The 69,514-nt window shown below is 38.3% G+C and overlaps 7 protein-coding genes and 2 long non-coding RNA genes across 20 annotated transcripts; 5 read left to right on the top strand and 4 right to left on the bottom strand.

Moving 5' to 3' along the window:
• Positions 1-1,149: 1,149 nt before the first annotated feature.
• On the top strand, positions 1,150-3,668 carry LOC136779638 (uncharacterized). The gene is made up of 9 exons (XM_066737332.1): positions 1,150-1,497; positions 1,867-1,983; positions 2,074-2,191; positions 2,273-2,534; positions 2,638-2,775; positions 2,855-2,945; positions 3,175-3,311; positions 3,402-3,534; positions 3,601-3,668. The coding sequence occupies exons 1-9, from the start codon at positions 1,291-1,293 to the stop codon at positions 3,655-3,657; spliced, it is 1,260 nt and encodes a 419-aa protein (XP_066593429.1). The 5' UTR covers positions 1,150-1,290; the 3' UTR covers positions 3,658-3,668.
• Positions 3,669-11,973: 8,305 nt separating this feature from the next.
• On the top strand, positions 11,974-25,699 carry LOC136779373 (uncharacterized). 2 transcript variants are annotated; one of them, XM_066736906.1, is made up of 8 exons: positions 11,974-12,283; positions 18,903-19,207; positions 21,304-21,404; positions 21,712-21,866; positions 22,093-22,777; positions 22,937-23,407; positions 23,587-24,754; positions 25,647-25,699. In XM_066736906.1, exons 2-7 carry the CDS (start codon positions 19,117-19,119, stop codon positions 24,010-24,012), a joined length of 1,929 nt encoding a protein of 642 aa, XP_066593003.1. In that variant the 5' UTR covers positions 11,974-12,283; positions 18,903-19,116; the 3' UTR covers positions 24,013-24,754; positions 25,647-25,699. The 2 variants fall into 2 exon arrangements, with proteins under 2 accessions (XP_066593003.1, XP_066593002.1); XM_066736905.1 differs by having other exon boundaries at positions 23,587-25,533; positions 25,647-25,686.
• On the top strand, positions 25,683-27,429 carry LOC136779377 (receptor expression-enhancing protein 5-like). Its single transcript, XM_066736916.1, has 4 exons — positions 25,683-25,948; positions 26,290-26,522; positions 26,610-26,745; positions 26,821-27,429. The coding sequence occupies exons 1-4, from the start codon at positions 25,822-25,824 to the stop codon at positions 26,865-26,867; spliced, it is 543 nt and encodes a 180-aa protein (XP_066593013.1). The 5' UTR covers positions 25,683-25,821; the 3' UTR covers positions 26,868-27,429.
• On the bottom strand, positions 27,090-30,613 carry gudu (Armadillo repeat-containing protein gudu). Its single transcript, XM_066736904.1, has 10 exons — positions 30,512-30,613; positions 30,140-30,444; positions 29,767-30,067; positions 29,493-29,696; positions 29,337-29,423; positions 28,999-29,247; positions 28,503-28,934; positions 27,776-28,402; positions 27,596-27,711; positions 27,090-27,487 (listed from the first exon to the last, which is right to left on the bottom strand). Exons 2-10 carry the CDS (start codon positions 30,190-30,192, stop codon positions 27,454-27,456), a joined length of 2,103 nt encoding a protein of 700 aa, XP_066593001.1. The 5' UTR covers positions 30,193-30,444; positions 30,512-30,613; the 3' UTR covers positions 27,090-27,453.
• LOC136779378 (uncharacterized) lies at positions 30,607-31,151 on the top strand. The gene is made up of 2 exons (XR_010823580.1): positions 30,607-30,907; positions 30,982-31,151. It is a non-coding gene; the product is annotated as an uncharacterized lncRNA (long non-coding RNA).
• Positions 31,152-31,415: 264 nt separating this feature from the next.
• On the bottom strand, positions 31,416-34,328 carry Sgsh (N-sulfoglucosamine sulfohydrolase). Its single transcript, XM_066736907.1, has 10 exons — positions 33,995-34,328; positions 33,725-33,854; positions 33,511-33,647; positions 33,286-33,436; positions 32,972-33,210; positions 32,729-32,848; positions 32,446-32,646; positions 32,178-32,347; positions 31,963-32,109; positions 31,416-31,881 (listed from the first exon to the last, which is right to left on the bottom strand). Exons 1-10 carry the CDS (start codon positions 34,092-34,094, stop codon positions 31,747-31,749), a joined length of 1,530 nt encoding a protein of 509 aa, XP_066593004.1. The 5' UTR covers positions 34,095-34,328; the 3' UTR covers positions 31,416-31,746.
• A 31-nt stretch (positions 34,329-34,359) lies between these two features.
• On the bottom strand, positions 34,360-37,605 carry LOC136779375 (metaxin-2-like). Of its 8 annotated transcripts, XR_010823579.1 has the most exons (5): positions 37,456-37,601; positions 35,983-36,562; positions 35,691-35,878; positions 35,008-35,145; positions 34,360-34,497 (listed from the first exon to the last, which is right to left on the bottom strand). XR_010823579.1 is itself a non-coding variant. In XM_066736913.1 (4 exons), exons 1-4 carry the CDS (start codon positions 37,556-37,558, stop codon positions 34,482-34,484), a joined length of 837 nt encoding a protein of 278 aa, XP_066593010.1. In that variant the 5' UTR covers positions 37,559-37,605; the 3' UTR covers positions 34,360-34,481. The 8 variants fall into 8 exon arrangements, 7 of the variants coding, with proteins under 7 accessions (XP_066593010.1, XP_066593006.1, XP_066593009.1 ...); XM_066736913.1 differs by lacking the exon at positions 35,691-35,878 and having other exon boundaries at positions 37,456-37,605; XM_066736909.1 differs by lacking the exon at positions 35,008-35,145 and having other exon boundaries at positions 34,376-34,497.
• A 226-nt stretch (positions 37,606-37,831) lies between these two features.
• LOC136779392 (CTD small phosphatase-like protein 2) lies at positions 37,832-43,962 on the bottom strand. Of its 2 annotated transcripts, XM_066736959.1 has the most exons (8): positions 43,575-43,962; positions 41,806-42,039; positions 41,585-41,725; positions 40,545-40,788; positions 39,910-40,469; positions 39,447-39,803; positions 39,031-39,126; positions 37,832-38,298 (listed from the first exon to the last, which is right to left on the bottom strand). In XM_066736959.1, the coding sequence occupies exons 2-8, from the start codon at positions 42,016-42,018 to the stop codon at positions 38,233-38,235; spliced, it is 1,677 nt and encodes a 558-aa protein (XP_066593056.1). In that variant the 5' UTR covers positions 42,019-42,039; positions 43,575-43,962; the 3' UTR covers positions 37,832-38,232. The 2 variants fall into 2 exon arrangements, with proteins under 2 accessions (XP_066593056.1, XP_066593057.1); XM_066736960.1 differs by lacking the exon at positions 43,575-43,962 and having other exon boundaries at positions 41,886-42,004.
• A 548-nt stretch (positions 43,963-44,510) lies between these two features.
• Positions 44,511-46,472, top strand: LOC136779393 (uncharacterized). 3 transcript variants are annotated; one of them, XR_010823583.1, is made up of 4 exons: positions 44,511-44,879; positions 44,977-45,063; positions 45,128-45,641; positions 45,743-46,472. It is a non-coding gene; the product is annotated as an uncharacterized lncRNA (long non-coding RNA). The 3 variants fall into 3 exon arrangements; XR_010823582.1 differs by having other exon boundaries at positions 44,511-44,908; XR_010823581.1 differs by having other exon boundaries at positions 44,511-45,063.
• Positions 46,473-69,514: the final 23,042 nt, after the last annotated feature.

Genomic DNA, 69,514 nt, shown 5'->3' with positions numbered 1-69,514 from the left:
GTAATATTTTACACGATGCAAGAGCGAATAAATTATCGACATTAGCTAGAAGGGATCGATGCAGCCATGAAAGACTTTCTACGTAATCGAATCCTGATAAGCACGGTTTACAGGACTATGTAATCGGTATTAAGTGCACGCAGGGTGGAGGACCGACCACACATGTAATCTCTTATTTTGGTAATGAAAGATTAAGGGTGAGAACCTGACGATAGATAAACTGCAGTGCATGGGGGTGGAGGGTGGGGTCAGAAATCATTAGCCAGAAAATCGACCAGTCCTTTGGGATAGGAGGGACTGGGGTCCCTACTCTCTACTAGACATCCACAGTTCTAAATTGGATCCTCAGGATCCTTGTCCTTTCATTTTATATCATCTTTTGTCTCTCGCCCTTGCTAAACCTTACAAAGACCCTCTCCAAACATTAATCCGGATACGATTTTTCAGCTCCGGCACAAACAGTCTCTTCCTCCTCAAATTTCATCAATTCACCTGCTTTAATCCATTAACGACCTTCCACCATTTTAACTCATCAAGATGCCCGACGCTACAGTTAACGAGAGTCCGAAATAGAAATTATATATATAGATAGTTGCGTATACGTGAAAATAGAAAAAATTCTATCACCACGAAATCAAGCCTGACATTCATCCCTCGTGATTTGTTGGGTCCATTAAGAAGGTGCGAAATTGTTTTGATTGATAGGAAATGGCGAGGGCTGCTCGTTGGGGATGTTTTGCGCGGCTGCCGCGCGAACCCCGCACGAAACTTTCGACCAACAAACTAATAAACGACCTTTAAACTCATTTACCACGTTTCCCTGACCGAACCGGAAGTCGTGATTTCGTCAAGAAAATTGCGCTGATTTGCGTGGCTAATTCTCAACTTTATTTCCCGTTCTTTTTCCATTTATCATGGCTGATAAACAGGAAGTAGCGGAGAGCCAAAGCAAAGAAAGGGTAAAGGGTGCAAAAGTAGGTATAAAAAAGTGTCCGAAAGAACTCGCCGATTGCAACTTAATAACAGTGCGGGTGTCGCGATCGGACGATAATTGTTACGCGTGTCCATCTTGAGGAATAAATAATTCCAAGTTGCGGCAGAAGGAGAGCAGTGTTTGATCCACGATCGTGCGAAGTGTCACGTGTCGTGACTTCATTTTTAATTCGCAATCATTGTTCGCCATATTGATTCCTCCGGCTCTTCGGCATTGGGCTGAAGGCCCTCCAAGATTGTCCAACGCAGGGTAATGCGATATAATCGAACGAAGAACGTACAATAGTGATATGGTATATGTGTAACGTACACATGGGAGCAGCAAAGAAGATGAAGCAAGATATATCGAATTTGGCAACGGAGCATTTGATCTTCGGACGATACTACAGGATCGCTAAATTCTTTATGATCGTATCCGGTCAGTGGCCACCGCAGGAAAAAAGAATCAAGGTCCCTTTGATAACCGTTCAAGATGTGATCATTGTCGTCAGTATCATTACTGTCGTGAGTATACATATATATTGTTGTCCTTGAAAACGCCCTTGAACGTAGGTGGAAAAATACTCGTATCTCCGTGTTTATAAAAATATTCAATTTTCGCAAAAGACCATCTCAAAATCTTTTAATATTTACATCGAGAAAATCCTCCTGCAACTTTTTCATATCCCTTAAAGTTACGGGGATACGCGTCTTTTCCATCTACGCTCTCGGGCGTTTACTCAAGATATCTTTTACAGTTACAAAGTTCTACAGAATTTTATGCTCGTCATCTTGATCGTTTTATCCGTTGAATCTTGTATATATATATATAGTATATTAACTGGAGTAATAAATTTCAGCAAAATGAAACGATAAATTTGGCTCGATTTTCAGTTGATGAACGTCGTTGTGAATTCTTCGACAGAGTCCCTCTTCGAGTCTGTGGCTGGCTCCACCCTGGGTGTCTATGGTCTGGTGGAGCAAATTATGATTCTTAGTCGTCAGAAATCGGTAATATCCGGATAATTCTTCTCGCATAGTTCTTAATTAATTTTCCAAAAATTTATCATTCGTCGATTAACTTTATACTTTTAATTCCAGGTGAGGAACATATTGATATCGATCAACAACGACTGGAACAACTTGAGACTTCGGGAGGAACACGAAATTATGCACAAGTTCGGTAAACGATCGTATTTCCTGACGGCTACAGTCGTATGTGAGGATCTTTCCTGAAGATAACCCTGATATTTGCGAAGATTCACTTTTTAAACCATTTCTTGTATTTTTTTTTTTTCAGTGTTGATCATTGGCTCTTCGAACACTTTCATCAGCTTACCTCTGATAATAATAATAATGAACTACGTTGCACCGTTGAACGAATCTCGACCAATCCCATCGATCATCGAGGCTGAGTACTTTGTTGATCCTGTTAAATATCAATTGCCTATTTTTATACATATATATGGCTTCACCTATTGCGTCGTGTCAGCCTTGCTCACCTACGACTGTTTGATCATCACGTTCATTCATCACAGTTCTGCGTTGTTCGATGTTGCAGGGTCAGTCTTTGCAGGCTGAAAGTTTCAAGCTGAAAGTTTTAAGCTGAAAGCAGCAAGACGATCCAATGGCAAATAAAATTTCACACGATTAAAAACGCTTCAGGTTTTACTTTGGGAAATTGCTGTACAAGGATCGAGGGTATCTGAACGAATATTTTCCTGAAACTATTGGCTACAGTACAGCGAAGCGTCAAGAGTACATTTTCAGAAGATGCGTTAAGAAACATTTGAGGGCGATCGAGTATGAGGACTTTGTTAAAATAATTCTCACTCGAGAACGTTCCATTATTTATTTTCATGGAATTATTCTTCGTCCTCAGGTTTGCTGATGAGCTTAAGAATGCATTATCACTGCCTTGTTTGATAATGCTGCTTTGCAATTTTATCGAAGGTACTGCAATCTCTGTTTATGTGAGTATTCTCTTTGTGCACTTTAGTAAAACAACAAAGCGAGAGTGTATGAACAAATATTATATAATTTTTTAATTTGTCAATTCAATGATTTTTTTTTTATCTGTATATTAAGAATAATTGCTAACAGCTCGCAAAAATTATGTTAAATTTTTTTCAATGTATATATTATTCTGCACATTGCATACATCATAACAATATTTTGTTCGTTTATCGTTCATGTTTATAGTTGATGGAAGTACTGGGCACAAATTTGAAGACTTTGAGGTATACGATTTTTCTCATCACCCACGTGGTTCATCATTTTATATTCTGTGCTCCAGGCCAAGTATTAACGGATTACAGTGAACTATTTTATTATAAAATGTCAGTATCGATTGTAATTTTATCAAAGTAATGTGTATATATATATATATATAGAGCTGTACAGCAGATCTGTCGTCTCTTTGTCCATAGATTGTACGGGGAGTGGTATTCTCTGCCCGTAAAATGCCAAAAAATGATAGTTATCATATTGAGAAAGTCAAAGACTCCTTGCTACTTGAGTTGTGGAAAATTTTTTATTCTTGGCTATGACATTTACGCAAAGGTAAGACACTGTGGGGAACAAAATGGCCACTCGTAATTTTATGAAAAATTCCTTCAACTTTTTCAGGGAATGCAGACAATGTTTTCGTATTGCGCCATGATGCTTTCGCTGCACAAGCATTGAATCGCACAAAGCACACGATATTTTAAATTGGATTAGACTATGCATAGTCTGTGACGTGTACAAATAAATTAATAAAAATTGATCGCTAACCGAGCTGCGATTTTGAGACTGCTTCGATGATGACACTCCTGATGGAACCACATATAGTTCCAACTTATTTAAGGATAAGACAGATTAAAACCAAATCTGCACACATGGCACGTTTCAATTTTTCTTTTCACACAACTTTCGATAAAGATCCTCCAATTCTAGCAGGGTTAAAACGGTCTGTGCGATTTTCCAGCCTGGGCTGAATGCTCGGTTGACGCTCGGGAGAAAAATTACAAGGAGCCTCGGGACGCTATTATTCGACGGTTCGATTTCGGCCTGGAAAGAGATTTCACTACTGCGAAATCAGATTAGGAGAATTTATAGGGTCACTCCACCCCCGCAGGCAGCAAACCTCGGTCCATTTGCCGGTAGAAGTATAGACCGACCGAGAGAGAGAGAGGCTGAATTAGCCTCGGAGTGCCCGGACCTTTCGCACATTCCCACTGAACCAACACAATTAACTCATTTCGTAAAATTCCATTCGCGTACGATCAACGGTTTGCCTCTTTTTGCATCGATTCGCTATTCCTCTACTCGATATCTAAATCATCGCAGTGATTGCAAATCTTCTTCCCCAAAAACGCCTTAATTTATTTTATTAATTTGCCATTCTTGTTCATGATACTCGAGCCATCGCAGCGAATGGAAATCCGTTTTCGAAAGACACTGTATCGTTACGTAGCATGATACACAGTGTCCTAAAAAAAGTACACACTGTTACATACCACTAGATGATAAAATGAATGTTAGTCACGCGTGTGTGCGAGAAATCCTCGGTATACGTTCAGTGTTAAAAAGTACAGAAACTGATACAGAGGGTGGGGGGGGGGGGGGGGGGGTTGTCTGTGGAAAGCAAGCTTCTCGCGCAGCATAATAATAATAATAATTATTGCTGTACTCGGATACAAGTTTCGCAGTAGTTGAGGAAGAAGTTTCTTGCGAGGGGAAAACTCGAGCGAGGCGAGCGTTAAAGAAACATTAACGGGCTGTATAACAAAACTGCGGTGAGAAAAATGCGCTATTGTGGGGGTGGATGGCGACCGAGAATATAAAACCGTTGGAAAACAGCTTTCCACGGGAGAAATAATTGGAAAATTATCCGTTCGAGAAGCTTTCCCGATTGAGAGTAATCCCGTGTCGTTACTGGGGGATTGCTGCTAGGATGAATTGCCAGCACTTACCAACCAGAGGAAATTCCACTGGAGAAAAGTATATGTATATATGTAGTATATATACGAAACCGCAAAGCTTTGTGCACTTTGCGCACCAGCAAGGATGGAGCTTTGACGATGAGAACTTTCCTCGAAATGGACCGCGATTTAAATTTTTAATTATCTTAATCTCGTTAGTCTTTCGAGCCTCCTTTAATTTACGAGTCTACGCACGCTGCACTTGGACAAATTTTACGGACGCTGAAGAGTTTTTCGGTATAACAGCGAATAAAATTCGATGATGAAATTATATTCGCGACTGATTACATTTTTGTTTATAGCGTGAAAAATGTTTGCGATATTTTTTCGAGTATAATCTTTGTCGAATTACCTGGAGGATTTTTATCGATGACCTTGAGCTATTCACAAGGAAGGTGCACTGTATCCAGGTGTGCGCGAAGCCGAAGAGCTCTGTGAATTTTACATCGGTGCCACGAGAGAGGAGCTTCGACGATGAGAACTATCCCCGAAACGGACTACGATTGAAAATTTTCATTATCTTAATCTCGTTAGTCTCGTCCAGAGCTCCGTTAATTTACGTCGTTTACGAGGCCTCGTCTCATCCCTCGGAGCCGACGAGAATCTTCGCCGAATTACTCGGAGGATTTTTATCGATGGCCTTGAAATATTCATGACACGGATCGGAAGAAAGGAGGGGGGGGGGGAGGGGGTGAAGCGAAGAAGGGGCCAAATTTCATGGTGCATTTAACACTTGATCGATTCACCTGGTTGGAATATCGTCGCAGGGACTCTCTTCCGAGGGCACCAATGACGAAGGCCATCAGGAACGAGATCGTTAAGGCGTCACGCTTTCTACTCGCGAAAATTAAGTTCCTCTTTGCCGAGACAGGGTTTTCCTAGACCTCCAGACGCAATTAAACGGATTTCCACGAGGAAAATTCTTCGAGGCTTGCCCTTCATCCACGGAATTTCAATAATCTTTTAATTTCTAAAATTTTTAATATTTTCTTTTATCATATATATATATATATATATATAGGGCCGAAGGATCTTGGATAAAACGTTACACTTGTGGAAGCTGCATTAGCCAAGCCATTAAATTTTCAGCGCCCTGTATAAGGAGTCACGTATGAAGTTCATGAAAAATCGAAGAAGGGCTAGATGGATGCTTATTGGACTCGGCTTATTTCGGATACTCTGACCTGCTTCTTACGTACAAGTGGGGAACGAAAGGACACATCTGCGACTATTCAGCTCCACCTCCTCCTCCTCCTCTTCGGAGCGAGAAAAGCGGTTTTTTCCCCAACCATCGGGAATACGAAATTTCCATCGTTTCCTGAACGACCGTCTTAAGGATTGCTATATATATATATAGGAATATGAATCTGTTTTATCAGGGAGCACAAGTATTTCGCGGTGTTCGCCAGATTTCGTCCAATTTCCGGAAACGAAGAATCGACGGATTCGGTGATGCAAATGGAAAAAATGCAAGGTCGAGGTGGGGTGGATTCTGTATACGGGCGGATAAGACTGCAATTAGAAGCATTTAAAAAGAATCCTCGTTCGAACGATTAATGTGTTGAATTGCAACTTGTATTCGATGGTAAAGCTACGCGGAACTTTTTGCGGATATAAATCGTCGGCCAAAGCCATCGAGAAAAAGCACGGGAGATAAAGAAACGCGGGAGGCCAGTGATACTCCCCCCCCCCCTTCTCCCACCCCCTCCCTCCAACACTTTTTCTTCCCGTTCGCAGCCTTCCCGTCGGATTTCGAGCATCGAGCCCCGAAGACTTGCGAAATGTCGCCCCGACGTATAACGCAGCTGCTACCCCCTCGCCGAGTGATCGATTCTCAAAGAGAAATGCCACCAAAAAAGATCACCCCCCTCCCAAGCACCTACCTGGTCCGAAAAGATTTCATCGACTCTTGCAAACCAGTTTCCTCCAACTTTCTTCGATATTATAATATCCTTGCTGCCGAACGATAAAAAAAACATACCAAAATCCATTTCCAACTCTGACGTTCGCGAAAATTCAAATTATTTTCTGTACAAAACAGTTTTCTATATAGTGCAAAGTAGTTTTAGTTCGGGGAATGGAAAGTCGATCGTCCTAGGGGATTTGTTAATATTTTGTACTAATAATTAAACTCTTATTATATATATATATCTTTATATATATACGAGGTATATCAGTGGGTAGACCAATAGCTTTCTGAATTTTGTTCTCCAATTTCTTATACAGGCGGATGGAAAAAAAGGGTGAAAGTTTTGAGAAAGAAAAAATGGGTAATTCTAGTGAAAGCAAACGTCCCATCTGCTAATGCAACGGGTAGTTTATCCACGCAAAGCATATTTACCCGTCCTATAACGGATCCGAGTAATAACAGCCGAGGGTAAAAAAGAGGAAAGAATCGAGCATGCCGTTTCACGCTTTGGCGACAAACTTTATAACAACTGTCCAAATAGACCTCCGCGTTGACTAATCTCATCCCTGCCGAGCCAGAGTGACGCCATTTCAATTTCCCGAGTGGTCCTTGTACGTGTCCCCGCTGCATAAAAAATTACGCTCCCTTTAAAGAATCCACGGAAAACCTTGAAAACTCGTTGATTGTGTCACAACCTTCATATATATATATATATATATATATATATATATATATATATGTACAAAGAAATGGATAAATTGTAAGGGAGGAGGGGGGATAAGTCCCGAGGATTCTGCTTTCCAATAAAGTCCAAGCTCAGAACACATGGGTCGAATGGCAGTTTCGAGCTCACCCTGACCTTAAGGGTTGGTGATAACGTAAATAACGAGATTATCCGCAAGATGGCGACACGGTCTAGTATTTTGGAAAGGGGTTGGAGGAGGAAGGAGGGGGGGGGGGGAGGTGCTCGGTACGCCAGCAACTCGGTCACGTTGTCCCGACTCCTGCGTGGCTCTGTGGCTGGCTCCCTATAGCCATGCTGCTGCTGGGATTGCCTGGGATAAGGCCTATATATGTCCAAGTGCAATAAATTATATTCGAGGCACGCACCACTCGGCCGAGGGGTGGCTGCGGCAAATGGTACTTTCATTGCACTTGCCTTTAACCCCGGCAAGCTTTTGCATCCCGCCCAACCAGATTTCCTCCTGCTGAATTTATCGCTTTTCTTGCCTCCTCCGTTTTCTTTCACTTCGAGAACAACCAAACGCCCTCTTACCACCCCCTAGACTCCACCGATCTTAGCCATACATACACCCCCACCAGCACCCCCTTTCTTTCTTTCTTTCCTTCCTCCTCTCTTTCCCTTACGTTACCAACACGTGCGCAGCGTGATTTATGGCAAACTACACGATCTCCCCCCAAATTCGATTTACCCCACCTTAATTCCACACTGTATCTTCGAAACTTTTCGTTTCTTTCGTCTTTCTCTAATTATTTCGATCTTCTCTATTTTTTATAATCATTTTCACTCCTATGCTCGTTGACATCTTCTTGGCTCATCCAGAGAAATCTCGATTTATTCCTCGCTCGTGTATATAGTGTACCACGTAACTTAAATTTTCTCTTCGCGATGTTTCTTCGAGTATTACAAATTTGTGATGGAAAGTCTGTTCGATCCCAACGCTGTGATAAAAATTATACCTTCCTTTTAAGACTTTCCCCATCTTCGTGTCCTCTTCGACATCCTTTCTTCTCCATCTCTTCGACGATTCATATTCCTATACGAATAGCTCGAGTTTATCGGGGGACGAAATCCTGCTGAATCGCAGCGCTGTAATAAAGATGATTCTCGCGCGCTCTGTGATCTGCTTTTATCAGCGAGATTAGGGCAGATAAGATCGGTCAAGCAATAATAAAGGGAAGCTGACGTATCAGGATGGACAGGATTTCGTAAATTAATGGCTTGTACTCGTGTCGTAAAGAGGATTCGAGAGGTCGGGGGTGGGAATCGTCGCGTAAATACAACTCGAGATTTTCCTTGAAAGATGAGAAAGGTGTTGTATACTCCTCTCTCTCTCTCTATATATATATACATATAATAAAATATTTCTTTAGAAATTTATTCAGTATCCGCGCATACAGAGACGAAGCAAGGGTGGTTAAGGATTTCCATGTATATGTATATATACATAGTGGGGAATGGTTAATCGCTTGAGAAATAATAATAATAACAATGATAATAATAACTTATAGGAAGCTTCCCAAGCCCCCCAGGGGTAACATTAAAATTAATATGCAGTTTGTGCACGAGGAACCAGCTCGTGTTCCATTGTTGAAAAAATGCTACTGCAGGCAAAGGAAAATGGCACTCCGTCATTCGATTGGCCAGCAGCTTTAACCTGATTCGCGAGTAAATCACGGGAGATCGTGCTCGATTAACTTTGGATGGGGTGCAAAAGGACCGAAAGGCCTTCGTGTCATTTCGATAAATCATAACGTCGATAGATTCTCGGGGACCCATTTACAAACAAAGCTTGCAGCCAGCAATTATTGGCAACTTTTTATGGCGTTTGCTTAGATGGCCAAACTGCGGGTCTTCCCATTGATCGAGCACCGATATGACGAGTGGATATATATATGTGTATACATATGGCACAAATGTTGCACCATCTTAACCCCTCGTTCCATTTTTAAATGACTTACGAATTAAATTAATCGTATAACTCTCTCCTTTTATTTCAATTGTTTATAGTCTCGATAAGAGGAGACAAAATTAAAGAGAGAGAGAGGAGAGAGAGAGTATATAGTTTTTTTAGATGAAACATGTGAATTTTAAAAATTCTATACAGAAAATCAGTATTGATTAATTCGATTTTTTAATGAATCAAAAATTAAAAGCATCCTCAAACTCTCCCTCTCTATTATTAAGAATTAGAATATATATATATATATATATTCTAATTCTTAATAATTAGACTTTGTATAGAAGAGAGAGAACGTTTTCACAGATTAAACTGGAATTTTCAAAATTCTATCCAGAGAGTCAGTTTTAATTGACGTGATTTAATTACTTTTGCAGGAACGAACCTCTCGTGTCACGCGATACAAGATTCACCATTCGCATTTTCTTCTGAATAATTTCACCGGCTGAAAGCCCGTATAAGCTTCTCGTGTTCGGGTCACCCGTACTTGTAAATTGCCCATGCAAATGGAATAATAATGTCTTTTCGTTTTCTATATACGTGGGGATATTTTTGGTACGCGAGGTATTTTTTTTCAACGCGTCCGTATATCGCAGGTTAATGCTACACACACACACACACATATACAAAGCTTTTAAGTGCGGGGAGAATCCCACTGGCTGGCGTCGCGCTTCGTGTAAATTCGGAGAGTGTAGAGAGCAGCGCAGCTTAGACATCGCGGAAAGCTCTTCGAGCTATAGTTAGAAACGATCGAGAGAGCCTCGCTATTGTTTTCACAGATTATCGTCGCGGTATTAATACACCCAGCTTTTTCTCTCTCTTTCTATTTTCTCGATCACTGTGTATATATATATATATATATATATATATAGAGCCCTTTGAAATAAATCTGAACAACACAAATATATATATATATATATATATGTATATATATAGGTGTTTTATTGCTGTAGAAAGTAAATTAAAAGGAAGCAATTGGCTGTGATTGAAGTGGAGGAATAAAATTGCAAAATGGCGGGAGGGGGGGGGGGGGGAGATAAATTATAGGAGGTGCAGCAGGCTGGTAGTGTCTGGCATTGGGGTGGAAGAAATAGTGGCTTGTAGCGCGTTGCTGCGTGGTGCGGGAGCACGCAGTATCCAAACAGTTAGAAGAGAGAGAGAGAGAGAGAGAGAGAGAGAGTCCTTTGGGACACGCTGGGAGGCCGGCTGCGCATGGAAAAGTAACAATCACCGGCCCCTTTGTCGCTAATTCGACGATGAACTAGCCAGCTAACGCATCTGCAGTCCTTATTATTGGCGCTATCCCGCACTCCACGCAGAGAGGACCCGCAACTCGCGCACACGGTGATTTTATACAGATCCTGAAGAGATGACTCCTGCCAATATTCCTTTTCATCCGGTTCGCCTCAACGAAAACCCTGTCACACTTGTACAATAGCCTTTGTGCCTCTTCTTGTGCCTTTCGTATAAACTCTTCAGCATTTTTCCATCCCTATACGTTTCTTCTCTTCAACCTACAATGACTCCAGAAGCAAGAGGATGCTCGGTCCTTGATCGTGTTCCAAGAATTCCACTTCATGTTTTTTTTTCCTTTTTTTACTGTGATTTATCACAGATTTTTACCTGCTAGTTTATTTTTCTACAGTTTGCATTCTAGTGAAATTAATTGTTTTTTACAGAAAAAATGTCTTGGTATACAAAGACGCGTGTGTTCTTTTCCCATCGAGTCGGTCCTCCGAAGCCCTGTGGTTCCTGATCCTTGGAATTGTTACGCTTGGTGGAGGAAGCGTTGGGAAATACAGTTACAGCGCTCCGGCGAAACTTAAATGAAACTTGTTGGATGAAACTGCTCCTGCGGGAAGCCGGCGTGAAGTCCAGGATTCTGCTTAATACACTCCATGGATATGTCGTCACCGCAAACCACGACAAGAGCAATCTCCACTGCGAAACGTTATATACCTGTCTAATATAGGAATGAATTAATCGAGGGAAACTGTGCCAAGAAAAATTTTATGTACCTTGTTCCTATTTTATATATATACAAAGTCCTGCAGTAAGTTTTACTCTTTCAAATTTATTGTGCAAAGTCTTTGGCTGACTCAATTATATTATTCTTTCTATTTCAGCTCGATAAATTACACCTGTCCAGTGTGCGACTAAATTAATGGAGGAAAACTGTGTTAAAACTCTTGGACCATCCGAACCTCTCGGTCTTTGGCTGTCTCAGAAAAAAAACAAATGTTATTTTGTAAAATGAAAATATCTCGATGGATTAGAGGGGGAGGAATGTATGGGGAAAGAGAGGGAGAGAGGGAGAGAGGAAAAGAGGGAAGAGTGGGGCTGCTCGGGCGTTGCGTAGCTGCTGGAAAATCTGGCCTTCAGTCTAGCGCGCCGCGCCATATGCGATGGTCCATTTGTCATCAGCCTCTCACAAAGCCCAATAATCTCGCGTGACACGTGTGATTTCTCGATAAAAAGTGCCACGTGCCACCCCTGGAACTTACCCCCACCACTCTCACTATCAACGAATTTTACCGGATCCTTCCTTCGACTCAGTCGTAAGGAAATATTTCGACCAAGAAGAAGGACCAATCTGTGTGGTTCGCGTTGATGGCAAAGTGAACCAAACTTTGATATTGAATCGAGTGTCACGTGCACACGCTGAACGCACAACCTTGGTATCGATATCAGTGGTCCATGCTGTGTGATATGAGTACCAGGATCCAGCTGAAACGGTGAATTTTTTGTGTATATTCATCCAATTTGTAACATTGTCGAGTGATTTGTTTTTTAAGGTATCGTTTGACATAATTGAGACCTTGAACAGAGAGCCGGAGGAAGATTTTTGAACATGAAATCAATTCTTGGTCCATTTACTTGAATTTCGATAATTTCTAAGCTAATATTTCATTGACGTTGTTCCGAATGAGTTTTTTTTTTCAGTGATACGAGTCTCTTTTTGCTTTTTTTAGCTCGACGAGTACGATGGTATTTGTAAAATTCATCGTGAATCAGAGTGAATTTTTTATGCTACCAACGAGAGTCAATGGCAATGCATCTCGTTAGTCTGTTGGGTTACCACGTGCTTAAAGATCAGATTGAGTCGGGGACTTCGGTCAATCTCGATGATTACCGCCACTTGACCGAAATTAATCGATCAAATTGGGAAATAAAATCATAAATCGCGCCAGACCGATGGCAGGGAAAGTATTGTCATTGAAGAAATTCCAGTCTCTTTTTCGTAAGCCTCGTTTTCTCTTGTTTAAAACCAATTGTAAACTACGTATGTTCGAGATAAATTTCTCGATCGAAATATCTTTTTAAAGACCGAGAGAGAACAAAATTATAATCATTTAAAAAAGTCCTTTTTTCTATTTCATAAGTATTTTTTTATAGCCATACAATTATAACAAACATACTCTATAAATTTCTTAAAGAGAAAAATCTGGCCCGTATTGCAAATGGAATTTAAATAATGACAGGAAAACTGTAGTAGTCATATATAGAAAAATCTTATCCCCTTTTGATAAGCTCTGCTTCCCCTAATATACAAAGCCTATTATTCTAAACACTCAAGAAATTTCTTACAAAAAAAAATTCTTTACTCTATTGTAGGTAGGATTGAAAGACTGACAGGGAAGACTACTGTGGCCATTAAAAAAATTAATCTCTTTATCACAACTTTTGTTTTCTATTATGTAAAGCCAATTATATTCGATAAATTTCTTAAATCAAAAAACTTTCCCCCTATTGCACGTTGGATTTAAAGAGAGTGACAGGAAAAACTGTGGCCATTAAAAAAAATCCCATCTCCTTTTCACAAGCTTTGCTCCATCTAACGTACAAAGCCAATTGTGTGTTCCACATGCAAAATGTAACAAATTTCTTAGAGCAAAATTTCTTTATCCTCTCACAGATATAAAATTTAAATCCTCGTTCTCCACATAAAATTTAGTTGAAAAACAAGGTTTAATCTTCTGAAAATCGATCGATCCAGTGACCTTTTCATTGAATAACTGGTTCGATGATTCGATAAATATTGAATTTCTCAATTAATCATTTGACTTTTAATAACGAAAGTCTTTGTTTCCCTTTGGCGGATAGCAGCAACAAAGTACATATATATATATATATATAAATTAATACGATACAGGCCATTGACTCTTGTTATCACGTTTAAAAGGCTGCTAGCACTCTGTATTGATAATCGAACAATCATTAACCCCCTTTGAATATCTGGAACACAGGGCGAATTATCGCGATAATTGATTGTCCCGTCGGCGATATATCTTGAATTCTCCATGGAATTATTGGGATAATTCGAGGAGAAACGCTTTATTTCTTCTCGATCCACGCGTGATTCAGCAATTTCAACAATTTCCCTCGATAATTCCTCGCGAAACATTTTTATCGTTTTTCGGGACAAACAAATTTTGCTTTATTACTTTCAGGAAATTCAGACTAGCACACGCACGCGCATATTGGATTGAATTTTTCAGCGAGGGATCAATCGTTGTACACACACACTGCTGTATTTTTTTTGCAAACTGGTTAATGCAAAATCGCTGTAAGCCACGTAGCTCTCGATGCACAAGGAACAGATTGCGATGCAACGCTACGTCGAATAACGAGGATACGGCCAAAAGAGGCATCGATGACAAGCTTCGGGGGTCATTTATCGGAGAGAAGAAATCATTTACGTAGCATCGGTGCTATATATATATATATATACAATATTCGTCCTTTCCTAACACCCCTACCAGTGGCTGTTTCGTTAGAATTTAATCCACGCAAGCCACACGTAGCTCTCGATGCAGAAGAAACAGATTCCGATGTAACGCTACGTCGAATAGTGCGCAAGAATACAACCAAAGTCATCAGTGACGAGCTTCGAGTCATTTATCGAAGAGAAGAAATCATTTAGGTACCATCAATGCTATATATATAAACAAAATTCGTCCTTTCCTGACACCCTTCCCTCCTACCAGTGGCTGTTTCGCTAGAATTTAATCCATCCATTATGCAACTGCACAAAGGCTTTTGCAGGATTAAGCGAAAAGCCAAACTTTCCACTCGTGAAACTGCGTTGGAAAATGGAGGAAAACAGGGGAGAGGGCGAAAGAGCGAAAAAAGTAAAAATTTGACTCTGGTGATTCAATTGTTATGTAAAGAAGCAATGGTGCAATATAATAATGAAGAGTGCATCTGGCTAATGAGTGATTGGCGAGCGTGATTAATCGTCGAGCGTGGAGAACATTGGATTGAAGCGATGAGATAACGAGGGTCCAGGATAATTCGGGATGTCTGTTGCTGCGGAGATAGAGAGTGTCGACTAGGTGGGTGTGCTCATGCTGAGGCCGATGCTGCTGGATGCTGCTGATGGTGTCGATGTCACCGGTGAATCATGGCTGTTGAGACGCGCCGAGATGTAAACGTGTCTTCGCCACGAGCCCTCGCGCCACTTAACAATTGCTTAAAATAACCGGAACTCGAGCACGCGAGGAGAGACGTTCCCGATTTAACTCGATAAACGACCGAAGATGCTCTCTCGTGTACCCTCATCGAACGAGATTAATTGTGTTGAGATGGACTTTTGAACAGGCGATATATCACTTGATATATATATATATATATATATATATATATATATATATATATAATATTTTATCAAGGTTTTGAGAATTTTTTCAATTTTATGCGATCGTAGAAATTTTGTCAGTTTCTATTATAGATCTATACCTCCCCCCCCCCTTTTACTCTGTACGCGCGCGATAACTCGAGTACCAGAAGAGAGACGTTCCTGATTTAATTCGATTGAAGGGTGTAGATGCTCTCTCGTGTAATTTTGATCGAACAAGATTAATTATGTGAAAATGGAGTTTTGTAAAGTGAGAATATATTACTTGCTGATATATATATATATAATTTTATTATCGTTTGTTATTGTTGAAATTGGATAATTTTCAAAGGTTTATATCCCCCCCCCCCTTTTTTCACTCTGTACGCGCGCGATCTTTCGCGTTCTCGCTACGATTTCTCTTTTTCCACGAGGACGGAAACAAAAGGGAGGGATGAAAGTGGAGATCTCTCGAGTCTTTGTGAGTTTTGCAAAGGATCCGAGAATCCGAAAAAGTGCGGGGAATAATTGCAGTGTGCCGGGAAAGGGGTTGTGCAACGCTGGGGGCAACGAAACGAAAACAGTGCCAAGGGGATTACAAGAAGAATAAAGAAGGGCTTGGTATAGTCGACCGAAAAAGAATGGAAGAAACTATTACTTTATACTTTGCTCCTTCCACCTAATTGCGCTTCTCCAACTTGCGTTTAACTTCGGTTCAACCTGCGCGCTGCTAGCTAATTATTTTACCTCATTACAATTTTTCTCTCTCTATATAAATACATTATATATATATATAATGACCTGTTAAGAATAAAACCATCAAGTGGAATTTATGATATTTCGAAATAATTTAACGTTTAAAGAGTAAAACCCAAATTATTCAAAGATTAACCAAAATGACAGACGCAATATAAAAATTTCACGAGTATATAAAACTGAACCAAAGATGATACAAGCTGCAGATATGAAAACTACAAAAAATTGCATATAAAATATATATATAAATATATATATAGATATATAAAATTAGGAATTTGCCACGTGCAATTTTATCAACGAACAATAATGCATAAATTTGCTACATTACTGGGGATTCATCGAATAGCTACTATGCAGAGGAGCAGGATATGTACGAGAATCACGTGACACGCTTTAATGGTAGCTTAAATATGATACGAGAGAAAGCAGTTCAATTCTCTCCTCTCCTCTCCCATCCACGCGCGTCCTATCGCACTGCAAATTTATATTTTATAATTCCGCTCTTGTCCAAATTTTCTTTACAGTCGCGTATTCCCATTGTGCACGCGCTTTAACAGCAACGATACTCGCTGCACAGTTTGCCTTTTCATTCCGCGTCGTGAAATTTCATTCGTTAAATTGGCTTTCGTCCTGGAGCTTTAGCTGGACCTACACTTGTTTTTTTTTTCTCCTTTCTCTCTCGAGATTTAATTTCTTTCATTGACTTTTCGTGTTTGCAGACGCGTTGGTAGCATATTCCACGCTTAAACCTATTGTCTACTATATATATAACACTCGCGTTTGATCAACGAAGCCTGGCCCGAGCAGCGAGGAAAGTTACAGCGAGTCCTCGCTAACGCGGTTAATGCTATACAATCGCCTTAAGGCTGTATTGCTCTAATTAATTCGACGCTAAATTATCCCCACTCGATCGCGATCATTCGATTGGCTTCGGGCTTATTTCGCTATATAAACCACCTCCTGGCAAAAGGATACGAACGCAGTCGATTGCATAATCGATGCGGAGAAACAAGCAGCAGGATTTAATAATGTAAATCGCACGGCGAGAGTCGTTCGTTTGGAAGGCGTTTCGCAAAGGGATATAATTGGCGAGCGAGTAATTATTCTCAGCTTTTGATAATATACAGTTGCGAGGGGGCGGAGAGGGTTGGGAATTTAAAGAAAATCCCTTATTCCTGCAGGATATCAGTCTGCTTGTTAGTAGATACATAATTACAGCTCTCTCAGCCTCGCGGAATTGAATTTTCCGGCAGATCCCTGCGCTTTAATGGCGGAGAATTGAAAATCTTATCGGATAGACGAGTCGCCTCTATATACTATAGTGTAGTAGATATATATATATATATAGAGTGCATGGAAAAACTAGAAATCACTAGATCCCCTCACTTTGGTCGGAAGTGAAAATTTATCGAAAATCGATAGGGATTTTTCCAGGGTAAGAGTGAAAACTCGTGAAAAAACCTGTAGTGTATATATATATATATATGTACACTAGAGCGAAGCAGTGCGAAAGAGCGTGATGGGACATTTGGCAGATAAAAAATGAGAGTAATCGAGCACGGGACGCGAGCAAAGTTATTTAAAAATGCGGAAAAATATATTGTTATATTTTCGCCACGCGCGTGGACCGAGAAATATGGCGCGACGGCCTTTGTTACGCGAAAGGTTTGGTTTTTTGAAAGCCATATTGAGGAGGGGGGTGGGGGCTGTAGGGTGGGTGGAGCAAACAACATTTTCGCAGGGAGAAAAATATGGGTAAAACAAGAAACACGAGATGTGGCTGTGCAATGAGAAAACAAATTGTCCAGGGGGAACTGCTAATTGGAAAGAATCGAAGGGACCTCCTCTATAAATAGTGTAAATCACAGGGGTGGGGGGGAGGTCACGTGGAAAAAAAACGAGGAAAATAAAATAATGAAAAAAGAATAACGAAAATGAAAAGGAAGAGAGAGAGAGAGAGAGAGAGAGATAATTTTAGCAGCAATTACTCGTCCAGCTGGAGGCGAATAGACGGAAACGAGAGGCAGCCGGTTGAAGGGATGATAGTTCGGGATATCTTTGTAAATGGCATCGATGCTTACTACCCCCCCCCCCCCCCCCCCACTCCTCTCCTCTTTTCATCGTCCCTCCCCCATTCAGTCGCTTAATTTTGCCAATTTCCTCCGACAATTCCATCGAAGTTTTGATAAGCAGCTTATTATATATATTTCATACAAGTTCCTATGGTCTCTGTAAAACGTCTATATATATATATATATAATTAGCAGTGAAGAAATGTCGCGAAACTAAAAGCGCTCTTCTGATCCCGAACGGAAATCCCCGAGAATCCTCGAGCTCATCGACATTCCTATCCGGTTGTGGTGGATGAGGCGAGCCGGCGAATTCTCCGGGCTCTCGCGTAATCGGGTCACGGGCGTCTTTAAAACTTTTGCGTCCTCTTATTCCCTACGGTGCTCCCGAGGGATAACAACTCCGGGATAATCGGCTCGCTCTTTATTCCGGGACCACAGTCAGCGGGATAAACGAACGTCTCTCGAATCGGAACACGTTAATCCGAAAACTCTTGTTGATATTGTACTTTCTTTCTCCTTTCTAACGCTTCGTGGTTGAGGGAATTATAAATTTTAGACATTCTAGGGTCATTCTTCGTAGAAAATTGTGGTGTCGACGAGCTGTTTTCTTGGATCAAGGAAATTTTGTTAAATGGATCAAATTTTTTTTATGACTTTTGAGATATTTATCGGAAATTACATTATATACATATATGTGAATTTTGTAACCATTCGAATAAACTATTTAATGAAAACGATATCTCGTCGTTGCTCGGAGGTTTAGCGACGCGCAGGCTGCAGAGGGAGGAAACGTGCGTTGTTTGACATTTTAGTCTATGAAAGTCTATCTGGCTGGAAATTACTGGTGTGCCGGATTAATTACAGGGAAGTGCTGCTCCTATTTACACCGAGTTGTTTGTCGCGCAGGTGTTATCTGGCCAGCTAGTGATAAGCACGTACACAGCTCCGGGGCTTCGTTGGCGAGGAAGCCGAGGAGGAACTTGAAGAGGCGTAGCAAGTGCACTTGCACTCAAAAAGAGGGGGGAGCGAGAGGAGACTCAATGATCATGGAGCCGAAGAGACGTCGAGTCTGACCAAAAACCTGGCGATATTTTTCTCCCGTCTTCCCTCCACCACGAAGATGAGATGGAATCCTGGCCTTTTCTTCACGACTTGGCTGATCCTCCTAATCTTCGTCGAAAATCACGCACAGGCGTTGCAGGAAGCTAGAGGTGAGTCCTCCCCCCCCCCTCTCTCTCTCTCTCTCTCTCTCTCTCTCTTCATTGCCACTTTCACCCTTGTCAACCACATTTAACACTCTACATATATATATAGGATCAATTTTGATAACAACTACGGGCTCCATCGATCCTGTAAAAATCATTAAGGAGGGAGGCTAATTAGAATTTGTATTTTCTCGTGGGAAACGTAAGCACAAACGCGCAATCTCGACAAACAAATTCCACCAATGCATTACGTATAGCTTGACATAAAAATCATTACAGATCGAAGGTCGAATAATCGGAAGAAAGGTGTGCGGTAAGAAATATGAATATTCACGAGACTTTTTCGAGCCTTTTCTCTCTCGGGAAATGTTGTCGAGTACTCGCGACACTCGAAAGAAGAGACTCGACACTGCGATGAATATGTAGGGGCACGCGTTTGGCGCGCCGAAGACCCGGAAGTCGCGATGATTTTTATACGCGCGCCAACCAAGACACTCGCCAGGCGTCGGAGTGTATGGAACGAAGATAATAAAAAACCCCTTCGCACCCTTGGATGCACGAGGGCAGAGAGAACAGTATTAAGGGGGGGGGGGGGTGGCATTATGCAAAAAAATGGACAATTAAATGCAGCTGCTGACTAATTTGCAATTAACTCGCGTTAGATCCAACAGTAATTATTATTATCGGCCACTGTGGGCCGCATTTGTGCGTTTCCCTATCGATATAAATACATCCTGCCTACCGAGTTAATTAATTATGTAAATTGCAATCTCGCCTTCTCCCCGTTAATTATTCCTACGGACAAATTACCCGATAAACTCCCCCCCCCCCCCCTTCGCTTTAGACTACATAAAACTCTTTCCTCGATACACTCGTTCCTCGATAATGTACGGAATATTATATGTATACACAATATCGTGTGCTTTTTCAATAATTTCTTTTGCCTGTTTTAACGAACGCTTGAATATATATATATATATATATATATATATATGTATACATGGTTAAAGTTTACCGATAAAATTTGCATGGTAATTTATTGGCTTTGATATGCAGAGAAGATATCGATGGATGGAAAGGACGAGGAAAAGACGAAATAACAGTGAAAGCTGTAGTTAGAGGGTGGGAGATCGCTAGGGGTTGAAGGGGGGGGGGGAGGGGTGGCAGATTGAAATAGCATCAGCAAACGACGCTTCGCTTCAATGAAATCGGCTGCATCAATGCTAATTAATTGCTGGTAACCCCACCCTCCTAACCATATATACCACACCACACCGCGGAGTAATTTCATTAATTCCTACAGCAAGGACTGTTGAATAAATAAAGCTTCTGATTATTTTCTTTTTTGTCTAGTAAATGCCTTTAAACGTTACCCTTCGGATCTTTCGTGTATATATATATATATATATATATGTAAAAGTCTCTCGACGATTCCCCCACACACAATTATCGATACACCAATTTGCTCGATTTATCATTAAAACTCTCTCGTCACGTTCCAGCACTCTCTTGCTATGGTCCTTTTCCATCAGACTCGACGCAACATTGTGTGGAACTCGCATAATGGAAATTTTTCTCTATTATAAAATTTTACATCTCTAATGCACTTTATCGCAAATGTCTTTTCGTATGAGAGTGCTCTCTCGACGATTACTCCTATTGACGAGATTTTTTAAGTGGTGCTTGCCGTGGTTAATGAATTTTTTCTGCAAAATATTGATTATTCAAATCGAGAGGAAAGAGCGTTATCGATATACCAATTTGTTCTCTTTATTAAAACTCCATCACGTTCCAGCACTTTCTTGCCACGGTCTTTTTCTATCAGACTCGACGCAACATTGTCTTAAAGTTGTATAATGGAATTTTTCTCTGTTATACAAATTTTATATCCCCAATGCTTTTCAACGTAAATGTCTTTGCGTGTATATAAGAGTATTGCTTGCTACGTGGTTAATGATTTTTTTTTTTTTTTTTTTGTAAAATATTGATTTAATCAAACGTGATGCGCGCGCGCGTGTATGGTAATTTAAATAATTGAGAGAAAAAAGTGTCTCGTTGTTTATTGAAATATTGATTAAAATTTATTTTGGTATTTCGCACAGGTTGCAATCGCACTATTCGCAATTCGATCGGCTGGATTCGATGGACTGGACGAATGGGCAAATGCGTCATTCGTATCAGAACGCCTCTCAGGGATCCACAGGTGAGTCGAATTTGTTTAATCAATTAAAAGAATATTCTTTTTATTGGATTCCGGATTTTTATACAAACTGTATAGAACATTTCTTATAATTTATTCACTTGAGACGAACCGTATCATTTTTAGTGTAATCAATTTTTTTAATTCACCTTTATCAGTTTTTAAAAATTTTATAAATAGTTTGTACCAATCGATCCGATTTAATAAAATACTGCAAAATTAAATATCACTTACCGTATATTTATTATTATTATTATTAATGCAACGAGAGGGGAGCAATAATTTTTATCGAAGAATTGCAATTTCACAGGTGATCGAGTTGAAAGTACGAAGGATGCAGGTAGGATATTTAAGGGACTCGAAATGCCAAGGCGCGTACATACAGTTTTCCGATGGTGTGGATGAAAGCAGCAGCGTGGACCAGACTGGTCGTTACTGCGGACACGTAACGGCCAATGTAACAAGGTACTCAAACAAACCAGCAGCAAATTTTCGAAAACGAAGCGAATTGTTAAAACCAATACAGAAGAGGATCGTATATTGCCATTGGAATAAAATATCCTTGATTATTCCAAATGTTGCAGTTTCGAGAAATCTATGAACAAAATATATATGAGAAAAGTGTAAAAAAAAAAGTAATTCTACAAAATTAGAAATTTGCTAAGATTCGTCTATCTATATTTCTTGGCAGATTATTCCTGAAGAAAGGCCCTGATCTGGACATTATCATGGATTCGGATTCGAGTTTCGCAATGGACAATCCAGTATTGTTCTCGGCGCAATTCTCCTTGTTACCGGCCAGTCTGGCTGCGGAACGTTACAAAGGATCGTCCCAGTTTAAGTCCCATACAGAGTGTCCTCTGGAGTGTTCAGTGAGGAACGAGAAAAGGAGCTGCAGACTCACCTCCCCTGGCTACCCAGGATTCTATCCGAGAGGGATCCGCTGCAGGATCGCGTTTGAATCCACTTTGGGAAGATTCAAAATCGGCAGTCAGCTGGACGACGCTTACAATCTGATGAATTACACGTCGCAGCTTGGCTGCCAAACGGAGAACTGCGAGCAACACGTGGAGAACTCGTTGGGCGAATCGGGGAGGAGGAAATTGAAAAGAAAAAGATGGCTCGAACCTACGTGGAAAACCGAGAGGGACGAGGACGACGAGCTGCTGATAGCTCAGCAGAATAAGAGAAGGAATTCTGGGCCCCTGAAGGGAGACGAGACGATAGACGAGGATTACGACGATTCTTCCGTGAAGATCAGACACTCGAAGAAACAGAAATTCTTGTCGAGGAAACAATCCCGTGTTAATAACGCTGATAGAAACCTCGACGACATCGAGGATCCTCAATTTTATTATCGTCTGCAATCCTACAACGTAAGGAATTAGTTGCTTCGATAATTAGAGATGTACAGGGCGTCGCGTAATTTTTTGCACTCTTGGGTGGGCGGTGACTATCGTGAATTATTTACGGGACGCCCTGTATAGTGGAATAATCGAGCGAATTTTTCCAAATGGATCTTTCATTTCCTCCAGGGTAGACATCGTAACGTGTGCGTCGGGGACTATCTGGCAGTGCTGGAGAACGTAAACGGTACTCTCTACGAGATTTGGAAGTTCTGCGGTTCGGGTCACGTGCCGAGGATTTTATCCCGAGGGAGGAACGTGATAGTCGAGTTCAAAGCGGAGAACGATGGGACGATAATGCACGATGGCTTCCAGTTAACTCTGCAGGAGACCGAATCGAGGACATCCAGGATGCACAGGAGCTGCGAGTTCGTTTACAAAAGCACCGATCGGAAGCAACGGGAGAGCATCGAGTCCCCTCGCAGCTGGTTTCCTCCCCAAACCACCTGCAATTACAGATTCATCGGCAGGACCAACGAAAAAATCTCCGTTAGACTCACCATCGTACGACACACCATCGAAAACGAGATCGGACACAGGAGAAACTTCAGCATTAATTATTGTCCCGGAAACGAGATCGTTGTTTATAATGGAGCTCAGGTAATTTCGAATAGTTGCCTCGTTCCATCCAGAATCAGTATCTGCTGCCGAGGAAGTATCATGCTTAAATAATCATATTCCGGATGTTTATTTCGTTGAACAACGTCTTCTTGTTTATATATATATATATGTGTATACCTATATGTATCATAACAAGAGATAATTATTTTTTTTTTCAGGCGAACACCAAAATGGTGATTTGGTCGTTTTGCGACGAGTCCCACAAGGATATTAACGATCTGCAAGTTCCTCTGACATCCAATGGGAACGCCTTGCTGATTCGTTATTACAGCGCCAAGGGATCCTTCGATGGCCAGGAGTTCACTTACTCCATATCTTACAAGTTCGTCAAACGAGCCCACAAGTTCAAGATAATATCCTTAAAGCCGGTCAATTTTACCGCGTTGAATTTAAACGGGACGGAAAATTGCGATTGTGATTTTGCCGACCGAATTGGCAATTTCAAGAGTTGGTTTATGGTACTCGTGTTTCTCGGTGTCATTTCATTTCTAGCCGCAGTCCTAACGATAATCGGTCTGCTCGCCAAGTGCTTGAAAATCAAAGCTATGGAAAGAAAACTCAACCTGCAGTCCACGAAACAGTGATAAAGGTTTTTATTTCTCTCACATTTCTCCTACAATGCTTTATCGGTAGAGCAATACCTCTTCAGGGGAGTACCTGGAAAACGCAGGATATCGCGTGTGTGCTAACGTCGCCAGTTTCGACGACGCGTGATACGTAAATACAGCCTTTAAATTGACTAGTTGACAATTACCATCGGTATCAAAATAAAGGTGCGAGGGTCATGGTACCAGGATTAATTAATACCTGCCGCTTCCTTACTTTCGTCAATTTGTCGTATAAGATTGAAGGTGAAGAGACTATTGGCTAAAATACCACGATTGTCTTTTTTTCTTTTTTTTTTTTAAGCAGAATTGATGTAGCAATGCACCCTACAGTATCCTGACACTTTCGTTGATTATTTTCCTGAAATGTTTACATTTCGCACAGGTGTGTTGTGTTCATATAGGATCTCTCTATTTCTAATCTTACGATTTAAAGTTTATGAAATTCGGGGTCGTCGAACTTTAAAGTCAAATTCATGCCGCACTTCGCTCCACGCATGCGCGTGTCCTCCGCACATGCGCCATGTATCCGCACTTTAACGTCAACAGAAAGTTTGGTACGTTTATACATATGTGTGAAACGTAGTTTTGAGTGAAGATTGGAAGAAAACTCTTGCAACGTCCTTGATTTGGATCACTGGATGCAGAATTCATGATGCATTGGTCATTACATCTGTGACCTTATCGAAACTCTTTAGTTTAACGATACATAACCTCATTTGTAAATAACCATTGTTCCTCGACTGAAAAGATATAATGACGAAGACCTCCAAAAATATAAATATTTGCTGCATGGTTTCACATGCCGTAATTGTATCAATTTATCAATTAATTTATAGTAATAATATCATTAAACTATATCATAGTATTGTATAAATATAAAATATTGGAAAATGCTTCGAATCCCTGTCAAGTCCATGACGGATAAGTTCGAAGATAAGCTGTGATGGAATCGACAAATTTATACTTACGTTCAATCAATTTTATTCAATTACAACAGCTATTACATATTAAGTTTTTCGCTATTTTTTATTAATTGGTCAAATGTTCCCTTTTACATTTTTTTTTATGTTCCTCACGAGTGCCCCTTTCGAAAGATAATATGAAAACTAGTCAATTCTAAACTTTGTTACGGAGTTCAGTTTTTAAAAGTTAAATTGAATTTTGTTTCATCGACCTGCTCAATATCAATTAATTAATATATTCAATAAGTATTTTTATAAATTTTTAAACGTAGCATATCGCTCGATAATATTATAGTATTATTAGTCATAAGTAAACAGTGTATGATATATTTAAAAAAAAAAAAAAAGTCCAGTAAGCTCTACAGAACAAATAAATATAAGATTGGAGAACCAAATGCTCGCTTCCTGAATTAATAAACAAAGTATTTTTTACTTTGGCGATAAAAGTTTCGATCTTAGGGAGGAATTTATAATAAAGGGTTGAGTGATTCGGGGCTGTATATTCTTCAATAGAAATATGTGAAAATCTATAAAGGTTAAAGTCATATTATTGATCCAAACTCTTATCTGCGATTTCTCATACAAGTTGATCTAGTATTTAAAAGTGCATAACGGATTTTTGCTGTCTTTATAAATCCAACCAACCAGAGCTTCTAAATTGTCGACAATAGCACTGGACAAGCGCGCGACGAGCAAGCGAACTGCGAATCCACCTATCGAAAGAAAACGGACAAAACGGAGCTGGCTATGAGCAACGTCCATAATCAATTACCATCACGTCCTGTTTAAAAGTGAGTTTCATCCTTCCGACCAATAAACAAAAATGGCAAAAATCGTCGCTGTGAAGGAATCTGTGGAAAAGGCTCTAAAAGACGAAAGTAAGCCGTGGACCAAACTTTTTGCATCGATAGAGAGAAAGACAGGAATTGATCGTCTTTATGTCTTTTTAGGTAAAGTTAGGTTATGATCCTTTTTATCTTCACCTTTATCCCGGCATTTTACGTAACATTTGCTTATCATCCTAAATGACTTATCACTTTTTCAGATATTACCTTCTCACCCCGAATAAAATCATTCTCGTTGTACCTATCATTTTCTTAAAACTTAATACATCTTATCCTCTCAATTTTATACTCTTTTTATATCTCATTGTCAGAAGCAATTAATACAGATACTAAATATGGTTAAATATCTGATTTTATGTGACTATTGATTATTACTAACATTATAATCTGAAACATTTGTCTGATCCATGCTTTAAACTTATTCATTGTTTCATCTCTAATTATAGCATCTTCTGGGTTGTTCGCACTGTACCTGGTAGTGGGAATTGGTCAGCAATTGCTGTGCAACATTGTAGGTTTCATTTATCCAGCATATTGTTCGATAAAAGCAATTGAAAGTCCAAAAAAGGATGATGACACAAAGTGGCTAACTTATTGGGTAGTATTTGCAGTCTTCACCATCATAGAATTTTTCTCTGATTATATTGTAAGCTGGTTTCCAGTATATTGGCTACTCAAGGTATGCCTCTTTAAAGTCATGTATTATTTCAATCACTTTATGTAAAGTATGTTCTTTTATCAGTTTATTTGCTTTTTTTTTTTGTAGTGCTTGTTCTACATATGGCTCATGGTACCTACAGACTACAATGGCTCACTAGTTCTGTACCGCAGAATCATTCGTCCAAAATTCCTTCAATACAGAACACGTGTTGATACTTTTATATCTCAAGCTAAAGATGTTGGTGAGGAATCAAATTTTTACATATTGCCAAATAACTTTATAATTCAATTTAACCTAGAAATTTGTCCTCTTTCAGCCATTAAAGCCACAGCAGATGCGTTATTAAATGAGAAAAAAGATTAACTAAGAATTTACTTTTAGTCAAAAGAAATATTCTGCAAAATTTTGCAAGGCAAAAATTTGCACTTTTCCGCCATTCCTTTACATTGCATAGAGAATGTTTCCTGAAAAAATTCTCTGCGCATAAGTTTCATGGATTGAAAATCTCCTAATCTTAAATGTGCCTATACAAAATTCAGGTGCCAGCTTATATTTTTTATAACTAGATTGTAGACAAAGTTTAGCTATAAAATCATACATCACAAATTTATTTAAGTGTACCGTACAAATAAAATTGTTTTTTCGCACTTAAAAGGTAACAACGACCTTAGGTATTTAGCATTTACACGTTTTTTCGGCTCTCTACAAAATACTGAAATGCTGTTACCGATGATTTAAACGATTTGTATTATCACAAATAGTGAATCAGGAATGTAATTTATGATTTAATTTAGTCGAATAATCAAAGGCAACGAAAATAAGGCATATTGAGAAAATTTATGTCTGGTATTATATTTTGCATTCTGAAAAAGCTCGTATACAACGAAATATTTCTCCTTTGTAATAAAGACTATATGAAATTACAGTTGTTTTCGTTTTTACTGGTAATTTAACGTCGATAATCCGTTTCTTTTAAGGTACTTCTGTAAAAAAAAAACGTTTTGCGTTTATAAATAAAGGTTGGAGAAAATTTACAGTATTTATAGCATAAAATGGACGATAATAAAATCAAAGTAGTAAAAGACACTTGCATCTCTTTGAGATGGAATTTCTCAGCTGTCAAAGCCAACTTTCTTATATGTCTTATCGTGGTGGCTGCTGCTATTTGAACTTCAGGATCCTCTGAACCAACTAACCTAAGAACGTGCTAAAGGAAAACTGTTCGTTAAAATGGAGAAAATTATTTAAATAAGATCCAATTGGATTATTACCTTGATGACTCCACAAGTGTGCATAGTAATACAATTCAAAGGATCTTTACTGAGATGATAAGCAGCTATGCAGGCTCCTTTAAGGACTTCCTTATTCTTGCTCGACATATAATCCAAAAGTGGAGCAACAGCATTCAGTTTACCGAATTCACGATTATTTTGACCCCATTCCGAGCAATAAGCAATAGCCAGTGTTAAATTGGCCCTAAGGCCCTCGTCCTCTGTTCCGACGAGATCAGCCAATTTCTTCACTACTCCATGATCCGTCAAGATACCCAAATTTTCCTGGTCAATCGCAATTTCTGCGATTGTGGCACAAACGGCACTAAGAACTTCAGTGTCATCGCTATCCAATAAACTAACTGTTAATTCAAGACCACCAACAAAAGCACGAACCATTTCAGCGGAGTCTTCAGCATATTTTATACAAGGAACTAGAGCAAGACAAGCGTTCCTTTTGACAATATTGCTGGGATGCTTCATCAGGGACCATATCAGTCTCACACCATCCAAGGTATGCTCTGGGTCATTTATAGTTTCCATACAATTCTCGTCTTGAGCACATTCTTTTATGACTAATGGAATATTTTCTAGCAGGGGCTCGTAGGTGCTACTGAGAAGTCTGATCTAGAAATTAAAAGACAATAATTGTAAACATTAATCGATGTCAAAGGAACAAAAGCTAGGAAAAAACAGTTTGGAGAAGGTTGAGTGGAAAATTGTGTACCAGCTTGGGCAGTCCTTCGTTAGAGCGAAGAACATTTCTATTGGACGGATCTTTGCAACATTCTGCGAGGGCCCCCACGACATTGGTGAGGACATTTTCATCCTCGTGCTCCTCGAGTAATGGTACCAAGGAAGCCACTAGACCATTCTGATTGAATCTCGTCACGTTCTCAAGACTCATCGCACATTTCCAAATAGCCCCAGTCACCGCACTCAACAATTTCTTATTGGCCCTTACTCCCATATCATGGATAAGTTTACACAGAGGGTCTAAACCACCAGCCTCTCTTACCATATCTCTGCTGACCTTATTCACCGAACACTTGAACATAGCTAATGCACAATTTTCCTTCAGCTTCACATTATCGCTTCTCAAATGATAAACAACGTGAGTGATGATGCCCATGTCCTCAAAGGCCGTTCTAAAAGCACTCTAAGAATAATTCATCTTAAGAGTTGATAAAAAAGACGTTGATTTTGTTGAAGTATCTTTATACCAAATCAGCGCACTGCTGAACAACTCCCATCATTGACGTGATCAGAGGTGTGTACTTTGATTTTAGGAATCGGGCCATTAAAAATACTGCACCATGTTTACGTAGCTCTAATTTGATTTTAGGACTACTGCATAGAGAATTAAGAACTTTTGCACAGCCAACAGCCACCGCCAAAAGCTCCTTGTTATTATCGCTCAATTCGTCATATGGACGACGAAGAACGTTATCAGGAATATCCATGACATCTAGCTGCCCATGTATAATGATAAGTATAATTATTATTATTATTATACAGTTTCATCTAATTTCTTTATAATTTTAGAAGTGCTTATACATACAACTAAAGGTATTCCACCACGAATCCGAATTTGCTTTCTAGCTTTTCTCACCAATGCTATCACTGACATTGTCTCAGCCGCCAGTACCTGAAAGACTATAATCGTTGATCAGGTCCAGCTTGAGGAAAAAAAAATATGGAAGCATCAATGACTAGCCTGAATGTCTCTGGCAGGATGTTTCAATAATTCTATCAAAGGAGTCACAATGTCGAGATCAATTAAATTACGTCTCATATCCGCTGTTGCTGCAATTTGGAGCAGAACAGACAGCGATCCACTCTGGCAATTTAACTCTTTAGTTTCTAGGAGATTTACAAGCACTTCTAAACCTCCTACATCGTTAATTGCTCTTTGAACGTCCTAAAAAGATTATTCTTATAAACCTGATCGTGATATGTCATTGAAATTAATTTCTATCACAGTCTTTAACCTTATTGGTAAGCTCGTGATCTTTTAAAAGACACAAAGAAATCATGGTTGCTGTTTGATTTCCTGCTTTCATATATTTGATAAGCTTCTGGATATGCCAGAATTCGGATGAAACATCTTGCAGTTCTTCCTTGATAAAATTAGATTCAGTGTCGCTCTCTGATGGAAGCTCATCATCTGAACTCTCTTCTTCAGCTTTCTCGCTAATGTAACGAATTTTTGGGCCATAGGGTTCTCCAGTCACTATTGAAATTAGTTGCTGAGGTACCTCTTCTTCGACATCCTCTATATCTGGTGCTGGTCTGCAGTTTGCAATTAAAAACGTAGAATTTACAATAACGTAATTTTAGAATTATTTTACTTTTTGTACTTACTCCATTACCACCGGCTCTGGAGGTTCTATTTCTTTCTTTTTCTTTGGAGGCATTTTTTAATTTTCTTTAATATTGAAAAGTAAAGCTTAATTGCAGAATGAATAATAAAGTTTCGATATTGATCAAACAGATGTAGAATACGCTCTGGTTTATCTTTTTTTATTTGCCCGCGTGATATATATTTTGTTGCTTAATGGCTTTCACAGCCATTTTGTTTTATTTATGTGTCATCATTTGTGTATAATTCGATAATACCGGCTTAGGCTGCGTTCATTTATCAACTCCGACTACTGCGAGTACTAAAACTGTACAATGTATGTCACGTAAAATATAGGTTTTCAGTACTGGCAGTACATATGTATGTACATATACCATGACGTCTTCTGCGCGCGCAGCTCTCACACATAGAAAGCTGCTGCTATGTTCGTGAGATGCTTCCCCACTTCCCCAGTCGTAGCACGCACATTCTCTTCCACGGATGCATTGCATAGGGAGTCCACGATCTGGCTTCACTGGTTCCGAGAGCCCTTGGAGCCCTGTCTGGCCCTGTCCTAAGTTAAGGCAATGTTAGAAGAAAGTGAAACAACTAGCTATGATTCAGTGTAATAAGCTAACAAACTTAAAATGTCAACAGTACGCTATTTTCAAAATACAAATTGGTTTGTGTTAATTGGAAGCTTAGCGCTATGTATTATATTTATGCTGCAGGCTAGACAAACTTATCTTAATAACCAAAAGTACAATCGTTTTTTAAACTATAAGAAATATGTAAGTTAGTTCCCGACATTTTTGTTTTATTTTCAAAATGTTATTTTAAATTAACCTTCTTCATCTTTTTGAAGGTAAACGAAATATCGACTGAATTGAAACTGATCGAGAATTCTATAAATAAGTCAACTTTTCATGCTCATTTTTTAAATGAATTATTGTATAAACATCGTGAAAAGGATGCAAAAATCATAACAACATCAGAAGTGTCAAATTGATGTTAATTAAACCTTTTAGAAACTTGGTTAATGTGTATTTTGTAAATATTTATTTATTAGTTCTTCGTAAAGAGGGGCGTTATTTAAAAGCCAAAGAATGGTCAGAAACATGTAAATGAAATAATGATTAGTGTAAATTGTCTGACAAATATTCGAGAATTTTTGTCAAATCAGTTGCTTCATGTAAGATACAAAACTATGTTAATCTGTCTCATTTTTTAAAGAAAGGAATTTTTAATGGAAAATTTGGGTTATAGAGAAAACTTTGATAGCAGAATAAAATTAATTGATGTAGTTAAATAGAAATGTAATTAATTATAAATGCTTTCAGGTTTTTTGTTGAGATAAAATTCAAATTGCTTATAATATATCTTAAAGGGAAAAAGTACATTTTGAGATCTAGATGATTCTTTTATAAGGCACCTAAACTATAACTTCCAATATATATATAACGTAGCTTGAACAGTTTGGTATGTTTGTTCTTTTTAGTTTTTTGTTGCATATTTATGCTGTCAGATAGTATGCGAATATTAGAATATGATAGTCAGTAAATGCATACCATATAATTGCATGTTTAATCCAAGTACTTTCAAAATTTGCTTGTATAAAATCATAGATCATTTATAAATCATTATAAAGCAACATACATTGTGGGTCATTATTTTTCTCGAGAATGCTATGAGGAGAACAAATCCAAGGATCTTCTGTATCTAGTTGCCATTTAAATAAACGGTTATTCAGCTTAGTGAATATATCCTGAAAGCATAACATTATCGGAAGCACTGTTACAAAATAAAGCAACAAACCTGTAATAAAGACAAGACAGTTTATTATTACCTTCATAGATAGTTTATATGCTAAGTTATTTCTTTCTTCAGGATCATATTTTAAGTCATATAATTCCCACTCAGGTCTTTTATAATATTCTTTTAGGGTTTTAAACCATGGCAGTGACTCATTTGACTGTGTTCTATTTAGAATATCCTAAAACAGATAAGCTTGAGGATATTTTTCTTTTTTATAACCATAATTTAAATATAAAAAATAATTACCTGAAATGTTGGTGAAATATAAAAATCTTGGTCTATAGGGAAAGGCATTTTATAATTTAAGTTGTGTATCAATTTGTATCTTTTTGTTCTGATTGCGCGCATTGGGTAGTACATAGTTACTTCGTGATGAGTCTGACTAGCAAAAATTGCTTGATCACTGTTGTTTGGTTCTACGAATAAAAAATTGTACAGTACAGTATAGTAACTATACTGGCAAATTATTATATATATATATATATAGGTATAGTTCTTTTAACATTCTATTTACCTTCTCTGAGAAGAGGGAGTAAAGATTTGCCCGTGAGTTTAACACATGGTTTATTTTTACATAATAGCCCACTTGAATAAGATATGTTAAACCAGTCTAATAAAGTTGGTGCTACATCTAATAATGAAGCTAAGTTATATGTTACTTGATGGTTTCTTTGTGTATCAAATGGAGAAGATAATATCATGGGTTCTGCCATTCCTTGAAAATAGAATAATACAATTTTAAAAAATTTAAATATACAAAATAATACTATGATATTTCTCACAAGTAATATGCCAACCTGAATCATATAAATTAGTACGACCATTAGGGAATGGTATTCCATTGTCAGAAGTATACATTATTAATGTATTATTTTTCAATCCTGCCTTGTCAAGCTCTTTAAGAACCAATCCAACACCTAAAATAACATTTATTCTTCAGCAATTTTTAACAAAATTTTAGAGATTTGTTGTGTAGAAATAATGTTTGTGCACAGTATCCCTTTTTAACAAACATTTTTTTTATATAATAACAAAATAACCTTCATCTAAACGAGAAATTGTAGTATACTGTGCTGAAATATCTCTTCTTGCAATTTCTGTATTTTGAACATAATAAGGTACTTTTACTTGCTCCCATTGATAATATATTGGATGCCAATCAGGTATAAGCCCCATCCCTATATCACCATTTCCAAATTTTTCACAAAAACTACCATATTCTGGATTGGTATGACCACATCTATGTGGATCATGAAAAGATACAACTAAGAAGAATGGTCTAAACAATAAATAATTAATTTTGTTAGTATACATAGAATTTATTAGTAAATTATATCATATTATCCATATATACTTTTCTTTGCTTTGTGATAAAAATTCTCTGACTAAAAGCTTTATTTTTGTGATGTTACGCCCAACCTGAAGAATAGACTCATTTTCTTCAGTATAAGAAAAGTCGAAAGAAAATATATCACTTGGTCCAATGTGTTTCTTTCCAACAATTCCTAAAGAGTACCAAGCAATTAACACACTTAAATAATATTAGAAAGAAAATAAAGACTGGCTTAAAATTACTCACCAGTATATATATTATGTTCTTTTAATATTCTTGGTAAACTTGAAATATTTTCAAATGAATTGAAATGATGAACTCCATGATGTAGCCCGTACATCCCATTTTGGTGACTAGGCAGTCCAGTAAAAATAGCCGAACGACTTATAAAAATAAAAGATAAATATTGTGTCTATAGAGCATATTTATTTATATTTATGTGCTATACATAAAAAGTTACCTAGGAGAGCAACTACTTGCTGATGTATATGCATTGTTAAATAGCAGACCATTTTTAGCTAATTGGTCAAGATTAGGCGTTTGACAAATTTTATTCAAATAAGATCCCATTTCAAAACCCGCATCATCGGCTATAAATATCAGGATATAAATATATTAATTACTTTTATGGATGACGATAATAATTTTTTAGTACGCTTGTTTAACAAAACAATATAAAATTATGTTATATATAATTATATAACTTATAATATTATACATGATTATTTACCCAAAAGTAGAATCGCATTTTTATGTTGTTGAGCGGTATTTGCATTCACATTACAAAGTAGAAAAATTTGAAAAAAATTTATAAACCAAATAATAAGCATGATTATATTACATATATATACATATGTGTTAAGATGCTTTTTGTTCAGGTGTTGGCGCACTTAGCAGTAAAGAGATTGTAGGGATTGTAGGAGGAGATAGATTGCACATGTAGCCTTATTTCGACTTATCGTTGTATCCACAGTTCCCTGATACTCTAATCTGATCCCTCTGATCTGATCCTGATCCAGTCCAGCGATGAAAAAGATCCAGTGAATGAACGGAAAGTCGAGTCTCTCGAGACCCCCACTCATAATTTCTAACCTCTCTCGCCCCTGCAGCCCTGCAATCCTGCATTGCTGGCTACTAACGTTCATATTCCCATTTGACAATAGGCAAAAGAAAAACTTCATTGCTTTTCAACAAATTCTTATAAAGAGATTTTGACGTTATTGTAATATGGATCTAAAAAAATTTAAGGGATACTTTGAATATTATTATGTATATAAATATATATTTAAATAATCTAATACAAATACTCAGTTTGTACATTCTAATAATAATATACAAGATAAAATTTTTAAATATGTACATAGCATAGTACACACTAAACAATCCCAAAGCTACATATGAGAAAAAAATATGTGTCGATTATATTCTGCATAGTTCAGTAGGTTGCTGAATTTATAAGTATAAAATGACAGAACATATTTTATGATCAAGTCAAAAATATCAATTTAATAAAAAAATAACAAAGTTGAAAACAAAAACAAGAAATACAGCTGTATTCGATTACAGTATATATATTAGTAAAATCGTTTATTTTGCCTTTAAATTTCAACTGCTACTAAAATTTCACCATTAATTGAAATATAATAGAAATTTGTGTATCAAAATTGCAGCACATTTGGGTATAACATATGTATAACTTCAAGTAAATTAGGTTCGCTCTAATCGTGAGAATGCTGAAAATACCTAGATTCAATGCGCTGACAGAGCTCCACTAGAGTTGGGTAGTTCTGCACTATTCGCGCTAAGTCGTTTCTAGGTAGAGGAGTTGTGAGTATGGTGAATATATGTCCAAAGACTAGTGCATCCAGCTCATTAGGGTCACTGAATAATAAAGTTATAGCATTATGAGTTTTAAAGATTAAAAATGTTGAAATTTGTTCAATAGGGATAAAGCAGAACAGGTTCTTCCAAGACAATAAAACGCTAAAACTTTTTCATTCATTTTGTCTCACCTATTCATGGCTTTTAATTCATTTTTTATTTAGATAGTTTTAAATAGATTGTTTATCCCAAATGAAAATGGTAGAAGTTGAGTAGATCAAAAATATATCATTTTGGTGTTTGTGCATCGACAACATCATTCAAGAGAGAATAAGAAAGATAGATTTAAAATTTATAAAAAAACAGCTTTTTTTTTTAGTATAGAAATAATTTGCTTAGTTTACATAATAAAGATAAAATATCATAGTACTCATAAAAATTAAAAACACTTTATTTTGACAATGCATATATTAAAATTAAACAAAGACACAATTATTTAATTAATTTTTCAATAAATTAAAGCATCTTTTTTGTTAATGTAATTACAAGAAAGTACTATAAAAAGATAAAATCACAGTCATTCCAAAATGAATCTTTTGACGTACTTTCATCAATTTCAAAACTTATGCTGCCCAAAGATTCCAAGTGGTACAAGTTTTCAATTCTGTTTTTATGTTCAATAAGCTTAGGGAGATCTTTTATGATGGTAAACAAATCATGCGCCAAGGAAAAGGTACTAGGTATTATTAATGCTTTTATATGGCCAAATACCAAAGCATCAAGCTCTGTAGGTCTATTAAAAAAAATTTAAATTAACAATGGACCAGGTAAAACATAATACAACTATTCAAATCACCTAACATTGATTTTACAGGCTTGTTAGAATAAGATACTCACTTGTCTCCAAAAAAGTAATCTTTTCCTTCCAGTCGTTTGGATAATGCCATACAACATTGTTTAAAATCATGAAAAACTTCATCTAGAGTTTTATTGTACCAACCAAGTACACTGAGTCTTTTTATAACTTGATTCCGCTTCCTCCAATTTAGTAAATGATTGAGTGGCCATGGATAAACACTTCCATGACGAGGCTTAGTTACATTATTAAGCGTTTGCTCATCGACCCAACATATGTATAATTCTGTATTGTAAAAAACATTGTTTACCAATGAGATATATGCTCTCATATCAGCTTTATCTGAGGCATTTAAGTTTTCAGACAAACTGGTTCCTTTATTGCCTATAAAAGTAACTATGTTTTCAAACTCAGGTACTAAAAATGCTCCACACTTGATGAATGGCACTCGTCCATTAGTAGACATATATTCTGCATTGCTTTTTAATTCAACTTTAAATTCAAGCTTACACATTTTTAAAAAGGCTTGCACCGCTAAGCAATTGGCATTATCAGGCAATAATATCTGTTCTACTTCATAGGGTTGATACAATTCGATCATTGTTGGCCATGGTTCTTGACCTGAAAATTGACCATTTTTTTTTAGAAATGTTTGGTTACTTGATTATAAATTCCATTGATGTCAATCAGTTTTTAAACATGTAATAAATATTCCAGGTAGATACTATAACTATCATTTTAATAACTATATTATTATGAAATTGTTAAACAGAAAAACATTGTGAAATTATGAATTGTGCTACATAAAGCATTACTTTAATTTCAAAGTTCTGTTGAGACACAGTGAACATCTAAAACCAAAAATTTGCTTATGAACACTGATAAATAGATTAAGTCAAAAGGAGCGATTAGCCAAGGAAACTTGAATTAAACTGTATTGCTGTGCATACGATTCTATGTAAAAAAAACAAGGTTAATAATTACAGCTTTAATCCATTCAAACATTGACTGAATTTTACGAAACAAGTCTAGAATTACCTCCTAATTCCATAGTAAGAGCATCAGCATATAAAGTGTTAGGCATTGTTATTCAACAGTTAATGATATTGCTTTCGATTTTTTTATCGGAATTACAACTCCAAATCCTAACGATGTTATTAGCATGTTACGGGAACGGGATGATCAACAATTTAAACCTAACCAAACCTTACAAGACCCACTCTAACCTTGGGATCTCGAAACGAGGAACTGACAAGATGATGATGAGTCTAGGAAACTAAGGGTATGTTTTCATGGTGTTCCACTACCTCTTATGAATTGTATAAATTAATATATAAATTAAACCATTATGGCCAATAATGTGTTTCATTATTTACTGACGTATACGTAACAACTCGTAACAACCACAATATAACAGCGATATTCGAAATTTTGACGATTTGAACTCTTGTAGAACATCGCTAGACGCGCGCGCGCGAGTAGCACATAGTATGTACCGTCATAGTACTACATACCTTCGAAGATGGACACAGGAAAAAGTTTACTAAAACATAAGGTAAACAAAGGCAAACAAAGGTGCGAGGATCGACTGCTTAACGTCAGTTTTTTTTTTAACATTTAATTGATTAGACTGTATACGTTTATTACGACAATTATATAACTATGTTTCTTGGTAAGGAAACTAGTAAGGGTATGCTGACTTAATAATTGTGAAGTATTGGAATAATTTATCCTTAAGTTTATTATGGGGGGGGGGGGGAGTGGAGGGGATTTACTCAGAGTGTAACACTTGCATACAGTTACTTGTCAGTTTAAAGTTACAAAAATTATTTTTAATTAAACATTAGTTTTTAATACATCAAATTTTGATCTTTGAATGCATGAATTTTTATGTGTGGATATCAAAACAAGTAAATATTAAAAAAAATTTGTTAACAATTATTTTAATATAATACATCAAAACAAATTATAAAATACCATCATAAATCATTAAAATGTTTTATAGGTGTTATTTGATTTTTTTGATATACCATATTTTTAAAGGTAAAATCAATATTAATTAAAAAAATTTGTAAAAAAATATTTTGTCATAACATGGCTTAGTTAACTTACTCTAATTATGATCTATAATAACCATACAGATCGTATAGGAGATCATAAAAGTAATAATTTGTTATATTATCATATAGATATCGACCTAGTTACTCATGTGTAATCTTCTAAGTATGTTAACTATGCTGACTTCTATTCTTGCGTAATTCCTATCTAAAAGTTTTATACCATTTGCAAGATTAATCTGGTGGCAAAAAACTAAAGAGTCGAAACTTTTCTCTAATTCTGGGTCTCACATCTCCACCCTGGAATAAAAACATAATTATCAATAACATCTTCTATGTATCTAAACTAATTATTAAATTAAAGTGAAAAATAATCAATAGAACACAAATTTTTAAACTATAACTCAATGATATGCAGCAACGCTATGTTAATCATTTCTACTTTTCAATCATGTTCGTCACGTCTAAGCAAATATTTTAGTAGTTACTTGCAAAAGGATCTCACAAGATTACATTTGTCAATCAATATCGAGTCAAATATTTTCGTGAAACTGTATAATTTAAAATAATAAAAATATGCATACACACACATGCATATTGACTCAGAGGCGGTATTTGGAGTTTTAATGTTCCGTAAATATCTGTGTTAAATAATACAGTAATTTAGAATTTTGTAAACATTTTGAAAACAACGATAAGTATGATTAAAATAAGTATTTGTTTGAAAAACTGTAGATCTCCTTAAATGCTCAGAAATTACAGAAATATTTACATTCCCTATTAAAAAAAGTTGTACAAGTTTCTCATATAATTTCTTGTAGCTTCAATTAACTATGATATATTTATCTGAGTATTTATAGACAGACATTTCATTAAATTTTGAGCGGTTAAAGCACAAACAAGTATTTTTTTTTTATTTAAGTGAGTGCCTTTTACAGAATTAAATTCTGTTATGCTATTCAACTGTCTTATGCTTCATCAACTATCTTTGATAAGGTAAGTTTATTTTTGAAAAATAAACGAAAAACTTACCCAAGTTACCAAATTTTCTAGAAATGGTATTAATTTCATTAATTCCTTATCCGAACGATCAGCAAACCAACTTTCAATTGGAATACCATTTTCCAGCTAAAAATGAATTATTAAAATTATTAAGCTATGTGAATTCGGACGATCCATTTTCACACGTGCTGGATTGCTTGCTGATTGGATATCTTCATGGTTATCACCAATGAGCAGCCAATATATCCAACCTACTAAGCAATCCCATACGTGTAATAACGTGTACTAAGGCTGCTACGTGTGTGTGTGATCTCGGTTTTATGTAATTTTATATGTATCAATATGAGGAAAATACTGAGTGAAAAAATAAAAGGATGTTACAATCTTCAAATCAATATTATTGGTTTATTTATTTCATTAGAAGGTCTTTAAATAAGCTTACTAACCTGGTATCCAAAGGCTTGAGGGCTGTTGTCGATAATTATGGTTTTCGATAAATCTCTCCCCAGAATTGATAAATCCTTAATATAGTTTCCATTGACACAAACGCAATGTTCTCGAAAGAGACGATATTTGATCAGTTTTCTCGTCGGATCAAGTAGATTCATCAATTTGTTTGCGTAGATACGTTTACTCGCCGTAAAAAGAATGACTTCGTAAATGGAGGAAACGTGCTCTAAGAACTCACGAAAAAAAGGCCGTGTACGTACAAAAACAGTATATGCTACATCTTGGAAAACAACTGGGAAACGAAATGCAGCGTCAGAAAGTTCTTGCAGGCTGCAATGGACTAATGTCTCATCCTGAAAAATGATTTAATTCTGTTTTATTTAGTTTTAAATCTTAACGTAGTATTTAAAATATGAAGAATGAAATTAATTTAAATTAATTTACTCTGTCGAGTCTTACCAAATCTAAAACTAAACTAAACTCCGGACTACTTCTGGTTTTAAGTGGTAACGCAGGACATCTAGCTCTCATTGCAGGTGTTAAAGGAGGTAAATGTTTAATGAAAGCATATGGATCAAATGGCTCCCAATCTTCTTGAACTTGACTAACCATATTTTCAATATCACAACTATCGACTATTTCTTCACCCCCCATTTCAATAAATTTAACATCATTATAACTACTGTCAGCTTCTTTAACTTCATATTCATCATTCAGATTTCCATTTGAATCAGCTGATTGACTATTAGTGTCACACAGGTTGATCGATGTACTATACTTTAAAGATAAGCTCTGAATTGGAGTACATTTTAGTAAATCGCTGTTAGACGTGAGATAATTACTAGACAAATCCATACTGTTTTCATTATTAGCTACCACACATTTGCCATTTACATATAACTTCTCCGAAGGTGATGTTTGAGCATTAAACATCGAGCTATCGGAGTTCATTAAACTGCAGTATTCCTCCGATGCCTCAGTAGATGTACATAGCTCCGAATAGTGTAAAGAAAATATGTCTAGAAAAAAATTGTGTACTTTAATATATTATATATTCAACTAATATTAATCCTTACATGTTATTAATAAATTACCAGCATTTTTGTTTCCACTTTGATCAAGTACACAAGATAGTATTGGGTGTATTTCTAATGATATTGAAGGCATTAGATTTGCAATAGATGATACACTTGATGAACTCTTTAAGTCATATAGCAATGAAATGGGAGAATAACGCGACTCTACATTGGTGGTTGTTAAATATGACGATATAGACTCTAAGCTCCAATTTTCTTTAGTTTCTTCTGAACCATTGGAATTAAGTGTACAATGCTGAGTCTGAAAATAATAATATACATAATGTATACATTTACAAATATATAAAATGATTATATTATTGTTTATTTAGAAGTATAGCTTGCATTTTAGATCAAGCACCACCACTTGAATTAAGTTTCGGTAAATTTCACTCATCAGCTATCATCGCTTACATTATAAGAGGGGATCCAATCTAAATCAATTTTCACATAAAAACTACTAAAATTATTGCTATAAAAGCTTTTGAGGCACAAATAAAACTGTTGACATTAATTTAAAACACTACTTAAATTATAATACTTAACAAGAAAACTCGTCCAACATTAATAATATTAGATATTCTCGTAGTAAGAATCAGTTAAACTTTTGCCTGTACTGACTAACACCTTTTAAATTTTCAACTTTAAAATAATGCCATTGAAAAAAACTTGACGGCCTAAATTTCAAATTAAAAGAGAAAAGTTACACATGGCTCTTTTCTACGAATTACTTTTCATTGATACTCCACAAATCTTTTGATATCAAACAATTAGCTATTAAATCCTACTATTATCATTTCTTACTAGTTCTATTAAAAATTTATTAGTTCATTCTAATTTGTCATTTTCTGTAAGCTTCTATGAGGGAACTTTGATGTATAATGAATTGATAGCCATGATAAAAGAATGTCTTATTTATTTCCATATTTACAAGAATGGGAAAAAGGACTGGAAGTTAAACAGCAGAGAAAAGTACGAAATCTTTTCTTCCGCCTCATGAACGCTTAAGCAAGTTAGTCGCTGATCCTCGGTTTATAATTCTGATTAAAGTTACTCACTACAATTGCCTCTCGTGATATAGAATAATTAATTGGTGTTGATGTAATCATCGATCTCCTAAGAAATTTTCTTCTATGGGGTCCCCTCTCTCGCCTATCAAACTGTGATTTTGTGAGATGTATAATGTTCTCTTTACATACCTTAAGATAATAACATGAATAAGAGTTAATATTTCGAGTATAATTAGTTTATAAAACATGCTAAATCAAAGAAAATTTACTTCTTTTATAAAATATGTAGACCTATTTTTCCAACGTGCTAGTCTACTAAATCTATTGGACATATTTAAATGTAGATTACTGTTATGAGCAGCTGAGACTTTTCTTACAGCTCCAGTCTGTAATCTGCTATTGCAGTTTTTTTTGTTTTCTCCACTACTTCCTCTGAGACGTCCACGTAACCTTCGGCTGACATGCTCACTCCGTAACCACATTTTATAAAGTAAATGAATAATCTGAAGTAGAAAATAAAATCTACTTAAATTATATATTATTAATTTTTAGAAATCTATTATTTTGAGGAAACAATTAAAGAATTAAAAAAACTTAAAAGGGAAAAGAGCTACTATTTGTTTTTGAATAGTATAATTATAATAAACTGATTATACAAATATCAATTCATTTGGAATTTTAATAGAAGGAATAAATAAATAATCCAGAGATATGTCAAAGAATTGATATTGTGGGTATATAGAGATGCGAATAAAATAAATACAAAGTTTTATAACTATTTCAATTAATTTCAATTAAGAATTTAATAAATTTAAAGCACCGATTAGAAATCCTTAAGCTGTTAGTAGAAGTTAACACACAGAAGAAAGTTTGAACCAAACTGCTTAAATTGTCCACTATGACTGTTTTCAATAGCTCTGCTTAAGAATTAAACAGTGTTCAAATCGCAATAATCTGTCATTCTGATTAGCTTATATTTTTGTGTGACGCTACTTTTTTTAACTATTGGTAAAATTTATGTTTGATAAAAGTTTTAAATTAGTTGAACACTCTCTTCAGTGTGAAGCTTTATCAAAAGGTTTATCAATAAGTAGAATGATCGACATGTATACAGCTTCATTGTACTCTTTGACTAAGTTAATAAAAATAAGCATTGCAACGCGTACATTAGATGAGAAGGAATATAATTTATTTAATAAAAAAATAATTGTCTCTGCTGAATGATAAATGCTGATAATGAATAGGCAGATATTATGTTTAGAGATAAGCGTATGTAGTAAGTGTGTAACCCTAGATACAATATAGAACATGCTTTGCTACACTTTGACATCTTTCTATTTAAATTGAAATTCCACATATTTTGTCACATATTATAGCAATTGTATACCGCAGTGTTAATATTTACTTAAGCGAAAAGCTCCTACATTGATGAAAATCAATCTCTTTTATCAAGCATCATATAGAATATGGGCAATTCGGTAAACCGAACTGGGATTAAGCTTAGCATTAACTAAAATCTATAAAATGCATTATACAAATGGTTGTTTCAGTCAGTGCTACGGTCAAGCTTAAGCCTAGTTCGGCCTATTAACTCAGTCCAGTGTTTTACTTCAAAAATACAAATGATATATAGACAACGGTTGACATCGTTCTTAAAAAATACTTAGCACACATTAATTAAGGCTCATTTAAGATAGCAGCATACAATGCCATGATATTTTACTCTGACAATCTTCTAGAAATTTATAAAATTTCTCTAATTATAAGTATCAATATTAAGTTACAAGCATTAGTAATTAAAATAAAATAAAGGTGAAGTATTCGCAATGTTAATGGGATTTGTGATGAATTTAGAACTTTTGAGAACAGCCAATTTTTAACTTATTTTGACAGGATATTACACTTGTGCAATATTTATCAGAATTATACTCATCGCATAATAGCATTAAAAGAACTAAAGCACCAGAAACTTCCCGCGAAAAACGCCGGACGCTTTGTTTTAATTTTTCTACACTATAAATTATTTGCTACTACTTACCACAATCCTTATTTAACGCTTATTGAAGTGTTTCACTATGAAATTATTTCGCTCTCCTAACACATCATTTTAATCGATAAACGATTCACTCATCATATACAGACACAAACCAAAGCCTTCAACTGCGCGAAACGGGCGAAAACCGAAACTGAAACTGAAACAAAGATGGCGACGGCGTCTAAAGCTCCATTTTTGTCTCCCCGCCCTCGGTTGAAGGTGTTGTTAGTTAGAGTTTTCACTGGGGGAGAACACTATGAACGGCACAAAGCCCCTGCTAGCCACTATCTAGCTAGCCTTTAGAAAATTGTAAAATTTAAACAGTCTTTAATTGGTGATATGGATTATGGTCTATACGAACGGTGAATTCGAGCTCGAAGCACCAACAGCCGGTGGTATAGCGTTTGTTTACAACACTGACGACAAAGCGCGGGAAATCATACCTATATGATAATGTATTTTCGACAGTTCTGCTAAAAATTACTTTGAAGATACGTATTACTTAATATTACAAAAGTGAAGCGCCTTATCGCTTTATTTTGATAAATATTTCTTAAGTATTTCGAAAATATAAAAATAAGTCAATATGCATATAAATATATTAAGATAGATTTTGCTTCTGTTAGCGATTAACAATATTTCAACCAATGAAATATATAAATATCGTATGTATATGTACAATTTCCATTTATGGATTTGAGTTTCCATCTTCATTCAATCATAATATTATAGTTTTGTAGCATGACGAAAAGTTTCTTTCATAATTCGAGTAGGCTAGGGATTAATAGGGAATATTTTTTAGCCAGTTGGTGTAGTAACATTAACCAATCCAAATCTACCAATCCTTTGAAAGATAAATACCCCATCCAAGCCGCTTCTCGCGGGATATCTATAGTAATATAGGATTAGCATTAGGGCAGAGTCGATAAAATACTACTTGTTCGTTAAAGAAATAATATTCAACAAAAGCAATTTGATATTATTGTAATTGTTAATCATTGTATTGTCAAAAATGCTTTTGGTATCTTACAGAATATTGCTCGAAAGAAAAGAAATGCGACGATACATGTGTTTTACTGTGTAATCCATTGTCGCGGGAAGAGAGAGGAACTTTGTTTTTTGTCGACCAAAGACTGAAAGCTATTATCAAAGAGGAGAAAAGGACGTTGAGGATTCTAGTTGGGCAAAATGACTAGAGTCGCAGTACTCGTGAATTTCTGAGCTCATTTATACTGGAGAGAGAGAGAGAGGAAGCGAGAGACTTGGACACTTGGAGAGAAGAAAGCATCTATAACTATATATGTATATGTATGTCACATAACAACTCTGAGTGCCCTGTATGTACAAAGGATATGTGCCATCAATGTTTACCGGTCTAACCTATAAACGTATATACGTTTTTCAGCTACTTTCGTACGAGAAAAATTAAAAACGTTGAAAATGATAACTTGGAAACATTGCACTTTGTGCAACTGACATAATTGACCATGAGGCAGTATTTTATCTTTGAAACTAGTCTTTCCACACAAGTCCCTACTTAAAATCTTTTCTTTCAGGTACAAGTCCCATAAAGAATAAGAGAATGAAGAAGACAAAACAGGGCAGAGGAGCGTCCTGAATTTATAACAGAAAATACACGCAATAAAATCTTGCGCACGAGTGTCAAGCACGAATACACACGCAATAAAGTCCCAGCGGGAGTAGGGTGGTTGCAACACATACTGCTGGAAAGTTGCAGGACAGGAAGAGTATTGCAGCGATTAAAAAATGTAGTACCTTTGCGATTTAAATATTAGCTTGTTCGGGGTAGGCTTAATGCATTTATAATTGTACCGGGGCGCGTCTGGGTCATCGGTCGGACATCAGTGACCCCTTTTGGATGGACGCTCCCTTTTTCGGGCCCTTTCTGACCCTTGGCTGGACACTTGATGGGTCCCAAGAAAGAATGGGGATAGCATAGGTCCCGCAACTCGCACACGAGGGTCACTGCTCGATACTTTTCATAATCATCCACCCCTTTGCTGCTTGTGTGTTATTCTCTCAAACACTTAATTTAATAATGCAAATACGGTAAGCGTACAAAAATAAAATAATCTGTGATTGTTTTTATATATTTATACTTGACACGATATTATTAAAACATTACGTATCTAACTCTACACGTATTTTAGAATCTGGGTGACTCGGCAAAAATATATTTGGTGTCTTGCTCGCGTGTAGCTTGCTTTTACCACTTGACCTGAGATTATCGAGTCTTCTGATTAAGATGACCTTCGAATGATACTTCAAAAGCGAACTGATATTATCATCCTGTGAACCACACACGTGAAAAATGTTTGTCTCAAATGCTACGTTTTCGAAATAACCTTGGAGCGTACATGTGACATCTAGGTAGTCGGACACTGGCGAAATTCATGCGTAATGCATGCAAAGATCCGTGCGTTACACGGACTTGGCGAATAGTGACCTCCCAAACAATTAGAAAAGGGAGCCCTGGCTGGCTGCTATTGCATGCTAGCTATGTGCCTGAGGAAGGACAACGTCCAAGGGTTGCATTTCAATTTCACGAGGAGCCGTTACGTTGTAACGACTTCCGAAATTAAAACGCTTGGACTCCTTTCAAACGTTCCACCAAATCCTTTATAATGGTGTCTAGTGTGGAATCCTAGTCTTTTGGCGAAGCAACTATTCTAGCAAATGGCAAATGACTTTGCCAAAGCAAATAAAATGTATAATTTGTGCGAACATTAACTACATGCAGTTCTTTACGATACATGTATTCGAAGTTATTCTTAGTCTTTTTACCGAATTCTATATATACACTGCTACATATAGACAAGTACACGTAAGATACTCAATACCAGAGTCTCTCTCCACTAAAAGTTATTAAAATTGTATAGATCAAGAAAGAGAAAATTCTCCAAGAATACTATTAAAAAATGAATAAAATATAGAATTCTACACAATCATATGGCACAATAAAGAAATATTAAAAATGGTGTATTCTTCTAAAAAAGAAAAAAAGAAAAAAAAAGAATCTAAAATTAATCTTTTGTTAGAAACTCCCGAAGAACTAATGAATATTGAAAGCCACTTTCTTAGAGATGGTCTTCGGGTTTCCTCGAGTTCGGGGATCGATAAGATCTCTAAAAACGCGCGCGCGACTCAATCAATTCGGTAAGCAAATTAATTTCTCCGCTGTCACGGAGCCGTGGAACATTGTTATTATAACACTCTAATAACTCGTTGCTTGGCGAGTTCGTAATTTGTGTTTCCGGGAAATCATGGGAAGTCGAGATGAGAGAGAAAGAGAGAGAGAGAGAGAGAGAGAGAAAGTAGAACCGTGCGCGGCAGCCTCTCGAATCACCTTGAAGTCGATCAAAGCCGGCGCCGACAAAGCCGCCATTATTAATATCATTTACATTTCTAAGCGCCGCGCCGACCCTGTTATTATTTACAGCCTTTATTTTAATAAACACTATACCTCATGATCAGAGTATAAAAAATCCTTCGCTACAAATTAGTCGTGAAACTACACCATGGATCGTTAAATAATCGTTCGCAGTTGTAAAAGTTCACCAAAATGTATATATATATAAATATATAGGTAAATGAAGGAATAGCTATAGACTATTCCTCGTTTAAAATAATTCCCACAAGATCCACCAGAGTCATTATACCCGCATGATTGATTAAAAATCAAAAAATTAGCTTTTCAACGTTGAAAAGGACGAACACAATAAAGAGACCCGTCTATATCTACGATCACTATTAAAATCGCAAAATAGGGTAAACTTCCCCACTACTGTAACACGAATTACAGTATACCGTATACAACATTTTCCCAGGACAAAGCTCCTCGTTAAGAGAAATTTCCACAAGATTCGACAAAGTGCAGGGTATTCTTTATACGATTGAGAAAAAAAGTAAGAAACAATAAACTTTACAGCGATAGAAAGAAGAAAAAGAACGCAGGCTATATTTACGATTACAATTATAATCGCAGAACCGTTAGCTGGAATGATCCTCAGGTATAAGATGGGTCACTGGTTGGTACTCGATTTTTTCGGGGCAAAGTGCGCGGTCGGTTGGCTACATTTTACTAGGAGGCAATGGTATATATATGACAGACGTGCAAGGGATATCAGAACGGCCGAAGGAAGGAAGGAAGGAAGGAAGTAAAGGAAAGGAAATCCCTCGGCAGGACACGATGGCCAATATCCTTCGCCGAGGACGACCCTAAATTAATATTCAAATCCGTATCAACGGTTCGCGCGCTCACCGTCTTTTGCAACGGATGACCTGCCATTGTCACTGGCCACGCTCGCAGGACTCTCTTTTTCGTCCAGCTGGATTCTATTCGCTCCCGTTCCCCCTTTTATCCCCGCAACACCCCCCGCCCGAAAGATTAGCTCGCGCGCGAACCACTTTTAACCTTCCATCTCCTATTGGTCGAGCACCTCTTCGAGTCGTTCCATCTCTTTCTACCGTACCAAAGTCCAACTTTTACGCGTTTTATGCCCGAATCGACGAAGGAGCGCCGCTGATAATATTCATATATACGATATATACATATAACACCATGGGAGAAGGGAGTAAAAATTGGGATGATGCTAGAACGATAATAATGATTTAACGCCTACGCGGAGTCTGGGTTGAAAAAGTAGGCTATTGGAGCAAGGTAATAAAAAGAGATGAACCGATGCTTGTTGGTTGGCTGGCCTGGGTTGGCCTGGGTTGGCCTGGACTACCTGTATGGGGTGGCAGCACTTTTAGAGTTTCGTGTAACGGGCGCTTTTGCCAAGCGAATATTTACTGACCATCTCTCTCACTTTCAGGGTGCGAAGTGAAATTGCGTGGAAATTCATTTGCCTCCACGATTTATATTATTGGTCAAGCTACATTATCTCGAGCTATTAATTTTTAGTGAACTATGATGCCTGCGGGCCCTTTGGACCAAAAGTCCAGGAATTAAAGTATCCGATAGAGGTAGGTATAAGTACTACGAGTGTGCGATTTTCTCAACGAAGCGAGCGTTAAACACTTATACTGTAAAAATATCTTCTTTTTTTTCTTGCTAAATAATCCTCAGGACTGGTTTTTCCATTTATCGTAACAAACGTTTTGATAAATTTAAGCTTTAAATTGAATAAAATTGACTAGTTTTTCAACTTTCACCACAAATTTGGGTCTCAATTTTATCAATATAAACTCGAGAAACCAGTACTTGATCATTTTTTACGCGGTATCTCGCAGAAAGGAAGGATAAAATTGTCAAAGTGATGAGAAACCGGGGGTAAGTACATATGTTTTTGGGTGGTCTATGTGCGAGGTACTATTGCAAAGTCTGTGCGCAATGAAACTGATTCTAGCGGACACTATATGGTCGACGAAAAAGAAAGAAAGAAAGAAAGAAAAAAAAAAAAAAAAAAAAGAGCGATCTGATCCGAATCGAAAAGAACAAGTATCTCGCTCCCCTTTAGCGATCATTTTTCACGTAACAGAACCACAATGCGAAAATTTCGGAAAAAGCCTCGTTGGAATGGCCTTTTCACGGGCATTCTGTATTGTCGCGTGATGTATCTCCACCACCACCACCACCACCACCACCACCCCCCCCCCCCTCTTCCCCATGTACCTATATCTGGCTCTCATTTTACTAAAAGCCGATCGTATTTCACAATTCCATATAATATAACCGACAATGCGTTCTCACCCCTCGAACCATTAGATTTTTATAGTTTTTCACCGAAAGCACCTCGATTCACGCTGCAATCGATATTTTTTGCACAATTTTTGCATTGAGACACGCTCATTTGTCCGCAATAATATAATCGTAGGACGCACAGTGCTAGAAATTCCTGTAGGAAGACCGTAAGGGGGTTGTTTGCCAGCCCTCGCGCGCGTTTCCCTATATAGGTATATATATATATATATATATATATTTCTCTCAAATTCCTTCCCTCCGAGTGGAATTTTTTCCTCCACTTTTTATCCTCATTCTTTTTTAATAGACCAACAAATTTATCCGTCCGAGATCAAATGTCAGGAGGGAAAATAGCGTAGCGTGGAAATTTTCTTAACTAGGTTGAATGGATCGGAGCGAATCTGTAATTTTATTTGTCGATGAATGGTCCTGGGATGATTCGTGTAATAACGAGAGAAATGTTTAATATTTGCGTTGTAATTGTAAATAATTCAATTTTAAGATTAAGTTTATTTATACTCATAGCTATACATATAGCGCATATGTGCGAGTATAGAAATTGAAAAGTTCAAATTCGAGGGATCGTAAAATTTCGTGCAATCGTGATAAACGTCGAGGATGTTACGTAAGGCGACCACCATTATTATGCAGGAATACCTCTGACGTAAACCTCTATATATATATATATATATATAATTATTTCATATAAAAAATGAAATTTTTGAAACACTATATAGGTATTATACTGTCGAAGAGTGACAAGAAGATAAATTTTTGTCCAACACTCTGCGGGGCTCTCTCGAGTCTCTCGCGGTCTAATTGTAGGGTATGTCGATCGAAGCAGCTTCGAACTGCTTTGAGAATACCGTCAGAGTTTTTGGATTCCCGTTCCGAAGGCGCAGTGACGACCGAGCTTCTCGGAATTTTTTCCTCAAACATTCGTTCGGATTTACCAGATCGAGCAGGAGAATCAATATTTTCTCTGGAAAAAACTAGAGGAAAATTGATGAGTTTCCGAATGAAATGCTCGGTAGAGAATTACAAAGACAGAAATTAGCACGAGAACGAGCATTGTCATTGAGAGTTTATATACTATATATATATATATATATACAGACAATAAGTGGAAGAATAGGGTAAGCAGACAGGCGGACAAACGGATACTAGGAGGTTCGAGAGCCGCTTTGTCGAATCTCGGGAGCGGTCAGAAAATTCGTTTTCCTTGAAAAGAATTTTCGAGAGGCATTAGATTTCCAGTCGATATTCTTTTTGATCCTGTGCTTGGCTATATACGGACCACAGAGCTATAGTAATCTTGTGTACGTCCAACCTCTGATTGGCCAGGTTATACTTTGGAGAGAGGGGAAGACAAAGATCTCGGATCGACGCGAAAGATTCATTATCTTTCTTTTTTTCTTTCAGTCCACTGCTATTCGTGCAATTCTTGCAGGGATTTTAAAGAGTGCATGGATCGCCAGTATTTAATTTGTTCATCGAGGAAAGCCCAAATATTGGCTTAGGTGTATTCTGAACAATGCGAGATTAAGCTAAAAAGATGTATAAATATGCATGTGTGTGTTCACAGAGAGAACGAACAAACTATTCTCAAGACAATTTTTCCTTCATATTTATAATTACTGAATTTATTCTTTATCTTCTGAAACTATTAATTGTCATATATTCTTGATTCGAATAAATTCTATTCAACGTATAATCAATATTCGTTATTTTTAAACGAAAATTTGCTTGGATTAAAAACAATTCTTTATTATGATTATACTTTATATCTCTTTTCAATTAACATTAAGTAAAACTTTTCTCCCCATTAACAGTCGATAGATAATAAATAAATTTACAAAATTCTATAAATATCACGAATAGTTGCTCGATTGACCAAGTGGGAACACACGAATAATTTATCTTTAATTAAAAAAAAAAAAAAAACATTTTAATAAAAAACCAAAAATTGAATCTCGAAATGATTTGGATGAAGATGGAAGAAGAAATTTCGTTGCTCAAGGCTTTATCTCTCGCCTACCAAAGTTAATCCCGACTGGTATTTTGTGTGTGAGGAGGCTCCAAGCTGTGAAAATAATTGCAGTTCGAAAAACAGAGGAGAAGGACCAGAATGCGAAAGGGGAAAAATGGTTCCCAGGATTCGAATAGCTTCGTATGTCCTTCCTATAAAGGGAAGATTGTCCTGGTTCCATTCTGTTGGGAGGGATTGGATAAAGCGAGCTGCGAGGGTACCTCCCGAAAGTGGCGCGCGAGCGCGGAGCGCCGGTACCGAAGGGTGACTCGATCGGGGATGCTGCTGCATCTGTCTCTTTGCTTTAATGATATACCAAAGAGAAAAGAAGAAATAACGAGACTATGGACAGCACGATGCTTGAATCGTCCGTTTTTTTTTTTATACTAAATTGCTGTTTTTTACCATCCACTAATATATATATATATATACATACAATTGCGGTGAACAAAGAGAACAATTAAAATAATAGTCAAAATAGTGCATTTAGAATTATTTCAAAGTAAATTTGAGAAATTTTCTGATATAAAAGAACAATTGTTTTGTATCGACTATCGGGTTAACAGTCTCGCGAAAAATATGTAAAATTTGAAAGAATCTTTAAGATTCAATTTTTATACTTTAATGAGGATATGTGACAGAGTTATTGACTTGGTATTTAAAGGGTGAATTAGTATTTCGCGTATGTATAGTATATATGTGCTAAATTTAATTCTCTTATTCTATAGTTGTTTTGAAGTTTTTCGCGCTACTGTATAAAAATAATATCTAAACGCTATTTCCATCAAAACAAACACATCTATGCACGAATCTATATTCAAGTACTTTGTAAATATCCAAAGTAAACATGCAGTATATCGTTATATATATATATATACATACAATGTTTTGAAATTTTTCTATTTACGAAACTCAACATCAACAATGCGCGTGTCCTTTAAATATGACTTTTCAAGCTGAAATCAAATGGTACCTTCCTCTCAAGTACCTTATTACTGCGAATAAAATAATTATTTAGATAATTTATAGGAAATAAATTCAGAATATCACCAACGAGGAAAGTTATCTACGTATAAAGAGTTTTAGAATCGTAGAACAACGCAAGCTTTTCTAATTGAATAATAAATTTCTTAACAAAATAAAAGTCAATAAAAATGCAATCTAGTATTGCAGATCTTTTATTTACACAAATTTCTCTCTCTCTCTCTCTCTCTCTCTCTCTCTCTCTTTGTGTTTGCACCAAACAAATCAAATGCGGACCTATTAAATGTTTTACTACTTTCTATTAGAAAAATATTGTATGAGAGAGGGGCAACATAAAAAACTCAGTACACAAGCTCAACTGTAAATAAACGCGTAGTTACGTGTTGAGCTAGGGATCGGCAATACTCCCATGGTAAAAGAAGAAAAAAATTGAGAGGATCACAGCGTTGAGTGCACTTGTTGCATGTGCAGCTTGGCACTAGGGGCTTCTAAAAACGTATCGTTTACGCGGATTTACGAGGGTAAAAGTGTAAAAGCCCAGGCGTGTAGTTTCAGCTATATAAAAAAGGATTGACAATATTATTATTATCGTAATATTTCATCGGATGAAAAAATGTTTAAATAATTTGAAAAATTACCAATTTAAAAAAGTCTTATAAATTATATATCGATTTATTTAATTGAAATGTTGAGCATACTTGGGATGATAAAACTGCACGAGTGTATTATAATCGAGTGAAAAGACGCGAGAGGTTACAGCATGACGAATCAATTATGCCTGAAAATAATTATTATACGAGTATAGAGAGAAAATATGTTCGGTGTGGGTCGGAAAGTCATCAAACTCGCGAAGAATTTGGAAGAAATCATTGCTCGTCGTTGATAATTAATCGCTGACGCGTGTCTTATTGGTGGTAGCATTTGGGACACACAGCGAGTGTGTCTTGAGGTTTATCGTGGATAAACGCGCTCGTTTTAGGTCGATGCACCGGTGTTCCTTTGGATATCCCTGGCCACTCTCGAAAAATGAACCTGTTGCTGGGAGCTTTATAGCCGCGGCGTTTTAACATGCTTCGGCCTCGCGCACGTCGACCTGGCCCCCAACGTGGATCAACAATAAAAAGCTCTACGGAAGAATTGGAGAAAAAAGACAGTGGGAAAATTACACTTGTTGCACCTTTATTAAAGCAGCTTTGCCTCGATTCACCATGCAGGCACACAAGTGAAATATAATTAAATTAATCCTGCAAGAGAGCGAGACTCGAAAATAATTAGTAAATAATTCTATGAATTTAACGCGGCAGAAAATTTACTGCTATATACTGCTTAGATAATTACACATCATTATAATAAATGTGGAAAAATTCTGTGACAAATGCCAGAGTTATTTTACTTACAAAAGGGAGATAATTGCAAAGTTGGCTGATATTTTCTATAAAACACAGTACATATATATATATATATATATATATATTTATGAGGAAAACGCTGGTAAGGCAGATCGAAAGAGAACACACACGAGAGCATATATATATATAGTAAAGGGGAAAGTAAAAGAGAGGGGAGGGTGTGGAAACATTGGAACCAGCAGCCTGCAGCATCAGCCTATAGTCGGGAAGAAAAGGTGGAAAAGGACTTTCCCACCCTTGAGGGAGAGAGAGAGAGAGAGAGAGAGAGAGGATGCTGCGTAACGCAAACTTGCAGGCCCAGCTGCTTCCTCTGCTCCATGGAGATGCTTAAAGTATGTTTACCCTCCCATTGTCTCCAGCTATCTCATTAATGTCCTTGAACTAGCTTGTGAATTGTGGATGTATACAACTTCCTTCTGTACATACATACATATACATATATAGTTTACCCTGTGCCTCCTGATTTCAAGCTCTCTAAATGCGTATACATAATGCAATAACTTATTGGGCCACGCAGTACCATAAAATTAAATTAACAAACTTTATCTACGTATATATATCTAGAATAATAAGAAACAAACATTGAATAATCTTTCTTAATCATTTCCAAGTGTGGCTGCAAACTTTTAATAAAATTTCGATAAATCGAAAAACACGTGTATTGAAATAGAATAAGTTACCTTTGTGTCCCAACTGTAAATAAGAATGATTAAAACGTCAGAGCGAGTATCAGCACTCGTTCGTAAGGTCACACATCAGTTTTATTACTTGTTTGGGAAAGTTGGAAAGTGGTGTATAACCCTATCGAATAGCACGTACGCAGGATTACACGCTCGTGTCTGACGGGTCAAGATCATCGAAGGACCATTAGCCAACGTTCAGCCAATAATCCCTCGACACACGACCCGTACTGACCGGAAGTGGCGTGCACGGGACAATTTTTTAGAGACCCGTCGTCGCTCCGAGGGATAAAAGGGTGATACGGGTGGTGGTGGGGGGGGGGGGGGGGGGGGGGGAGAGTCAGGCAGGGCATCGTCCACGCGAGCTCTAATGACCCCTGTGTCATCATCGTCTATATAGAAACGACCGTTGACAGTGTCCTCCTATATCTGGTTCCCGAAGGAGTCGTTCGTCGTTCGCCAGGACGAAACCGGTGAATCTGGTGCCAGTTTTGCGCAAGTTTTTGTTTTCCGTCAACCTGCGATATAGCGCGTGCTGGAATGATCTTGTCGAACTCTCGTATATAACTGGGATCCGAACTGGATGGAAAATTTCCGGTGAACGAGAATGGCGCCACGACCAGCTTAAGAACTCTCTCTCTCTCTCTCTTGGACTCCTTGGACAGGACCTCCTGACCCATGGGGCTCTCACGGCTGACCCTACCTTTTGCACAGCCTGGCACTTACCACGTATGAATAGGGATGATAATTTATTTATTCACCGGTGTCACCGAAAGGGATCGTCGCGACGTGGACTTTCAACTTTTCCCATTCGACATAAAGAAACTGTCTCGTGATATATATATATAAAATTAAACCATAATTCTTCTTAAAATAAAATTCATCTGCTCCGTTCTAGCTGTAATACGAAGCAATATTTTTAAATGTTGCTTGAGTATATATAAGTTTTCACGTGTATATATAGACAAAGGTATATATGATTGCACGTAATTATAACAACGGAAGAGTATATATACTTATCTCGTTTTCAAGGTTATCCATCGATACATGTAGTAGTACATCGTATTATGTAGAGATAATTGTAATATCGTAGACTCGCGTACGAGGCTCGATAAGGATCCGAAAGATTCGTTTGGGTAGAGTTCAAGTTGTGTAATCCAACCAGTCGAGCAACAAATCATCCATAATGGAGTAGTTAGTCGCGATTAATTTAGATGTAGGCCGATATAGCGCAACTTCCGGTTTGCGAGTGGAGTAGACTGGGGGTTGACCCGTGGGTCCCACGGGAATGACCCCGCGAGCTGCCAACTCGTGGTGCAAGCCGCTATATCGGGACGTGTATCTCGAGACCGTTACAAACCATCGGGACACTGGATCCTCGTCGGAACAACACGAGCCAATCACGAAGGAATAATTAGTCCTTCAAGGATCCAGGGATTCGCCTCTTTGCGATTCACGATTGCCTTCGTGTTCCACCGCGGATAAAGACCTTTGCTCCTTTCTTCTGTATGATTGTGCATGGTATATTTCCAATTTGCTGGATCGATTATGATATATAGCTGCAATAATTATTACGGACAAGTACGTATATACTGGCGACTGAAATTAGTTTGACAAATGGATGCTGAAGATCGCGTTCCATGATTTTTTCAATGATAATTGGTCGGTTCTTGTCGATTACCCGTGATGTTTTTTAGAGGGATTCGTATATATATATATAGATAAACGAGTTTAATTTTTGTCGAGGTTGACACAGTTCTTCGGCTAATCGTTTAACAGGTAGATTTTCATGGAGAGATTCTATATACATTATTTCTGCATGGCGAGTTTCCGTGTGTGTGTTCGAATATCGGACAGTGTGCATCCTGAGAATAAACAGATGTTTAGTGGATGCAGGGAGGATTTGATTTGACAAACGTATATGCTCTAGATTTTGAAAGTCACGCGGAGATGGTTCTGCTTTGGTGCAGCTGGACTGGAACGTCCCGTACATGGATACCAGTTTCTGTAAAGGCTGCCACATCCCTGTAAGTTTCTAGATCGCACGACGACGACTGCTCCTACCTGCAAAAAGTGGCTCGACAAAAGCTCTCGGGACTATATATATACCTCTGGCATATATAGGAATACTTTAAAATGCAAAATTTATGGCGTTTTCCATTTAAAAAACTGAAGGTGACCTTGAAGAATTGTACAGGTTAGATTTGTTTATAAAAAATTTTAGAATAATGCACATTTTAATATTTCATTGTTATACAATAAAAGGAATTATAAGTTAAATTCGCGAGAGGGGAAAGGAATGTGGAATTTTTCATGATGATGCGAGGAGTCTATAGGAAACGACACCCTAATTTTGAAGGTTGACAAGGACCTGTTAGCTATGGGTGGTCAGAGGTCCAGTCCAGATGAGAACCGGACACCAGGTCCTCGGGGCTGTCCCGCTATAGTCAATTCTTTTTCCGGTGCAAATCTGGTTTAGGAATAAATCCAACGCGACATTTCACCTTGACGTTTAACCTCTGATCTCGCTGATTCACCCCGATTCGTTCAATGTACTTTACACGTGTTGCACATTGTAATTTGTGTTTTCACTTGCAGGTTAAATAATTTTCGTTCACCCGGGTTTTGTTTTACATCCTGCACTTTGTACACGACTGGTTCACAATTAAGGTTTTTCATTGAATTCTATCGGGTCAAGAATGGGACTCGTATTTGCTAAAAAATGATAAAAGGTTTAAAAATGTAAAAGCTTGAAAACAATTAAATTTAATCGCGATATAACAGGCTAACCAGAAAATTATAATTATCGCAGTATTATTATCTACGAGAGAGAGAGAGAGAGAGAGAGAGATTCGACGCAGCACTTGGAGCAAATTCAGAAGAGAAAAATTGATTACCCGCATCGATTTATTAACGTACGTTATCCTGACATGGGACCCATAAGAAGAATCGCGTTCAAGACAACGAAGAATAAATTATTCTCTCAGCTCGTGTCAGAGGGATTACTGTCTTATTGAATTTGGTAGAAAAAGATGAATACTAATAGTTTAATAAATATTCCTCAGAGAGGGGGTAAATATTATTCCTCGTTAAATAAGCAAAAAAGCTGGCAAAAAATATGGATCGTATTACTCGTAACCGTGGGCAGGTATACATACCGTTAATTGCACGAATTGTATATTTTTAATAACTCAGCTGGGAGAAGCACGTGGGGGGAATGCTGCTGAGAGAGCTCAAATCGTCACAGCTGCTAGTCATTTTCTTTAAATTAACCAAGAAGAATACTCGATTCGTATATATATATATATATAAGTTTTCATAAGACTCGGAATTAAAATTATACGCCAAGAAGAGTTTAGCACCAGTTTCTTATAGTTTGCTATTTATTTCAAAAGAAATATTACGTTACTTGAGAGGCCAGTAGTGTATATATATATATATATATATAGGTACCACAGGAGGAGCACTTTTAACGTACAGTTGGAAAGGTGAAAATAAATTTTTCGAAAATCCACGGGGTGTTCGATCGCACGATGAGGTAAAGGATGAGAGAGGAGAGAGAGAGAGAGAGAGAGAGAGAGAGAGAGAGAGAGAGAGAGAGAGAGACGTGGCTGGCATTTTGGTGGTTCGTCCTGTTGTCAGTTGCCGTATCTCCGGGACAATGACGTCCCACCGTCATCTCGTATTCTCTTCCGCGGGGAGAGATCCTCTCGGATACATCCTTCCCCGGGCCGGAAGAAATATGCCCCTAACCGTTTTCCATTATGCTCGATTCTACCCCTCTCGCCAGATACACCGAGGGTTCGACTTATTTGGCCAAAGGGTGCACCGACAGCCACTATATACAACTATAGCACCTTCCGCCCTGCAAATTCGGAGCATCTATTTTCACTCTGAAAGGTGCACGAAATCCACGAGAAACCAGCAGCAAGTGGCTGGATTCAGATGCAAAGCAGAGATTCTTTCCAATTCACGCTAATAGCTCCTGTTCGTTTGGATTTACTTTGCTGCTTTTATTTCCTCTCTCTCTCTCTCTCTCTCTCTCTCTCACACAACTTATTTACAGCCGGTGCTTCTTCCAATGGAATCGCGATGCTTTATTAAATTATATACATATATAGATCACGAGGTTTTCTCTTCAATCTTCTATCTTAATTCTTGCACGATGACGTTCCTCTTTGATTTCGTTTACATTCATAATATGGTATTTTCAAAGTTTTCTTGAAACGTCGAATACCCGATTAGTTTTTTCATGTCTCGTTCCTTCGCGCACTTGTGAAATATCGTCCGACGATCATACGTAATGCAAGGGAGGATTATTGTAAAGAACGTGCAGTATAAATATTTGAGGATAATTGATAATTTTTTTGGAAAATTGTAGGAAGGATCGGAGGTAAATAGCAGGATAAGGGGGAATCTGTAGTCTGAGGATGAGTAAAGGACGAGTAGTGTTAAAAGAAGGGGTGAGTCACGGAAGGGATGCTGTGGGAACATTCTCACAGCAGCCAAGAGATCACCTGTAACTATTACGAAGCAGATCCTGCAGAAGGATGAGAATATGCTCCTAACGAACGATTACTATCCATCCTGGCCTTGAATGCGATAATCAGATTGGTTATTGAATTTGTTATTTAATTCGCGTAATAGGTCGCAGAGGGTTTTCTTTAATGGCTAAAATGATTTACTTTTTGCTTTGTCATAATTTCATCTATGAAAAATATAAAATTTAACAACATATTTTCTTCATATTCTCCACTATAATAATTTTCAAGGATGTATCTAATTTCGTTATTGTTCGTGCTTCGATATTTTACTGGCGAACATTAATTTGCTTAAACGATCGCATTCATTGAATTTGGATGTTGCACGATTGACAAAAAGCTGTAGTGTTTATAATGAGTATAAATATGGCCATTGACAGTTGAGTTAAGCACATTTATCCAAGGAACTCGAAGGAGTTACATGCTTGAGATTGCCAAGATTCTCAGTAGTATCCTTCTTCGCCAAACTTTCCAAGCATCCCTTTCAGCAAAGAGTTGTTCTTTGCTGCGAGAGACGAGTCGGCGGATTCGTATAGACTCGCTCAACTTTTCTGCAATCGCGATATACCATATATGTATGTATATATTTACTGGGGGATTCAATCGGATAATTTAAAAAACGATAAAATATGATTGAAATTGTACACACGTGTTTCTGCAAGGAATAAATGTGCGTACCTCACTTTTATAACCTAAAAATTATAATCCGAGCAAACAGCCTCTGAGAAAATTGAGCCGATGGAGCATCAAGTTTTTATTCGAGCCTCGTTAGGGGAAATCAACGAAACTTCTATAAAGTCGTGAAATTAATTTTGATCAACGGATTCCGGGAGTGTGACGTTTATAGTTCATAGGAACATGCGTTTCCACTTTTATGAAATGAGTATAGATAGGCTGTTGTATATACTTTATTCTGGTATAGAAGCTTATGTGGTGTAAAGAAGAGAGACAAATGTAATTTTGATTAAAAAATTTACCAGTGGTATATAAAGAACAAGGGAGGGGGGGGGGGGGGGGTATAATAAAATATTTCAACGGTCGTTTCACCACGTGAAAAGGAATTGAGAGACACGGAGCGTATCGAAAGACGAGAAGGATTTCCATCAGCTGGAAACTCATTGTACGATTCTGTATGCAAAATCTTGGGGATCGCGATTTCTACAGGCTAATCCAATTTCTACCTCTTTTAATGCATACCCATAACGTATGCATCCCCCTTACCAGAACACTCTCGATTCTCACCCCGTAAAATCTATCACTGGCAAAAGCACCACCAACTTGCAAAATCCCCAGGTACTCGATAATCACGTTGCAACGGTTTTGCATTGCTTTCTTAGAAAGAGAATAGTGGGTAGAGGAGGGGGGAGGCATAGCATTACCAGAAGTGTTCTGGTAGCTGAAAAATCGGTTGGAGGGTAGAGGAAGGAGCGAGAGAGATAGCTGAGGAAAGGAGAGCGAACGCGTGGAATCGTGATTTAAAAAAGTGGTGGTGGGGGTAGTAGTCGAGGGGCTTTAAGAGGGGCGAACATTATAATGTTAAAGGGATGCCACCTATCCGTGGCCGGAGAGCCGAAGGGGTGTCGGAAGAGAAGGGGCAAGAAAAGGTAAAAGGGGAGAAATTAAAATGTAAAAGGGATGATATGTACGTGGAAAAGCGGAGTTACCTCTCTCTCTCTCTCTCTCTCTCTCTGCCATCCTTCTTTCTTCTCCATATACGCGTCTATCCTCACAGACCGCTATATTTTCTCTTTTCCCTTTTCTCATTTTTTAATTTTTACCCTTCGTGTCCCTATATACGTACACGCGTATATCTCTTTCGAAAGAAATATATTCCAAAAGTTTGGTCCGTATAACTATCGTCGGTATACACACTGTCTGAATGTAGGATTTGAAAAGAGAAAAAAACATTTCTCATTCTCAAGCCTTCTTCGCCAAACTTACACGCACTCGTGGACCAAAATCACGAAGACTTTCAGAATTTTATTCGAGAGAACTGTTAAATTTTTCACAATGAGACTTTGTACAGTCGCCATTGGACTAAAACAAGAAATAAACGAATAAAGTTTCCATCGAGAGTCAATTCTTATATATCATACTATATAGGAAAGGAACGTAAAACTGACCAGTGCGCGATTGAAGTGAAGTCTATAAAATATATATATATATATATATATATATATATATATATATATATGAAAGAGGGTGGAGAACGCAGCGACGTTGGGACCAAACGATCCACGTGTTTCTCTCGTGGTCCAGCAGCACCTGCTTCTTCTCAACGAAAAATTCAATAAACGCGCAATTATCCACGATAAAAAACTACCTCCACTTTCGTCTCTCGATCGATATTTGTCCAAATCCAAGACATGGTTGTGCAGCTGCGAAAGCACAATGTTGCCGAGTGTAAAAATCCCATTGACCTTGGAAGAACACTGCCAGTGCGCATTGTGCGTTCTAATCAGGCATCATTGGGGGGAGTCAATCGAGCTTGCTCGGGGAATAAAAAAGGCCTGACGATGGAGTGGGATACATTAAGTGTGAATAGACGATATTAGGCTGCGAGGATCGTGCAAAGAGAGTTCTCGTTGGGCAGCGGAGGGATTAGCATATTATTCGATGGAACGGTCGGTCGCCGTTCTGCCGGCGCGATATTCTTGGCGAACCTTTTTCTTCGTCTCAACAGTCGGCTGGGATCCGTTGGCCAGTCAGCGATTCGCCGTGTATAAAGGCAGCCTGGTAGACGACGACGGGCAGTCACGGAGGGAATCGGAATATCAGGGAGGCAGAGCGTGCGCACCCCACGTGTGTCCCAAAATCCTCGTTGACCGCGAGAGGCCCAGCGGAGAATATCGGTGTATAAATTTCGTATTGGTACCTATATAGCTACACCGTTACAACTCCCCTCTTTCGCTCGTTTCTTAACAAATGTGTGTGTGTGTGTGTGTGTGTGTAAGGCACGTATATAATCGAATAGGACGTGTAACGAGCATACGGATTTTACTAGCAAACAATGGAGTGGGCAGTTGTGCGCGCGGACCAGGGACCTGCTAGCCTGAAATCGGATAGCCTTGGGCAACGCCCAGATTCTGACCTGTGGTTCCCGCACAGGACCTTCTAAGAGGGACACGCGGCGAACCGGGCGAAAGGGGTAGTGCTTCCTGTATGCACCTTTCCATTTCTCTCTCTCTCTCTCTCTCTCTCTCTCTCTCTCTCTCTCTCTCTCTCTCTCTCTCTCTTCAACATCATTCTCTTGCTCTTGCACGGTTCTCCGTGCAACTCGACTATTTCTTATTTCACGCAAATCTCTTTACATCAAACTGATTTGTTCTCGCCACTTTGCGTATCGCACGTACGTTGATAAATTCTTATATCTCGAAGAGGTATGGGAAGAGAATAATTTTCAAAGGTTTGGTGAAGCAACCCCCTTTGAAGCATTCGCAGTGGCAGAGAGTAAAAAGTGCAGCGTGCGTATCTCCGAGCAAAAAGAGTCCACCTGCACTTGACGATTAATCAGGATTAGCCAGAGGACCCCTGGCCCGATGTCCAGCGATCGTGCGATGACCATCAGTCACGAGGATCGATTCACCCTTTGGCTTTTGTCCTTTAACGCCCTTGCCCCCTCCTTTCCAACTCATTTTACCCCACCACATATGATTGGAATTAATCTTATCGTTTGGCCACTCTCTCTCTCTCTCTCTCTCTCTCTCTCACTGGTTCTATATCGCTGCTGGGCAAAAGGGGAAACGGCGGATGTTCCGCGAACGACAGGAACCACGAGCCAGACGATCATTACACTGTCATTAAATTTGACGAGCGCGTAATCATGGCGGTCAGGGGTCTTCTCGGGGTGACCAACGTCCTGCCCGGTCAAGCCCGGGTCACGTCGGTAAGGTCACGGTACCACGTGCTACGTACCTCGTGATCTAATTATAATACATACCGCTTCAGCATTATAAACTCACGGTTACGATTACAGGTCGATTCCAAGTAAATTTTCTTGGAACATAATTTATTTTTACTTTATATAATTATATAACTAAAGATTCTTGTTTGGTTAGTTTTTGGCACCGTTTCGTACAAGTGTGCCAGTAATTGAACGAATGATATGCATGTTATATATGCCTTGTATATATATAGCAATGAATAGAGAATTATAAAAATAAAGCTGTACACATACCACCGTAAGATGAATTGGAATTTGAATTTGACGAAGCTGGGAATATACGAATTTATCGGTTTGATCGATTTTGCAGGATATTGATAATAGAGATAGGTTGAATGTTATATATGTAAGATGAAACTTAAAAAATACAGGTATATATATATATATATATATATATATATATATATATATAGTCAATGATTAAAATGCCTTTCATACGCTTCTCGCATATTTTCAAACCGTTGCAATATCCGAGAATCTCCGTATTACTTAATGTTTAAAGGATTTCATTAGAGCAACGTCTTGATACCTCTATATTTACCACACGAATATACCTTTCGTATACAAATAAACCAATTAATACCCAGCCTTAACAACCTATCCCGATATAAGCCAATATCTTAGGAAATTGAGTAAAGGGTCGATTTCTACATGTTCGTTCTCGTCCGGATCGTCCATACACACACACATACACACACCTCACTGCAGTACAGAAATCATTTTAAAAAATATCTCAAATCCAAAGAACAGAGGGAGAGAGAGAGAGAGAGAGAGAGAGTCTTTGACACAACCCATAGATAGTACAATATATAATCAAGAAAAGAAAGAATAATTGATAAAAATTCTATTAATTTCTTCAGCTATTTCACATAACTGCGCCCAAAAACTAGCAATAATATTCTATACCATATATATATATATATATATATATATATATACACAAGTAAAGACACATGGAAGATATTCCCAGAGTAAAAAATGGTTTGTTCCATCATCCAAGTGGTTCGGTCCAGGAGAAGATTGGAGTGACCGTGGGAGCTGGGTCCAGAGGCACACAAACTTACCCCTTTTTGGGGTGGTAGAGGGAGATGAGGGACGAGGGAGAGAAAAAGAGGGTGAGGATTACGCGAAGCTGCGAGTTAAGATGCAGGTCATTTCTGTGTGAGGCTAATGAAAAGGGGAGGTGAAAGGGGGAGAAGACTGTTCGGCGAAAGATGGAACGAATGAGAAACAGTGTGTGTGTGTGTAGTGGCTAGGCCATTGTCCCGCGGGACTCCGAGAGACCAGGTGGTCAGGATCAGAGCCATTACGTCCAAGGATTAATTGTGATGCAAAAAGTCTCGATGGCTAACGGAACGATAGCGATGTCCACCAACCGTTCTCTCCTTCTCTCTGCCAAGCCAACACACTTTTTGCCACCTCGGCATAACTTATCAGCTCTCCCGTGCATGCGACTCGTGCAGATCATAGTTCGGATTTGTCCCGAGTGTCGCGGTCGAGAGGGTTCGCCACTCGTAAAATCGGAAAAGACAGCTGCCACTACTTTCTTATACATAAATATATATATGTGTGTATATACGCTCGTACCATAATATTCCACGTCTCTGACACGCGAATAAAAGTTCATCGAGTCGTTGGCTTGTGTATACAGAAATCTGCAAGCAACTCGAGGAACGAGACTGTTATCGGTTTATATATCTCGATACCGAACACGCTCCTCTTAACCCTTGATAAACGCACGATATTCTTAAAGGCTGAAAATTTTAAATGATATACAATGATTGATATTTCATCGAGTGGTTCGATTGCGAATATACGGGGTCGATGTTGAAGAGACATCGAGGGAAAGTTGTCGCGTACTCGTTAAGAGTACACCAGCTATATAGGGATACATCGCTTTAAAGCTGGAGGGGAGTGGATGGCCGTAGGAGGCTGCAAGAGGATGAAAGGAGGAGAGAGGAGGAGGATGGGGTGGGGTTGAGCAAAACCGAGAGGGGGTAGGTTTTCGGGGTTGGTGATTCTAAGAGGTCCAGTGCTCACACACGTGGCTGGTTGGGGTGTGTGGGGGTGGCTGGCCTGGTCCAGGGGGCGCCGGTATTGATCTGGCCCCCCCCCCCCTTCCACCCTTTCCCCGGTCACCCCCTGGCAAAGAGGGTTGCCGCGGGGGTGGGTAAGATGTCAGCATGCGTACATACAAAGTAGCCCCCTGTGCTCTCGGCCTGGCGAGCCATACGCGCTCCGCTGTCTTGTACATTGTCTGCCTTAAATAAGTTATCCCCCCACCCCTCGAAGGTCACCAGCCTCTCGCACCGCTCCCCCCCCCCCCCCCCCCTCCCCCATGCAAAAAGCCCCGACGGATGCTTCCGCTACTGCCAGAGGTCCGACGCAGCCTCGAATTATTACCATGCTTAACTATAAATGCTACGCGTATATATATATATATATATATGTATATATACTATATATACTCGCTCTCTCACCTTTTATCCGATTTTAATTAAATTTCCTCCTGCAGGCTTACTTGACAATTCACTGTCCGCGTATTAACGGCTAAGCGCCATGCACCCTGCTGCTACTCCAATTAGATTATTCCATTTCCCGTGCTTTTTGTGCGCGCGAACCAGAGCCCATAGTCTTAGTTTCCTCGGTCACGCGACAGCTTAGAGAGACTCCGGACTCTTTCCGCGATTATTTCCCTCGTCGCGCGACTTTTCCAACTATTCGCATCGATACATCGAATTTCTCGCGTGCGATTAACGCGTGCAAGTCGACGATTCTCGTAGATCTTTTCCATACACAAAATTCCCGCTGAATCCCCTCGATCTTTGTACTCGAAAAATATAAGATTGTCGCAATTTCTTCGAGGTTGAAGATTTAGAGTTGGAATCTCGCGCGCCAAAGGGTCAGCCGCTTTAATTCCACCTCGAGATCAGCTGGCCCTTCGGTGGTCTTCCCGAAGGATTCGCTACGAGAATCTTCAAAAAAACAAAAAAAAAAAAAAAAACTACCAATATTTATAAATAATAAGCGAGCAGATTTACAGACATCGTTATCCTCGCAACGTCGGATCGTCATCGGACCTTGAAGAAGAGCGATACAAGCCTAGCCCTCGAGTGATTTACAGCTCGTCATCGGGTTACCATCAGCGTCCTATTTCGTCCCGTAACGAAAATCCTCTCCGAGGAACTCGTATATTCCGCGTCTCGCGGAGGAATACGGGACAAATATTGTGAGATATCCCGCGTAAACAATATTTTCTTACGTGGCTTGTACACTCGAATGCGCGTGCGGTGCAGGTTACGTACAACGGAACACTCGAGAGCGCGAGTTTGCGCACGCTTGGCACACGAGCACGGAAGCGTGAATAATGTGGAAGAAAGGGATGCGCGAAAAAAAGCCGATACTCTCTCGAGTTTCGCGGGAAAAGTGGCTAAAAAATGGCCGTATAGACGCGGTACGCCGGGCAATGATTCTCATGCTTACCGCGAGCTTTTTCTTCGGTGTTTCAGCTTTTCAAGGGCTGGCCATATGGGTGCAGGCTCCATTAAAAAGTTGCTCCGCGTCTAAAGGGAAAACCTGGTTGCTCCCGCGCAAACCGAGAATACATTCTGCATTCTTTCTCTCTCGTACGTTTCGCTGTGACGCAATGGTGTGTGTGCGTCATCCAAACGAATAAAATCATAGACCAACAAAAATTATTGCACGGAAGATTCAAATTTTCCCGAAAAATATCCTACAGCATATATATATATAACCAAACAAGAAAAGCCACCCTTTGACGCGTTCGAACGTCCAAATTTTGGTACCGCTCCGCATGCACAACGTTTAAGTGGGAAGCTCGAGAAAACAAAAAGTATAATAATAATAATAAAGAGTGGAGAGCAAATAAGGAATAAAACAAATTTGTCCGATCGAATTTCCCGATTCGTGGAGAACGCGAGTTGCCGGGGGCCGCTTAACGATCAATTATATCACGCCGATAACGCAGCGTTGGCCGGAATGACTGAGATAATGAATTTCACCCCTCCTCCCCCCTCCATCTCCTTGTGCCCGCAGTCTGTGTACCTAATAGAGGGAGAGGTAGAGTGTCCAGAGGCATCTCGCGTGTACGTGTGTGTGTGTGTGTGTGTAGGGGGGAGGGGGACAGAGAGATAGCCGCGTACACGAGGACACACACACACACACACACCCTCGCAGTGGAAGTAATTTACATGGCAGTGCCTTCGTGAGGGGGTGGAAAGGGGGGGGGGGCAGCTACGAGACGGCACTGAAGCATTGTAATTCAAGTAATGTAAGCTTTATGCAAAATACATGTTAGTTAGGAGTGCGGGAGATAGAGCCAGCCAACCACCCTCAACCCTTGTCCGTCCTTACGTTCATCGCGTCACTATTTCCAAGTGTGCTCGTGTTGGTCCCTATATAGCGCCTCTATGCGCGTGTACGCGTGCGTATTTACTTGTATCCCGACTATCCTCTTCCTTGTATTTCCCCATCCTCGTCTGCTACCTGCTTTCTTCACCCCCTACCCCTACCCCCCCCCCCCCCTCTCTCTTTCTCCCTAACGCTAATACTCGCTCCCTCTTCTATATATATATATATATATATACCTCTTCAGTACGGCTTGCGCTTCCTGATCACACTTGTGCCCTACCCCCCCCCCCCCCCCTCTCTTGGTCACTCTGCATAGATCCCCTTTTTATTGTCCTCCTTCAACCCCTAGCATTGCTCCGGACTCGGCTTACTGACCACTGCGTAAAGGCATCCTGTGACTCGGTGCTATATTTTTCATAGTTTATTCATGTATTTTCAAAAATTGTCCAGGTTTTTTTTGGAAGGTTCCTGTAATTTGGTTCTTGATATCGTACCAACTATATATGTATATGCGGTACACAAGTTTGTTTTGAAAAAAATTTGTTTTTCTCTTTTAGTTATATTTTTCCCACTTACTTTTAAATATGTTTTTTTATTTTGCAATTGTTGTAAATCTTTGCGCATATTCTGGACATTTCAAAGTTATACACAAGTACCTCTGTGTGTGTGTGGGAGGCTGTACATACTACGTATATATACATATAAGCTCCAAGTGCGTAATTATACTATGTGTCCTGCGAAAATTAAGGGAGGGCGTATGAGTTTCCGCTGCGGGAAAGACACGCTGCACGTATACGAGAATAAGTCGCATACTTGCACGTCCAGACGCTAGTTTGCTCCTGTCTTCGGCATTTCAAGCCCCGCGCCCCCTCGCCAAGTCTCCCCCTTGACCAAGGGGTGGACGTGGACCATTGGCGTAGCTGGCCACTTTTCACAAACTGACTTTCTCCTCAAATTTAAATCCACGCGAAAACTCCATTCTTTCTTTCTACCCTTTTCCCCCATTTTCCCAGAAAAAAATTCTTAGCGACTCTGCGAAGAAAGCGAAACTCTTAACTACTCCCTCGCTCGAGTAAATTCCGATTAATTCAAAACACGAGTTTTTTTTTACAAAAAGAATCGAAAAAGTTGGACGAAATTTGCGCATTTTGAAAGCAAAAAACATCAACGCTGCTTTCGCGTAGCGTAAAAAATTTGGCGCGATTCATGGATTTCGCAGAGTTTGAATTTTTGCCGAGCGTCAATGGCAATATTTGAATAAAGTTTAGCGTCAGGTTGGGTATATAAATGGTGCTACGCCAATGTGAGAAATGGTTGCGAGGGTGTCGGCCGGATGTAGAGGCAAAGGGGTTGGTGGACCCAGCGGACGTTCGTGGCGCACGCGAAAATTCTCCCGTACCTCCAGGTTACCCTCCAAAAAACGCCGCGCGGAAAAGCCCTAGCCCCCACGGCCAGATTCCTACCCTACGCGAAACTTCGTAAATAATCTGGAAGCCTGCCACCCCCCCCCCCCCCACCCCTTTCTCCCCTCGATCTTGGAAAATCGATTCTCGAACTGCGGAGGAGCTGCCCGGTACAAGAGTACGCTTCACCCGGGCTCTTCTTAGCTTTTCGCTCTACTCGACACACCACGTTGCTTTATACCAGCACGACGTATCTCGCACGAGGAAAATTCTCCAAATTTTCTATCCTCGAGACTCCATCTTGGCCTCTGCTTTTTAAAACCAACGTAATTTTCTATCGTTGCAAGATTGCCACGCCGTATATCTTGGAACATTTGTCAATCGGGATTAAAATCGTGCAATTGAAGAGACTCGAATAATTATCAAAGAAAATTTTACAAATATTCAAATGATATAAACATTGATCAATTATTTTCTATATTTCCTGGCGACGATCGAACAAATATGTGGTGCAAGGCTCTCTGCGATTAAACATTCGAATATTCCTTGATTGAAAAAATTCTAAACAATTTCTTCTTCCACATTATATGTATATATATATATATACTGTTGACTCACATTTACATCCATCGTTGCATCAGAACGTTCTGTCCAGAGAGCTGCTAATTTTAATACAAAGTTCCTTCTCGCTGCTTCTCGACATCCTCGCATGGGGGGATCGTGTCGAGGACGATGATTATTATCGATTTTTTGTTTGCGAGAGAGGCGATGGGGGTTGAGAGAGTATCTTCGTGGCGTTAATTACGTTCGGTGGTTCGTTGCGTGACACTCTTTCCGCGAGGAGACAGGCAGCAACACGCGTGAGACGTTTTAAAT

The sequence above is a fragment of the Prorops nasuta genome, unplaced genomic scaffold, assembly GCF_024137725.1.
Source record: "Prorops nasuta isolate Cenicafe-Biocafe unplaced genomic scaffold, Cenicafe_Pnas_1.2 PNAS00017, whole genome shotgun sequence".
In the NCBI taxonomy this organism is placed as follows: Eukaryota; Metazoa; Arthropoda; class Insecta; order Hymenoptera; family Bethylidae; genus Prorops; species Prorops nasuta.
The sequence above is the reverse complement of the archived record's forward strand: the minus strand, read 5'-3'. Positions and strand labels throughout refer to the sequence as shown.

Bases quoted from the DNA above. Each gene is read 5' to 3' on its own strand.
- LOC136779638 (XM_066737332.1), top strand. From the start codon at position 1,291: ATGTGTAACGTACACATGGGAGCAGCAAAGAAGATGAAGCAAGATATA. The intron at 2,192-2,272 runs GTGAGGATCTTT...TTTTTTTTTCAG, and splicing joins CCTGACGGCTACAGTCGTAT to TGTTGATCATTGGCTCTTCG. The intron at 3,312-3,401 runs GTCAGTATCGAT...CTTTGTCCATAG, and splicing joins GAACTATTTTATTATAAAAT to ATTGTACGGGGAGTGGTATT.
- LOC136779373 (XM_066736906.1), top strand. From the start codon at position 19,117: ATGAGATGGAATCCTGGCCTTTTCTTCACGACTTGGCTGATCCTCCTA. The intron at 21,867-22,092 runs GTACTCAAACAA...ATTTCTTGGCAG, and splicing joins GTAACGGCCAATGTAACAAG to ATTATTCCTGAAGAAAGGCC. The intron at 23,408-23,586 runs GTAATTTCGAAT...TTTTTTTTTCAG, and splicing joins TTGTTTATAATGGAGCTCAG to GCGAACACCAAAATGGTGAT.
- LOC136779377 (XM_066736916.1), top strand. From the start codon at position 25,822: ATGGCAAAAATCGTCGCTGTGAAGGAATCTGTGGAAAAGGCTCTAAAA. The intron at 25,949-26,289 runs GTAAAGTTAGGT...CTCTAATTATAG, and splicing joins TCGTCTTTATGTCTTTTTAG to CATCTTCTGGGTTGTTCGCA. The intron at 26,523-26,609 runs GTATGCCTCTTT...TTTTTTTTGTAG, and splicing joins CAGTATATTGGCTACTCAAG to TGCTTGTTCTACATATGGCT.
- gudu (XM_066736904.1), bottom strand. From the start codon at position 30,192: ATGCCTCCAAAGAAAAAGAAAGAAATAGAACCTCCAGAGCCGGTGGTA. The intron at 29,248-29,336 runs GTATGTATAAGC...ATACATGGGCAG, and splicing joins GTGGTGGAATACCTTTAGTT to CTAGATGTCATGGATATTCC. The intron at 27,488-27,595 runs GCAAGTGTCTTT...TTTTTTTTACAG, and splicing joins AAATTCCATCTCAAAGAGAT to AAGTACCTTAAAAGAAACGG.
- Sgsh (XM_066736907.1), bottom strand. From the start codon at position 34,094: ATGCTTATTATTTGGTTTATAAATTTTTTTCAAATTTTTCTACTTTGT. The intron at 33,648-33,724 runs GTAACTTTTTAT...TATTTTTATAAG, and splicing joins GCAAGTAGTTGCTCTCCTAG to TCGTTCGGCTATTTTTACTG. The intron at 32,849-32,971 runs GTTATTTTGTTA...ATGTTATTTTAG, and splicing joins AATTTCTCGTTTAGATGAAG to GTGTTGGATTGGTTCTTAAA.
- LOC136779375 (XM_066736908.1), bottom strand. From the start codon at position 37,558: ATGTTAAAAAAAAAACTGACGTTAAGCAGTCGATCCTCGCACCTTTGT. The intron at 36,563-37,455 runs GTATGTAGTACT...GTCAATTTTCAG, and splicing joins TCCTGTGTCCATCTTCGAAG to GTCAAGAACCATGGCCAACA. The intron at 35,879-35,982 runs GTGAGTATCTTA...TTTTTTTAATAG, and splicing joins GATTACTTTTTTGGAGACAA to ACCTACAGAGCTTGATGCTT.
- LOC136779392 (XM_066736959.1), bottom strand. From the start codon at position 42,018: ATGTGGTTACGGAGTGAGCATGTCAGCCGAAGGTTACGTGGACGTCTC. The intron at 39,804-39,909 runs GTAAGACTCGAC...ATCATTTTTCAG, and splicing joins TTAGTTTAGTTTTAGATTTG to GATGAGACATTAGTCCATTG. The intron at 39,127-39,446 runs GTTAGTAAGCTT...ATTCATTTTTAG, and splicing joins CTCAAGCCTTTGGATACCAG to CTGGAAAATGGTATTCCAAT.